This window comes from Nicotiana tabacum, chromosome 8 (assembly GCF_000715075.1).
Source record: "Nicotiana tabacum cultivar K326 chromosome 8, ASM71507v2, whole genome shotgun sequence".
Taxonomy (NCBI): Eukaryota; Viridiplantae; Streptophyta; class Magnoliopsida; order Solanales; family Solanaceae; genus Nicotiana; species Nicotiana tabacum.
The window spans coordinates 204376170-204447419 of NC_134087.1; the positions used below are offsets into that span (position 1 = coordinate 204376170).

General features: G+C 35.6%; 5 protein-coding genes and 5 non-coding genes across 14 annotated transcripts; 8 read left to right on the plus strand and 2 right to left on the minus strand.

Annotated features, from left to right (window-relative positions):
• The first annotated feature begins 4720 nt into the window (after positions 1-4720).
• LOC107794997 (uncharacterized) lies at positions 4721-9359 on the plus strand. 4 transcript variants are annotated; one of them, XM_016617557.2, is made up of 5 exons: positions 4721-4899; positions 5884-5919; positions 6009-7544; positions 7744-7888; positions 8355-9359. In XM_016617557.2, the coding sequence occupies exons 3-5, from the start codon at positions 6012-6014 to the stop codon at positions 8990-8992; spliced, it is 2316 nt and encodes a 771-aa protein (XP_016473043.1). In that variant the 5' UTR covers positions 4721-4899; positions 5884-5919; positions 6009-6011; the 3' UTR covers positions 8993-9359. The 4 variants fall into 4 exon arrangements, with proteins under 4 accessions (XP_016473043.1, XP_016473041.1, XP_075076172.1 ...); XM_016617555.2 differs by lacking the exon at positions 5884-5919 and having other exon boundaries at positions 4722-4899; XM_075220071.1 differs by lacking the exon at positions 4721-4899 and having other exon boundaries at positions 4911-5919.
• Positions 9360-11290: 1931 nt separating this feature from the next.
• On the plus strand, positions 11291-16784 carry LOC107794999 (protein CONTINUOUS VASCULAR RING 1-like). The gene is made up of 7 exons (NM_001325596.1): positions 11291-11622; positions 13990-14042; positions 14911-15020; positions 15306-15473; positions 15569-15666; positions 15873-15999; positions 16464-16784. The coding sequence occupies exons 1-7, from the start codon at positions 11467-11469 to the stop codon at positions 16544-16546; spliced, it is 795 nt and encodes a 264-aa protein (NP_001312525.1). The 5' UTR covers positions 11291-11466; the 3' UTR covers positions 16547-16784.
• Positions 16785-21866: 5082 nt separating this feature from the next.
• On the plus strand, positions 21867-21960 carry LOC142163681 (small nucleolar RNA snR60/Z15/Z230/Z193/J17). Its single transcript, XR_012694626.1, has one exon. It is a non-coding gene; the product is annotated as a small nucleolar RNA snR60/Z15/Z230/Z193/J17 (small nucleolar RNA).
• Positions 21961-22061: 101 nt separating this feature from the next.
• On the plus strand, positions 22062-22162 carry LOC142163683 (small nucleolar RNA Z43). Its single transcript, XR_012694628.1, has one exon. It is a non-coding gene; the product is annotated as a small nucleolar RNA Z43 (small nucleolar RNA).
• A 109-nt stretch (positions 22163-22271) lies between these two features.
• On the plus strand, positions 22272-22352 carry LOC142163694 (small nucleolar RNA U61). Its single transcript, XR_012694636.1, has one exon. It is a non-coding gene; the product is annotated as a small nucleolar RNA U61 (small nucleolar RNA).
• Positions 22353-22513: 161 nt separating this feature from the next.
• On the plus strand, positions 22514-22599 carry LOC142163702 (small nucleolar RNA snoR14). The gene has a single exon (XR_012694644.1). It is a non-coding gene; the product is annotated as a small nucleolar RNA snoR14 (small nucleolar RNA).
• A 60-nt stretch (positions 22600-22659) lies between these two features.
• Positions 22660-22752, plus strand: LOC142163689 (small nucleolar RNA Z101). The gene has a single exon (XR_012694634.1). It is a non-coding gene; the product is annotated as a small nucleolar RNA Z101 (small nucleolar RNA).
• Positions 22753-32354: 9602 nt separating this feature from the next.
• On the plus strand, positions 32355-32900 carry LOC142163509 (uncharacterized). Its single transcript, XM_075220802.1, has one exon. It carries the CDS (start codon positions 32355-32357, stop codon positions 32898-32900), a length of 546 nt encoding a protein of 181 aa, XP_075076903.1.
• A 1335-nt stretch (positions 32901-34235) lies between these two features.
• Positions 34236-38526, minus strand: LOC107795000 (chloroplast processing peptidase). Of its 2 annotated transcripts, none has more exons than XM_016617560.2 (5): positions 37894-38526; positions 36551-36688; positions 35012-35098; positions 34751-34818; positions 34236-34668 (listed from the first exon to the last, which is right to left on the minus strand). In XM_016617560.2, the coding sequence occupies exons 1-5, from the start codon at positions 38377-38379 to the stop codon at positions 34659-34661; spliced, it is 789 nt and encodes a 262-aa protein (XP_016473046.1). In that variant the 5' UTR covers positions 38380-38526; the 3' UTR covers positions 34236-34658. The 2 variants fall into 2 exon arrangements, with proteins under 2 accessions (XP_016473046.1, XP_016473045.1); XM_016617559.2 differs by having other exon boundaries at positions 34236-34653; positions 37894-38525.
• A 6578-nt stretch (positions 38527-45104) lies between these two features.
• On the minus strand, positions 45105-49436 carry LOC107795001 (proline-rich receptor-like protein kinase PERK15). Its single transcript, XM_075220072.1, has 8 exons — positions 48570-49436; positions 47350-47898; positions 47153-47239; positions 46993-47063; positions 46667-46743; positions 46381-46528; positions 46106-46267; positions 45105-45679 (listed from the first exon to the last, which is right to left on the minus strand). Exons 1-8 carry the CDS (start codon positions 49213-49215, stop codon positions 45350-45352), a joined length of 2070 nt encoding a protein of 689 aa, XP_075076173.1. The 5' UTR covers positions 49216-49436; the 3' UTR covers positions 45105-45349.
• Positions 49437-71250: the final 21814 nt, after the last annotated feature.

The window sequence follows — 71250 nt, forward strand, 5'->3', positions numbered from 1 at the left end:
AGATCCCGGAGCGGCAACTTTTGGACCGTAGCATTGGGTGGCTGCCTTCAATCCAGTTAGAGATCCCAAGGTAGTCCTGCAGGCGTCGTTAGGTCCAGCGTTCTCTTCTATCTTTATATGTATTCTATTCTCATTACTTCCGAGACAGATTGTACTTTTCTTTTCAGACATTTGTATGTAGTATTCGTACAAAGTCCGTGATATTGTGACACCGGATTCCGGGTAGAGACGTATGCTGGTATTGTCGTACTAATTTTGGCTAAATTATCAGATTAAGTCTTCTGCATGTATTTATTTATCGTTGATATTTCATTGTTAATCGCATGTTGATTTAAATTATTAAAAAGGCTAAATAAAAGAGTTAGGGATTCTATATTACGCGGCTTGCCTAGCTTTCACGAGTAGGCGCCAACACGACTCCCGGGGGTGGGAAATCCAGGTCGTGACACTGGGCAACAGGTCAATTACACTAAAAAATTCTCTTCTCTAAAAATTGCCCTACAAATGATGCTGACTTCTTTGCAAACCTTTTCAGCATCAAAATCAACTCTACTTTTGGGAAGTACCTAGGTTTTCCTATTTTGAACAAGAAGCCAAAGCCCCTAGACTATTAATTCATTATTGATAATATGTGTTCTAGGCTATCAAATTGGAAAACTAAATGCATGAACATCACAAGGAGACAACCCTCGCAACTTCAATACTCAACTCCATTCCAAACCATGTAATACAATACGCTTTTTTACCATCAAAAATCTTGAAACAAATTGATAAGATGCAAAAAAAATTTATTTGGGGATCTTCCGACACTGAAAATAAACTACATCTACTTAGTTGGAATGTGCTTCTAAAAGATAAAGAAGCTGGGGGGTTGGGCATAAGGTCTGCCAAATCAAAAAATTTGGCCCTTCTAACTGGTTTAACTTGGTGACTCTTATACTACCCGCATGTATCGTGGGTCAAGGTCCTTATTAATAACCATGCATTTAGGAAAACTAAAATCAATACGTCATTTATTTGGAATAGTTTTCTGAGAGGTTGGAATTACTACAATCTTGGAATTTTTTGGCTACCAAAAGCCAATTCTAATTTGGATATCTAGATGGATCCCAAATATTTCTTGCCTTAGAAATTGTATTGGAAGTCCCTTGACCAAAAATGATATCTCTCTCAAAATAGAAGATTGTTGTAAGAATAATAAATGGAACTTATCTAAAATATCCTTTAATCTGCCTAAAAATATTTTCGATAATTTGTGTACCATTCCACTACCCTTGAAAAATAGAACCAATGATATCCCTACTTGGTCTGGCAACAATAGTAGTCTCTTTAGCTTGAAGTCCTGTTATAAAATTATTGATGCCCCCCCCCCCCTCTTCGAATAAAAACTTCACTTGGATTTGGAATGCAAAATGCCCCAACAAAAATAAGTTTTTCTTATGGTAGTATTTTCATGAAAGGCTTCCTTGTAGATCTTATCTTCATCACATAAATATTAATATTGACGCAATATGCCCTGTGTGCAAAGCTTCTACAGAAACTATAACTCATATTTTCTTTATTGTTCTATTGCTAAATCTTTCTGGTCTAAGTTAGAAGTGCCCAATATAAACATTCCTTCCACTACTCACTGACTATGTTGGGTAAGAGATCTAAATTTACACACATCTAATTTTCATGTTAACTGGTCAGAGTTCTTCCCGTTTATACTATGGAGCCTATGGATTAACAGGAACAAGAAGAATCACAATAACATGGCTTTATCACTGGCTACAAAAAATATTCTTCATTATGCTTTGGAATATAAATTTCTATCTGACTCTGATAATAGTATCACCAAGAATTGTACTATTTATGTCAAATGGCATAAGAACCAAATGGTTGTTACAAATTAAATGTGGATGGTTCCTTCAAGGAGGAAAACCTTCAATCTGGTTTAGGTGGCCTCATCAGAAACACCAATGAAGACTGGATTGTGGGCTTTCCAAACTGCACATATGCGACATCTCCACTTCAGGCAGAATTTCTAGCACTGAAACAAGGCCTTCAAATTGCTTTGGAAATGCAACTACAACCACTAGAAATTGAAACAGACTCAACAGAGGTGATTAAATTAATAAAAGAAGGTAATGAAGTATTTAACAATCTTATTTATAACTGCAGGTTGTTAATATTACAACTAAAACACCTGGCGATTAGACACACCTTCCGTCAAGGAAATGCAGTCGCACACATATTAGCAAAGGAAGCTTCCCATCAATCCAAGTTGAACAAGATTACCCGCTTTGCAAGTCCTCCCATTTTTGTTAACTATGCATTGGAAAACGATAAACTTGGTGGTGTTCTTTTTGTTAAGCACTTATCTAATAGTGCATGTAATATGCTAGCAAGTCTAGGTAATCTGAATGCCTTAAGTAACGTCACTATGAATTGTAATATGGTGGAACTAGTTTAGTTAATTTAATGTTTCTATTTTCTCAACCAAAAAAAAAAAAGCAATGGTAATTCTTTTTTTTGGTCTAGAGCATTAATGTTTCAGCTCTAAGAGACTTATTTTTGTTTTCTTTCTTTTTCCAATGAAGTAATTAAATAATAAATGTATATTTCTTTTTTTTCAAAGTCAAATAAAGACTAATAACTTCCCTTATCTATCGGAGAAAATTCAGGTGACAATTTAGAGATAAAATATATTATATTCTCCTTATTAATTTTAAAATAAAATGAATAGCTGCCCTTCTTATACTAATGGAATTTTGTTGAATATCCATGTCTTGTCTTGACTTCACTAGCTTTTATAATCCAATAAAAGATTTATCACAATTTCAAGATGTGATACCAACTAGATGTTATAATATACACGGTTTGCAAATTTTTTTTTAATTTTATGTCTAATAGATACTCTTTAAATTATATTGAAAATGTTTAATAGGTACCGACTTTAATTAACCTGTCAAAATGAAAATTGAAACCAAAGTTGAGTAGCGGTATTTTCCCATAAGGAAAAAAGAAACGTGGGAAGTCATTATTATACTCCTGGTCTAAAATAAGTGACTTTTTGGTTTTTTTTCTTGTGATTCAAAATAAGTGATTTTTCCAGATTTCAAGAATGAATTAATTATTTTTTTCCTACATTGCCCTTGGAGTATGTGTTAGGAGTATTTATGTGAAGAGATATTAAATGTTAATATGATCAATTTCATTGTTAATTAATGTTAAAAGGTAAATTTCTTAGTATGTGTGAAAACAAGAAAAAAATCAATTATTTTGAGCTGAATGGAGTATAAAGTATAGCAATAATAAAAGGAAATTATTTTCGAAACAAAAAAAAAATCGTTGGTAATTGGAGTAAGATCTCGTTGTATAATTTAATGATACAGACAATCTGAAAGCTCCTCATTAAAAATTGTCCCCTGCAGAGAATATGTTCCAAAAACAACCAAACGGTTGGCTACATATATTTAATTAATTCGTAGACATTGTTTCTCCGTGTAGGTTATTCTTTCCGGTCCACAATAAGTGATTTTTTTGCTGTTTTTACGCAGATTAAGAAATTCACCTTTTAACATTAATTAATAATGAAATTGACCATATTAACTTTTACTATTTCTTCGCATAAACACTCCTAGCACATATTTCAACACTATTTACTTCAAGGGCAAAGTAGAAAAAAATAATTAATTAATTCTTGAAATCTGAAAAAATTACTTATTTTCGATCACAAAAAAAGGCTAAAGATCACTTATTATGGACCGAGGGAGTACTGTTGTACAGACTCAAGTTTGCTGCATGTCTCTTCCTAAGTTTGTAACAATAAAATTTTACTTGTATTTGGTGTGTATTATTTAAATCAAACCTTATTATGTAAAGTAAATAATAATAGGTTTGGTGTCATTCCATAGTGCAACAACAACAACAACAACGACCCAGTATAATCCCATAAGTGGGGTCTGGGGAGGGTAATATGTACGCAGACCTTACCTCTACCCTGAAGGGTAGAGAGGCTGTTTCCAGGAGACCCTCGGCTCAAAAAAGCAATAGGAGATGATATATTAGTACCATAAAAATACGTAATAAAAATAACAATAATATATTAGGAGATGATTAAATAATAACTATGGGCATGTTAGCTTTGTGAGATTACTTATATTGCCGGTCCAAAGTTCGAATAGAGAAGGAGGATTGTGGTAGGCTGACAATCAGCGTAAAGCCTATCGAATCATGATGAATAATAACAACTTAGCCGACACCATTTACGTAGGAGTGAGCCTTATTTATTGTTGTTATAATACTGAGTAAATATGTTTTGTATTTAAAGGATATTCCGATGTATAAAATATTCTGCATTTATGTAGGATTCGGGGAAGGGTTGCACCCCCAAATGTAAATAGTCTACTGTAATGCAACATTAATAGCTTCTTCCGCAGTTATTAATGTAGATAGCTTACCCTAATATAACATTAATATAAAAGATATAATATTATGTATTTATCGGGATATAAACGCCAAATATTAATAAGTTTTTCCATCTTGATCCGCCTTTCTCTAATCATAATTTCTAGTCTAATTTTTTCAATAACCCTTTTTATTTTGCCATATCCAATTAGTCTTAGGTACACTTCAGCTCACATGGGAGTAAGCATCATCCTCAACCACCACCCACAATTCACATTAAAATTTGCCATCTTTTATTGCTAATATTAATTAAGCAGAATAAAGTTGAATAAATAGAAAATTCCTTAAAGTCTAAGTTCTTGAAAATAAAGGGACATTCTCATATAGTAACTGTGATAGTGGGGTGGACTGAACCAAAAAAGTCAAGATTTACCTGCTATTATTTTGGTTATAGGATCTGGGGTCTGTTCACTCTTTTGCTAACACAAATGTAAAGGGCTAATCCAGGTGAGAATTAATAATAATATGTTTATTGGTGCTATTTTGTGTGTATATATATGTGTGTGTAAAGTCATCACTGTGATCTTTTTGGTTGTTCCAATATTTTCATTTGCACCTCTGTGTGATGTTCCGAGATTTTCATTTGCACCTGTGCGTGTGTGTTTGTGTGTGTGAATTCATCACTATAATCTTTTTGGTTGTTCCAAGATTTTGGTTTGCACCTCTATGTGTGTGTGTAAATTCATCACTTGGGATCTTTTTGTTTGTTCCAAGATATTCATTTGGGTGCATTTGATTACTTGAGTCGGGTTTATAGGAAACAGCCTCTATGTAGGGGTAAGGTCTGTGTACAGACTACCCTCTCCTCTCCTGACCCCGCTTGTGAGATTATACTGAATTTGTTGTTGTTGTTGTTGTGCATTTGATTACTGTTTGGTCCTTTTTCATTCATTTCTCCTTTTGGATAGAGGCTAAGGTAAAAACGGTCATTTTTTTATCATATGATCAGCTTATACATGAACTTATTGGGATAACAATGGAGTCTTTAAGCTGCTTTACAGTGTTCTTAATAACTTGTAATTTTGTCATTTGAGATGTAATTATTATTGTTGTTTAAGTCATGGTTCGAGCCATGGAAATAGCCTCTTGCAGAAATGCAGTTAAGGCTGCGTACAATAGACATTTGTGGTCCGGCCCTTCCTTGGACCCTGCACATAGCAGGAGCTTAGTGCACCTGGCCGCCCTTTTTTTATGATACATATTTTTTTTTTGTTATCACAGTTGTGGCCATCTCTTTCATTTGTCTCCTTTTCCTCTTATTTATCAGTTATTCTTTAAAGATTAGGAAGAATATAATGAGAATTATGAAATGAATATACTCATAATTCTAATTTGAATATTTCAGAGGAGATGAATGTATTCTATATTTGAGAAGTTTATATTTGTCTTTATAGATGGCAACTAATTCTTTATATTTGGTTCTGCTTTCAGTGACTCAAACCTTTGAAAATTTCTTCATTAGTTTATGTGAGTACATTTGGCAAATCTTATTATGTTGTTTTTTCAAGATTTTATGTCAGTTTCTGACTAATTCTACTTGAATTCTTATGTTATAGAATATGCCTCAAGATAATCTGAGATCAGTTATGTATAGATCATTTGTCACTTGTGATAATCCCAAAGGTGTTATTGAAGGTAAGACAATTAAAAAATCCAAAATTGACCCTCAAAATATGGAAAATCATAAAGTTGGAAAACAAAAGAATTCTAAGGATATTACAAAAGATTTGTTAAAAGGAGCACTTGATTTACAAGAGTCAATAGTTATGCTGGGGAAATTGCAAGAAGCTTCAGAATATATGACAAAGTTGAGGAAAATGAGGAATGGAATAGGTATTGGGAGGACGAAATCTGAACGTGTTGTAGATCACTGGTACGATAAGGTGGAGTTTGAGAAGCCAAGATTTTCTGTTGATTGTTCGCGAGATTGTTATGATGAGTTAAGGGAAGCGATAAGAGATGGTCTTGCTAGACAAAATTTGTTGCAGTCATGTTGTGGTTCAGAGAAGGCTCGTATCGATAGAAGAAAAGTAGAGTTATCTCCCGATTTCCCCTCTACTAGTTTCACTACCTCGAGTGAGTCATCGATAGAAAAACCTGGTGTTGTTGATGGGAAAAAAGTGGTTTTATCACCCGATTTCTCGTCCACTAGCTCAAGCCAATGTTCCATGGTTCAGTCCCATGAAATTTCCTCTTTTGAGTGTTCTCCACCAAAGATTCAAAAGGAGAAGCCGAAAGCGCCAAATTTGATAGCAAGACTAATGGGACTTGAAGATATTCCTACAACACAGAAACAATTAGAGAAGGATAAGGTTTTGAAGCAGAGAAGGCCTGTATTTGAAATAGATTTGCCAAAGGCAACGAAGCCGTCTGTCATCGGTCAGAGGACGGATCCAAAACAGAGAACATTGGACGGGATAATTGAAACAATGCAATTCAAAGGCCTTTTGAGAAGCAAGTGTATTGAGGGATCTAATAATGTGATCTCTCATCAAACTAGTGTTTCTCATTTCTTGAAGAGTTTCGCCGATGATGCTCCACCTATTGTGATCATGAAGCCGATGTACGCTCCAGAAATGCAGGCACAAAAGTTTCCTTCAGATACTAAAGAGACATTTGGAAAATGGAACTCAAAGGAAGAGAATTCAGCTGTGAATTTCACTATATACCGGAAATTGCAGGCACGAAAAGTTGAAACGTCTTCAGGTCAAAAGAGTAATGAAGTTGTCATTCAGGGAAAACTGCCTTCTACAAAGAGTAGAGATTCTTCTCCTGTAAAGACTAAGCAACCAAAGAAAGAAGCGATAGAAGAAAGGATTGGGAGAACTCAACAAGCTGTTGGCGCGAAGAAATCTGGAGAAATGAAAAATGCTGATCTCAATACCACTGCTAAATTTCAGGATCAAAGTAAGAGGACTACTGCTAAAGTGAGGAAACCTGAGCGAAAATCGAATGCACCAGAAAAACTTGTTGCACTGCCAAATAGCACTATCTCAAAGCGCGTCACAGCCATTGCATCTAATAACTCCAGAAATAGGAAGAAGAATGTCAAAACTGAAAAGTCTGTCAAGAGTTCCTCTGTTGTTCCTATGGTAAGTGCACCCTTATACCTTTTATCTTGAAGTCTTAACTAATTTTTTTCATAAATTTTATTACTCTCAACTGTTATTATTATTCGGATAAGATTATAGTCACAATTTTAGGGGCATTAACAAGTGGCTTACCTGTCGAACTTTATTTAGAGAGAGCTTCTTTTGTATTTGTCAAGACTAATGAAATATGTCGATGCAGGTTGAGATTATGGAACACAAGGATGGCAATATCCAGATTGTTCAGGCAGTTGATCGAGACAGTAATATAACCATAACCAAGATTACATCCTCAGAAGAGCTTCCCTGTGAGGAAGTGACTGAAATCTTTGAAAATGTTGTCATTGGTAAGGCGCTTGTTTCGTTATGCTTGGCTTGAGTGTTATGTAGTCAATATCAATCTTGCATTATCTGGTGCTTTAGGCAATCTTTCGCGAAATATTCATTGTGTACTATGAGAGCTTATTCAGTTAGCTTGCTGCTTAATGGACCAGGTTATGATACCTGCAAGTAGCAGCTGAAGTTCATCTAGCTTAAACTTATATGCTCTAAACACTTCAACATTTTGAAGACAGGCACATAAACTTCATTATTAGTATCATCTGTTCACTGTCTCTATATATGTCCATCTACCTCTTTCCTCATTCGATCTCTTCAGAGGACTGCGACAAAGAAATGATTATGTAAAAGGTTCTTGCATTTTTACAAGTTACGGAGAAATGTATCTTCTACTACTCTAGTTATTGATCCGAGTAGATTAATCTCTAGTCGTGGGACAATACTTACAACATACAATGATTTCTTCTATTGCAGATAATCTTAATACTGATGAAAGTTTCGCATCTGAGTCTACTGTGCCATTTATCCAGTGTGACCATGACATCCCCCTAATGGAGCACACTAGCTATCAAGTTCATCTACATTCAACTGAAAAGGAAGACCTTAAATCTAGAGCGACTACACGACACATACTGTTGAGCAACGAATCATTCCTCAGTCGAGCAGAGGAGCTTTTCGATACTGATGCATGGGAACCAACAGTATGGAAAACAATTAGTGTCGACAATGAAGTCGCAGAAAACACACTCTTATTGGATTGTGCCAATGAATTGTTAGAACATAAAAGGTCTCAGTGTACCCTGGTAGTATCCAAAAATCCAATTAAGACGTCGAAAATCTCCATCTCCTTTGACAAGTTGGTTAATGAAATCTGTGACAAGATTGAAGTCTTGAAAAGTTACACTAAGGTTGCTGGCAATAACCTTTCAATAGGTACTCTTTATGCTTTACATGAAAGAGATATATGGTGCAATGAAGTGGTTAGTACAACATGGGATCTTGGTTGGAGAAATGGATTTACTTTGGATGAGGTTGAACAAGTAGTGACTGACATTGAGAAACATCTTTTGAGTGGAATTATCGACGATGTACTTACTGAGTTCGTGCTATAGTGTTTGTACATATTCAGGTTGACATACACAACAACAACAATATACTCAGTGAAATCCCACAAGTGGTTCTGGGGAGGGTAGGGTGTATGTAGACCTTACCCCTACCTTGTGTGTGAGGTTGAGAGGTCGTTTCCGATAGACCCTCGACTCAAGAACAGCAGGTTGACATACATAATGTGTAAATAATAAATCTTATACTTACGGGGGTTGTAAAGGTATTAAAGAAGCTGGTTTTTTTTTTTGGAGTTGCAGAATAACACAAAGCTGAATAGCTCTAATAATTTGTTGTTGAATTTGATCGACAGAGTTGTACATTTATTGCTGAAAAGGGAATACAATGAAGTCTTTATACACATGATTTATTTGATTGCATTTACCAAACTTGATCAATCTTCTGTACTTTTCCGGGGAACAATAAACTGCATTTGCACAAATATCTCGTATCGCATATTTGGAATCAAGGTGGAGCTAGGATTTTTAATTTATGTGTTTCGGACAATAATCTTCTTACTAACTGGGCTCTAAATAGACTATTTATACATATTAAATGAATTTTTATAACACAAATACAAGGTTTGAGCCAAAGCTACTAGGTTCTGCCGAACTTGCAGCTATAAGGTTGGCTCCGCCCCTTGTTCGCAACCCACTCGCCCTACTAATTCTATTCTCCATTTTTAATATTTCAACTCGATATCTCAGGTTAAGGATGGAAGAAAAAGGGGACAACTATACATACAGAGAATATTGATTTGCTGCTGTAACGAGAGCCTTGGAGTAAGATAAAGTTGTCTTTATATGACCTATCGGTCAAATGTTCGAGCCGTGGAACCAGCCACTAATGCTTGTATTAGGTTAGCCTGTCTACATCACACCTCTGAGAGTACAGGCTTTCTCCGGACCCTGTATTAATGAGGGATGCTTTGTGCACCGGACTACCCTTTTGTTGTTAAAATTTACTATTTATCATGATACATTGAAAGATTATTTTTTCTGGTTTCATGAAATGTCAACAATTAAGGACTAAATTAGAGATTTTTGGAGTATGCACTATCAATATGGTCATTGTTTAATTTGGAGTTTGTTAGTCGCAAATTGATCGAGAATATATTATTGGGCAATAATCATAATCGGTTTTAAACATGTTCTATTGAAATGATTGCAAGTATCAATAATTTTTGAAGTTTATTTAAGGCACAATACATAAAGTAGGAGTTGCTTGATTACACAGAACTTAATTATTTCATGACTGATTAGTATAAATAAAAATATTATCATAATTCTTGTTTAAAGCTTAAACACACAACAATAACTACAGTCATGTTAACCTCTCAAATTTCAACCTCTCATATTTCCTTGATAAATAGTACTATATAACAACCATTTCATTTACAATAATGAAAAAAATGTAAGTATTGTCTTTGATCCTAACAAATATTTCTTTGGTGATTTTACTTAAATACACAAACCGTGTAATATTTTTTACTTATCGTAACATGTTACCTGTTGGGTTGTTGTTGTTGTTGTTGTAACATGTTACCTGCCTAATTTTCAGGTTATTAATCTTACTATTATATATAGGAGTTAACTTTAGAGTTTAAATAATTCTTTTTAAAAAAAAATCGGAGTTGGCGTATAAATATATGATACATACCAACAAAGGTTGTGGTAGATAGGGCGAAGCCACCTTTATATTGTGTATATAAGTAAAAAAATTAATTTTAAATGTATAAAACATATATTGAACACTCTTTGTCGAATTTTTTATTTAGTTATTTTAAGTCTGAACATCCTTGAAAAAATATCTGGTTTCGCCGCTGGTGGTAGAATAGTAGGTACTCATTCATCCTTCACTAGAGGTCTCGGATTCGAGTCCTAGGTATGAAATTGTCTTTGTTAAGGAGCGCTTTACCCCTCAATGTGGGACTTCTCGGTGCAAATTCGTATTTAGTCAGGCCCAATATTGGTACTGGACATCGAATGGGTAAAAAGGAAAAAAACAATCAATTTTGTCTTGAACTTCTAAAATGACAAATAATTTGAGACAATTATTTTTTGTAACCATGACTATTAATATGATACGGAAGGAGTATTTTTTAGGCTATAACTTTTTATATTGTCAACATGGAAATTAAATTCACGAAAACTTTTAAAACATGATCTGAGTTGACAAAATATGATTGGAGACAGCTCATCAACATGACAAAATCCAACCTAGCCCAGCCCAAACCAAACGCAATACCTCATCAACATTGAATAGTCCATTAAATTATGGAGTCTAGAGCTAACTTTAATAAGAGTAAGACAACATTTTTTTTCTTAAATTCCTCTTCTGTCCCACTGCCCAAACATTTCCTCTATCACCAAGCAATATAAATATTTTTTTAAAAAAAATAGATTAAATAGAACTGTTACACTTACAAAATCTGTACACTATTATTTCATAGCAAAAAGAAAAGAAATTTTATTATAAGTAAATGGGAGATGAGAAATTGGGGATAAAAATGGCAAATTCTAGCAGAGATCGTGAACTTCTTATTCCGGTGGCTCACTCCGCCGCCGCTGTCGCCGTTGACGATGACTCCGCGAATAGGCCTTCCTCTTCCTCTTCTCACCATCACTCCGGCCGCGAGGTTAATTCCGCTATTTCTCAAACTATTCTTATTCAGATATTTTGTTTTTGATTGGGAATATCGCTAGGGTTTTAGTGTTTCGATTAGCTCTTAACTGGATTTGTATGTTGGATCAGGGTTTTGTTAAGTGTGGTAGTGATTTTTGGTGTTTTAATTGTGTAAATTAGGAGTTTAAAGTTGCGTTTAAGAATGGATTTTGTTGAAGTATTTATAGAAGGAAAGAATTGGATAACTTTTGTATGAGCATAATTTATTGTCATGCTGGCAGTTACTTATTAAGAGCTCAAAGTTAGGGAAAGAGGAATGCTTGAAGAAGGGGCTATTTTGTTACTTTTGCATTTTTTTTTTTCGCCCCAAGGGAAAACTTTTTTTGTATTTTTGTTTTTATATCAGTGGTGTTAGGACTAACTTGGTACTATTCCACCTGGTACCTACTAACTCCCACTAGCACATATACCAGGCAAGGGTGGATGTACCGTGTGAGTTATGGATTCTGCTGAACTAAGTAGCTTTGGCACTCAAACCCTATATATGTGTTACGAAACTTACTATATATGTACAAATAATCTGAACCCAAAATTCCAAATCCTAGATCTGCCTATGGTTATGAGGTAACTGTGCTGATGAAGGCTTAGGCAAATGGAAGAAATTATTCGAATTACATTACAAAAAATGGAAGAAAATATTTTCCCTTATGTTTGGAAATTGATCATAGAGATTGCGGGAAATATTGGTTGAAGTCTGGCTTGCTGTTAATTTTCAGTTTATTTATTTACTGTTTCCTGCCAAGTAAAATTTTATTTTGTGGTATGAAAGGAAAATATTTATGAAGTTCAGAAGAACTCAACATAATTAGTTAATGAGAAACTGTGTTAACGTTTGACCTTTTATGGTAGGAGAGGACTCGGGTGTCATACATATTAATTGAACTTCTTCTTGTCTGCTTTTACTCACTCTTTTATTACATTTAAATGATTTAAGTTGTGCTTTTTTCTCCTCTTAGTAAAAAATTGTTGAACAAACTAGATTAATATATCAAAGTAATACATTTGTAGCATATTAAATGATTAAATGACGCGCTCTCCATGTCCGCGTCCATATGCTGCTGTGCATTGATGTTTATGCATACGAAGCAGAAATGTCTTTAAAAGCTTTGCATATTTATCTCCTTAGGTGTTAGACATGTGCTCAGTCATATTTTATTCTTTCTATACTACCTATGTGTGTATACTTGATGGATGCGACTAGTTGTTATATAACATGTTTGTTGATTCTTGAGTGTATCTACATGTGATTTTAGGTTGGACTTAGGTTTTATGTAAAAATTATAATGTATTATTCGGATGTCCTACACTTCTTGAGAAATTCGATTTTCATGCGTTTGAGGTGTGATGGATGTGGCATTCCTATTTGTCATCATTGCATGGTATAACATCTATGGCATGCTACATTCCTTTATATCTGGTGATATTTATGCCAGTCTTTGTGCTAGATTGCATTTGAACGGGTGTTAGATCGATCAATTTAGGGTTAATCTGACATAACATTTGATGGGTAAAACAGTTGGTAGCTTCTAATAGTACCAGATGGTGGCAGGTGGAGCGTGGGAGTGATGCTTGGTGATCCTTATGAGCAATGAGGAACAAAAATGAAAATAGTGATTATACATTGGTGGAAGTAATTGGTATGGAGTAGAAATAGAGATAATTATAGCTGAAAATATACTGGTGCCCCTTCGGTTATCTAAACACAATATACTAGTGCCCTTAAAAGATATAACTTGTGTGCATAATGTTTTTCTTAACATGTTAAAATGACCAAAAGTCAAAAAGAATTCCATCAATTTTCCTGGAAAATGTATTATATCAAAATGATATAAGCCCCCTTTCTCAGAAGAGTTTATCACATGTACCGTACTTGATTAGTTGTTTAACTGATTACACACCTGCTGTTTTGCACATAAATGTAAGGTGAATCGTAGGGCCTTTGACTTCTGCATTACTGTTTTATGTGCTGTTGGGAGCAATCTTTTTGGTTACTGCTGGTCTCTTTTCCTTATATCTCTGTTTGACATTTACTTTTCTTATCTCTCTCTTCTTCTCGACTTCTTATCTAATTCCTTCTCCTCTTCTCTTTGCCTCTGGTACATGCACTTGCATCACAAAGCTAAATCTGATGACTGCGCCAAAGTCTGTTCTTGTAGCTTATACATTAGTTTGCTTGCTATTCATTTCTTGAGCTTAATTTTATAGTGCCTGGACTGATCACTGGGAATATTACCATGTTGTTCCTTCTATTTCCATATTTTAAGCATGAATTCTCTTTTATTCATCTGACAAATGTTGTATATATTTTTTGCAACTGCAGACTTTCTCTAAAGTTGTTAGGAGCTGGGCTTCTAAGAAATTCATGACTGGATGGTAAAAATGGTTCTCTTCAATCTTCCCTCTGATCTAGATATAGGCTGTATCTGTTTACCTGGTTCCTTGCTGTTGGAAAATAAAGTTTAGGAAGAAGCAGCAAAGTGTCACAAGAATGATTTACAAGAACTAGTTGAGCAAAGATCAAGGTCTACAGAAGAACTGATCCAGGATTCTACTTCCTATCTTCTAGCTTCTGTTATAAGAGTTTAGGGGTTTGTACTTTTCAAGGTCCTTGATGAGTACACTACCCACTTTCTAGCTTCTGTTACGACTGATTTGAATAGATGGGCTTTCTGCTAACAGAACTAAGACAATCAATCTTGGAACATTAAAAAGCATCAGAGTTGTTGTGACTTGTATCAGCTATTAAAATGAATTCATTACTAGAATTTTGTTTTACTTGTGTCGGTATCACCCTCCTTTGTTGGTAAATATGATGATGGGAAAGACTTAGTAAAATTACTTTACGTGTCGTATCTATCACAATAAAAAGGAGCATTCTTCTTTCTTGGATTTGATATGAGTTGAGCTAAATGAAAGGAATGAGGATTCGTATTGCCGACCCCAACTTATCTGGGCTGAGGCATAGTTGTTGTTTTATTCTTCTTTCTTGGATTATGCTGTACATATGAGCTTTTACTAATAAGAATCCATGGGATGGAAGCTATTGAAATAAACTTGATTAGGAAGGAACTAAACCACAATCCACTCTGCTTGTAAGTGTCATGGGAAAAGAGTAACATGATATGCTTATAAGTTATAAATATTCGTTTTTGTCTTCACTGTCACCTGTGATTAAGTAGACGCTCTAACTCTGCTTTACTCCTTACTTTTCAAGTTGTTACTTATATACATCCTTTTGCAGTGTTATCCTATTTCCTATAGCAGTCACTTTCTACATAACATGGTGGTTTATTCATTTTGTGGATGGCTTTTTCTCTCCAATCTATGCTCATCTTGGAATTGATATTTTTGGTAAGCATTTGAACCTTCCAACTTACTGTATTTCTATGTTGTTAATGGCCCTGGCTCATTCCATGGTGTCTTAAGTAATGGCCTTTATCTTTCTTTGGACATAGAATGCATTGCTCTTCTAAAGAAGAAATTGTTCTATAGAGGAATTAGCAAATAGTCTTATGGTACCGTATGTAAATGTCAGCCATGTTAGGTTAAGTATCGGTTCTTGTGATATGTTAGCTGCTCATAGTTGTGATACTCTTCTTTGGAGATGACCTCCTTTTCAATGGCTGTTCTGATCAGGTCTTGGATTTATGACTTCAATCACTTTTATTTTTTTGGTCGGGGTGTTCATGTCATCATGGTTGGGGGCATCTGTTTTGAATCTTGGGGAGTGGTTCATCAAAAGAATGCCATTTGTTCGGCATATCTATAATGCTTCAAAGCAAATTAGTTCTGCCATATCCCCAGGTATGCTTTATGGATTTTCAGTTTCATACTGTTTTCACGAAACAACTTTCAGTTGGAGAGTGACGATAGATGCATAACCTCCTGTATCACTGCAGATCAGAATACACAAGCTTTCAAGGAGGTTGCCATAATAAGGCATCCACGCATCGGCGAATATGCCTTTGGGTTCATTACTTCGTCTGTTGTCCTGCAGGTACGCCAATGATTACCTGCTTTTCTTTTGTTTCTCAATAATAAGAATTAATTTGTATCTTTTGTTTACACCATTCACAAGTTTCCAATTACCTGGTAGGCATGGATAGCAGTAGAATCATAATGGAAAGATTATGTACATTCTCAATCTCATCAATTTTACTTGAAATTCACTTGTGTGATACTCTGTCTTACCATCCAATCCAGAACTATTCAGGAGACGAAGAGCTATGTTGTGTGTATGTTCCTACAAATCATCTTTACATAGGTGATATATTCCTGGTCAATGCAAAGGATGTTATTAGACCAAACTTGTCAGTCCGTGAAGGCATAGGTAAGAGATCTTTTCATTGTCAAATTCTCTGGAAAATATACTCCTTTTGTCCCACTTTATGTGACACGGTGGAGTACTATTTGGAGGGTCAAAGACATTTTTTTTTACCTTATTTTTTTCATATGCCTTATAAATACTTTGAATTGTTAACTATTGGGACTTCCAGTACTTTTTATATAGTTTCTAAATATCTGTATTATATTTCAAAGAACTTGAAGATTTGATGACTAGAATTCACACAGAAAATTAATCATTTGACCCTCGTACTCTGTCTGGTGTCACATAAAGTGGGATGTAGCGAGTAGTTATATATGATGCTTTGTTTGTTACTCCTGAGCTTTTTTGCAAGTATCATGTGTGTTCTTAATAGAGGATTCTCATCTGGCAATGAGCACAATTTTCTGATCAAGTTACATGCTTATGCTTGATGCACTTTCCAACATGCTCCTTTCTCTTCTTTGCAGAGATTGTTGTATCTGGTGGCATGTCAATGCCTCAGATACTGTCAACCCTCGAACCAGGAATTATTCAAGTTGACAGAAGGTGATCTTACCGAAACCGAGGATAAAGATGACAGTCATCTGAGAAGTGCTCAGTCATCAATTTTTTCCCCTTCTTCAAAAAGAAAGGTTTTTTTTTCTTTTTCTTATTGACTTGATATTTGAGGTGTTAGATTCAGGTCACTTACGTGACAACTGCTGCAGTGTACAATGTAGGGAATTAGCAATGGTTTGAAAATGTAGCTGGTTGATAATTCTAAGTTAATAGGTTTCTCGCCTTTTGCTTAACTCCTAACTTTGAGGTTATGTTGAATGTGCTGTGCTATAATACTCAAATTTACAACAGTACCCGCTGTTTCCGACTTAGTAAGCTGCTGCATATGAAAAGGGAGAATTGTGCTATAAGGGAGATCCAGTTGTAAGAGTGAAGAGAGAGTGTTTTGTTGGCGAGAGGGGTACTACAGTCAGACATCTCTATAATAGCATCCCCATATAACAATCATTCACTATAAAAGCCAAGTTTTGTTCGGAATCGATTATTAAGTTATATTATAATATATATCTTCTATAACAGCACTTTACAATAGCAGCCGAAAAATATCGGAACAAACGAGGCTCTTATAGAGAGGTTTGACGGTAAGAAACGTGAGATGCAACAAAAAAGATCTTTTGTTTTTGAAATGTTCGTGTTGGAATATATTGCTGCTATCTACTTATACCAAGAAAAACATCGATGTCAAGAGTTGGCTTGAGCTAAAAGAACGAATGAGGAACAAATTTGTTTCAAATGAAAATGAAAATTCCAATGGCGTGGTTGGGGACCTTGGGGTTAACCAATTTGGTACCGAAAAGATTGCTTGAACGCAGATAAAATTCATAAGAAGATAATTTGAAAGAATAAGAGGACCATATCAAATGGATACAACGAACCCATAGCCAAAACTTCTCCTTCTTCCTCCTTACAAAGTAATTTGTGAGGAAAACGCAAAAAAAAAAAAAAATGAGAACCAATATGGAAAATTTGAAAAAGAATGAGAACACGTTAAAAAAATATAAACAAAAAGAAAAAACAAATTTTGGCTTGAGAACTACTTGTTGAACCAAAACTGATGTAAGGATACATTAATGGCGGTAGAGATGAAGAACTTATTGTCTCATCATATGCTTCTCACGGGTGAGAATTTTAAGAATTCTTTTTACTTTTAAACACAGACAAATCATGACAATCTGTTAGGTTTTCATGAACAATTGGTACACCAATGTCATGATACAATTTGTACTAAAATTAAATATGATGATTCGTCAGGATTTGCGATAAGGCAAGTTTTGCCCATTATTCGAAAGAGCACTTTAAATTTTTTCGTCCATCAGAACTTGGGATGGTCCTTTTGAATTTATGAACAATTTGTACTTAAAGTTATGACAATCTGACAAGATGAGTTCGGAATCTAAATGTGGCTCTTTTGGACTCAAATCACTTTTTTAAGTATAAAAAAAAATTATATTTCTATGTAAAATGCAGTTATGAACCGCGTTTTACATAAACAGACGGACTGTTATATAAAATGCGGTCCATTACCGCGTTTTATGTACATAAATAACAAAACCCTTCCCTTTCCCCCACGTTTCTGCCCAGATCCCCATCCCCTAACCCTTTGTTTTTTTAAAAAACAACGGTCCTCCCCTCCAGTAGCGTCCAAAAAAAGCTCGTGTGGATCATGTCCGTCCCGTAAAAAGTATATATTGTTAGTCTCACATCCTAGTAAGCCTTCTACTGTTGCGGGTTGCTCGTTTCGGAGTCAAATTTTAAAATCTTCAACTTTCCGAAAAATATAATTCGAGGTATACCGATTTATTTTATGTCCAAACTCGTATAAATAATGCATATTAGTTGTTTTGAATGTGTTGTATGTTATTTTATGTGTTTTTTTGCGATTAAATTGATATATTATTTTTATGCGGACTAAGATATTAATGTCGTAAAAATTATGAAATCGTTATTATTTGTTAATAAAAATTTTAATAAATTACTATTACTGTTTTATATGTATTTTTGTGATTATACTGTATTTGTTGTGTTTTATCTGGTTTAAATTATTTATTTGCTTAAAAACTAGTAATATAGTGTCTTTTAGGGTAGTAAAATGTAATGCCTTTTAGCGTAGTAAAATGTAGTGCCTTTTAGCGTAGTATAATGTAGTACCTTTTAGCGTAGTAAAATATAGTGCATTTTAGCGTAGTTTCCCTGCAGTTTAAGTATCTCTTATACTCAAAAATACGTTAAAATAACTGATAGATCAAACACAAACTACCCAATTATAGTCAACATATATTTGGTGCTGCTGGACTGCAAATATCGAGTCTGGAACCCATATATGAATCTTTAATAATTAAATATTGTATAATTATAAATATTAATTATTTAATTTACAAACAAACATATAAATTATAAAACTAACATGTAAAATAATAAAACTAACACATAGAATAAATTGGTGCTACTAGACTCCAAGTATCGAGCCTGGAACCCATATGTGAATATTTAATTATAAAAAATAATTATTTAATTTACAAACTAACATATAAAATTATAATAAAACTAACACATGGAAGAATTTAGGATATCTTGGTGCTACTGGGCCGCAAATATCGAGCCTGGAACCCATATATGGATCTTTATTTATAAAAATTAATTATTTAATTTACAAACTAACATATAAAATTATAATAAAACTAACACATTGTAACGACCCGGTCGTTTGTTCTGAGAGTTATAGCCCCATTTCCCCCATTTATGCTTATTTATGTGTTGTTCAGCTGTGTTGAGTTGTATCGAGTTAGTAGGTTTGGGTTCAGAGTAGGTTTGGAGTGAACTGAATACTTAGTCTTTTAGTTAGAAAGCTAAGTTAGAAAAGTCATTGGAAGTTGACTTATGAGTAAACGAATTCGGATTTGGATGTTTATGATTTGATTAGCTTCGTTGGATGATTTTAGACTTAGGAGTGTGTCCGAAATATAATTTGGAGGTCCGTGGTAGAATTAAGCTTGAATTGGCGAAAGTTGGAAGTTTAAAAGTTCTTAAGCTTGAATTTGAGATTGATTTGGTGTTTTGGTGTTGTTTTAGGTGTTCTGGAGGTTCGACTAAGTTCGAGTAGTGATATATGACTTGTTGAAATTATTGGTTGAGGTCCTGAGGGTCTCAGGTGAGATTCAGATAGGTTTGAGTTGTGTTGTGCTCGTTTTTCTTATGTTTCGATACCGTTTCTTCGAGCATAAATGATATCATATTGAACAAACGAGCTCCAATGTCTTTTTGATTGAAGCATTAGATATGTGTCGTAATAATAGACCCGTAGCAAAAGAATCGTCGAATTTGGAATTAGTTTGCCAGATTTTTCAGTTTAATTACAAATTTGTCACTGATAATGTATTTAAAAATCTGCATTATTTGCAAATATTGAAACCAACATATCTCATTCATTATAAGGTCAAATTGAGTGATTAAAAATCCTAACTTGACTAGAATTTCAAAGGAATCCATTGGAGGTATAAAAACGAGTTTTGAGATCATTTGGCACAAGAAACGAGGCAAAATAACTGCCAGAAAAAATATATAAAGCAAGAGTTTGTTCATTCTGTCATATTTTGAGTTGGGGAGCTCGGATTTGGGCGATTTTCACCATAGGGATTGACGTAAGTGTTCTATACTCGGTTTTGGTTATATTTCATGAATCCATCTTCGTTTTTGGGATTTGATTGATGAGTTCAAAGTAAAATTGAAGGAGTTAGGACTTGAGTTTTGGAGAGTTTTAGGTAGGGATTTGAGGAACAAAACAGAGTCCGATTTTGATAAATTTTATATGGTTAGATTCGGGAGAGGACGAGGGTTTTGATTCTGCCATTTTTGACCGATTCCGAGACGTGGGCCCGATTTTGACCGATTTCGGATTTTTGACATATTTTGTAGTTTTTATTGTGGAATTCGATTCTTTAGCACATGTTGATGGTATTAATCTGATTATGGTTAGATTCAGAACTTTTGGAGACCGGGTTCAGAGACGAGGGCATCCCAGAGTAGGATTTTATGCTATTGAGGTAAGTAACAGTTTTAACTCTGGCTTTGAGGGTATAAACCCGGAGATTTGATATAATAATTTTTTCTATTATATCCCCTATTATATTGAGGATTATATTTTTTTTATTTTTTATTTTTATATTCATGCTTGTCATAACTTTGTGTTGTATACACAGTTGATCTGCAGAAACTAGTTTATTACCATTCTTGTTTTTCTCTTGTTATTTCACTATGATTTCTAACCATGAAAGTTGCTGACCTATGTTAGAAGTAGATCTCCTTATCACTCCTGAATTCATGAGTTCTTTAATTTGAATTTTAAAGTCTTCTAAATCTTGATTTGTAGCTTCTATTGAAGCTGTTTTAATTATATATTCTGGATTAATTATATCTAATTTATACATAACTTTATTGTTTTCCCAATGATTTAAAGGTTTTTCTCTTATTATTTCTATTTCATCTAATATTTTTATTATATTATCTAGATCCTTTTCATTTTTTATTATTCCTATTTTTTTTAATTCCTGTTTTAAAATTATATAATTCTGTTTCGATATCTATTAAAGTATAGTCTTTTTCTAATATATCCTTGTCTTCATTTTCTTCTAGTATTAAGTTTCTTCCTTTCCTATTCTTCTTATTACCCTTCCTGAGCCGAGGATCTATTGGAAACAGCCTCTCTACCTGTTAGGTAGGGGTAAGGTCTGCGTACAGACTACCCTCCCCAGACCCCACCTGGTAAAAAAATACTGGGTTTGTTTTTGTTATATATATATATATTTTATATAAATTTTATATATTTTTGCGACTATTGAATATAAATAATTTCGACAGTGAGCTAAAAGTGATTTTTGACCAAGCAAATTGCCGTTAGCCCACACAACAGGCCCATCAGTATTGCGGCCCAATCCAGCAAAACCTCTCTCCAAAACCTAAGCCTAAAACCCTAGCCCCCTTCATTCTTCTCTATATAAAGCAACTTCCTTCCCAAAGTCTAATCATTCTCTCTTCTGCTCTCTAGGGTTTTACTGTTTCAGCTCGTCCATTGGTAAGCTCTGCCCCTTCACTTTTTTGCTTTCAGCTCAAACATAGTTCTCAAAAATCCATTTATTTTCTAGCTGTGATTTTTTTAAAAATTTATTTGTGTTAATTATCATTTTGGCCAATGATTAAAATTCTTTTATAGACAAGCATATGTCTGAATTTATCATGTTGTTAACCTAATCTTCTCTATGAGGCCAATAAATATTTTATTTCTATTTATTTTTCTCGTTAATCCTTTTATTATATTACTGGGTCATATGATGATTAGAAGCATAGTTCAAATGAAATCTTTTATGATTTTAAAACTTCTTTTTAGTCTTTCGCTCCTATCTGATGACTCTTTCTTCACTTAGATTAAATAAAATGTAAAATATTTAAAATGCTAATTTTTTGCTTTTAGGTAAATTATTTTGGTTAAATTTTTTACATTAAAATGGTTAATTGGACAGTGACGACTCATATCAATTGGTCTCGTTCGTCGTAATGGTATTTAAAAACTACCTTGACGACCATTCTGATATATCACCACCCATAAACTGAGTCCTCCAATTTAAAATTCTTATATTTAATTCACTTATTTTTATTATATGGTTAGTTAAATTTGTAATTTTATATTTCATTTATTCAAAAAAAAATTATTTTTGGCCATTGTGGTGCTATGATGAAAATTTCATTTGTGTCGGAGACTTTTGGTCTGTGATGGTTTACACTACCCTCTAAGAAGTTCTGAGCACTTTTAATCATTTTTTTACTATGTTAATATTTATGACTATTAAATTTCAGTACTTTTGAATTAGTGCTAAATATTTATTAAACGTAGTTTTTAATTACTTTTACAATTTTAGCGATACTGAATTTTAATGGTTATTTGATAATTGTAATTTATTGAGGAGGAAAGAAGTGATGATAGAATTCATGTCTGTCAATCCACTGAATACATTATCATGATGTAAAGAGTGAATCCCGACAGGTTCTGATCTTTAATTAAACTCCTTTTAACTGTCTTTTTTGTTTATTATTTTTTTATAATTAAAAAAATTTAAGGGGCAAATGATGAATCTTATTATATCGTAATTGGGTAATTTGCGTCTGAATTTTTATTGATGCTATAACCTTGGAGAACTGATGCCCTTAAAAAATTTGTGTCTTTTTTACCGTTAACTGTTAGTAATACTTATTAAAATTAAAATTTGACTTTAGAATATATTTTAGTTGAGGATCCTAAAATGTTAGCAGCAATCTCGATCTTGAAAAGAGAAATTTAATCAGTTTTGAGGTCATCTCCCATCCTTCCCATTTTTTAATAATAGGGGCAATATTTGCCATAATAGAGCTCTAATCCTCCCTCATTTTTTGTCTCCAAAAACGGGTTTGAATAGTGTTCATATTTATCCAGTTACTGTTCATTTCTCTTGTTACTATTTATACATATTTTATTATTATTCCATTATTATTTCTTTTAATTTATCTCTTTATATATACATAATTATATTTATGTAATATCCTTATAATATTAGTTTTACATTTTAACTTTAGTGTATAATTTTGATAAATTAATTTTCGTGTATTTATTATTTTTATGTAAAATTGTAAGTTAATGTTATACTAACTATATGTATTATATTGGTCAACATGATAATTGAGAATGAGCGTAATGCATTAATACATCATTTATGGTAGAATACTAGAGGTTAAAGTTGAATATTTATGTAATATTTTGAATGAATTGCTTATAAATTATATTATTTTAATTTATGAAATTGTTTTAATGAAAATTAGAAATTAATTAAAATAAAAGATAGAATTTGTTTAATGAAAATTAAAAAATAAAATTTAAATGAAAGATAGTAATCATAATAATATAATATAAAAGAGAGAAAAATGTAAAAAAAATATTTTCTTTTGGGGAAAAAAAATTGAGGAATGGTTGGAGTAAGTTGTTCCCAAAATTTGAAATTTTTTATTTTGGGGACCAAAAAATGGGGTAGGTTGGATATAAGGGCATTTCCAACCTTTGCTAGGTAGGTTCTCATTGGGAGTAAAGTTACTCCAACCATTACTCCATTGTTTACTCCAAAAAAGAATATTCCATTTTATATTCTTCTCTCTCTTTAATATTATATTATTATCTTTCATTTAAATTTTATTTTCTTATTTCTATTAAAGAAATTCTATCTTTTTTTTATTAATTTGTAATTTCTATTAAAACAATTCCATAAAATTTTAAATAATGTAATTTGTAAGCAATTATCCATTTAAAAAATGGATAACTTTTAATTTAATGTATTTTCAATTTTAATGTATTTCTAATTTTAATGTATTTTTAATTTTAATGTATTTTAATTTAATATATTTCCAATTTTACATAAAAAAAAATAGATGCACGATTATTAATTTTTCAAAATTATACGTCAAAGTTAAAATGAAAAATTAATTAGGTAAATATATTATATAAACATAATTTATGTATATATAAAAATATAAATTATATGAGTAAATAATAATAATATTTTAATGGGGAATAGTAAATGGGAAGAAAAATCTTATCCTTGAAATTTCCCCATTTTTGTCCCCAAAATAGTAAAGGTTGTGTACATTTTATCCCTCTCCAAACTTTACAATGGTAAGGGTTAGAATCATTAGTACGTAAAAATGCTACGTTTAGCTTCAAAATATTGTGATTATTGATGCTCGATTTCTCATTTAAGTTGTGAAATTGTGTTATTTAAATCTATTTTACATTTTTTGTGAAAGGAAAATTGATGAATGCCATATCGTAAACTTGATGCCTGATGGCACTATTTTCTAAGATATACCCTATCAATTACTCTATCGTTTCTTTGAAGTGATCAAGCGCGAAATGGATTTTTTATATTTTTATGATAGTCTAGATTGACGTATGAAATTGAAGAAATGTAATAGAATTTTGTTGCAATTTGAGATTCAACTAAAAGTAGAAAACACAATTGATCTTCCACAGTTAAACCTTTACCAGCCATCAATGGAACCAATCAATAACCAAGAGGAAGTCTCTCCAAAACCTCCATGGAGATTTTCAGTCATTATCAACCTTCAAGGTAAAAAAATATTGCACCAAATATTAAAAAGAAAACTGAATGAGATCTGGAAATCGTCGGAACCCTTTCCTCTAATTGACCTCAGTGAGGACTAATGACTAATGCTCACTAAAGAAGAAAGCATGACTAATGCTCTACACAACGGTCCTGGTTTATCTTTGGGCACTTCTTATCAGTACAACGATAGGAACCCAACTTTGTCCCTTCAAAAGCAAATCAAACTCTCACTGCTATTTGGATACGTTTACCACAGCTCCCCACAGAGTTCTATGATGAGAAGATACTATAAAGAGTGGGAAACACAATTGGTCGATTGCTAAAAGTGGACGTCTGCACTTCAGCAGCTTTACGTAGGCGTTATGCAAGGATCTGTGTCGAACTTCCTTTACACAAACAAGCTAAATCCAGTGTATGGATTGGGTCCCATAAACAAGAAATTCTTTATGAGTGTGAAAGACTCTTATGCAAAAACTGTGGTTACCTTGGCCATTCGACTAGTGAATGCAAAATAAGGTAGAAACAAGCAGAACCTTCAATAGTAACGAGAAGAGCAAGGAAAAGGGGGAAATAGTGCCATGCAAGAACAACAATCAACAGCCAAGGAAGAGTGGAAGACAATTAGCTCAATAAGGGGAAAAAAAGACAGGGGACGATCAAAATCAAGGATCCTCCAGCAAGAACAAGTATCAATGTAACCATTTTTTATGCTACTACAGGTAAGTTCTTATCCACCCAAACTCTCAATTACAAAGTTCGTCAAAATATGAATCAATCAGGGGAAAATCTAACTGGAATAAATCTGCCTAACAAAATTGATAATGAACCCATTAGACAAAACCCTACCCTTGTCAAAAACCAATTTTCCTCCTTAATGGAACAAGACATGGTTTTGGATGAAACCAAACACCAGATTTACACTAATCAAGATACTAATGATCCTATATCCACTTATCTATCGACTGGGGAAAAAAGCACTAGCCACGAGCCTAACAGTAGGCCCTACACCCCCAACATTCTATCGAAACTAAGTAACCCCTCCCCCCCAAATAACATCCCTACTACTGAAAAACCCCCTAAAACATTACATAATTATCCATTGCATGTTTCTAATAAACAACACACCTGTCACACTACGACAACCCCTCTCTCTAAATGGCCAATACCATAAAACACGTAGATCAAAACCTAGCTGCTACCCTCCAACACACACCTAATACGCTATCCCTTACAAATAGCATGCAAAAGGATTTTTCAATCATTGAAACTGATACTGTAAATTACCAAGGCAACAACAAGATCCCAACTCCTTCTATAAGTCTCACACCATCATCAGAAAATGCCAAGACTACCACCTTCCAACAGGCGAAGATTCAGGATTCTTCAAATCATACGCCTGAACCACTCACTCTCAATGGCAAACCAACAACCCACAAACAAACATCCCCCCCCCACAATCTTCATTCAACCCCCAATGCCGAAGAACCACCAACCACTTTCCTGGTGGAACTGGGCCTAATGGGACATGACATCTCCTTCAACATCATGTTGAATGGGAGAGAGACAGTGATCGTGATCCACAACTCTCACTATCTCGCGCAACTGATCTCAGAAGGGATACGGTTGTCAATGAACAACTATATAAATCATCTTTGGCTGAACAATGTTCTCCATCCAATTGCACCAAACCTACCACTAACTGCATCTCAGACTTTGATGGGGGAATGGAATCAACCCCCCACACTTTGTTCCAATCCAAAACCCTCTACCACTAGACCTGCCCTTCTTCACCCCAGAAATTTCTACCAACATCAATCCCATCTTCACACCATGGGATGCCCATGCAGCCCAGAACCTAGCTCCAAATGCACAACATGTTCATCCAAACACTCAGCAACCTCCAGTACACCACCATGCACCAAACAACATACCTCCCCAAGAGGAACTAATGGAAGAAGCAGCGGAGGATATCAACTTAATCCCAGAACTGATAATGGAAAGTTCAAACCTAGACGATAGGAACCCAACTTTGTCCCTTCAAAAGCAAATCAAACTCTCACTGCTATTTGGATACGTTTACCACAGCTCCCCACAGAGTTCTATGATGAGAAGATACTATAAAAAGTGGGAAACACAATTGGTCGATTGCTAAAAGTGGACGTCTGCACTTCAGCAGCTTTACGTAGGCGTTATGCAAGGATCTGTGTCGAACTTCCTTTACACAAACAAGCTAAATCCAGTGTATGGATTGGGTCCCATAAACAAGAAATTCTTTATGAGTGTGAAAGACTCTTATGCAAAAACTGTGGTTACCTTGGCCATTCGACTAGTGAATGCAAAATAAGGTAGAAACAAGCAGAACCTTCAATAGTAACGAGAAGAGCAAAGAAAAGGGGAAAATAGTGCCATGCAAGAACAACAATCAACTTCCAAGGAAGAGTGGAAGACAATTAGCTTCAATAAGGGGAAAAAAAGACAAGGGACGATCAAAATCAAGGATCCTCCAGCAAGAACAAGTATCAATGTAAACATTTTTTATGCACTACAGGTAAGTTCTTATCCACCCAAACTCTCAATTACAAAGTTCGTCAAAATATGAATCAATCAGGGGAAAATCTAACTGGAATAAATCTGCCTAACAAAATTGATAATGAACCCATTAGACAAAACCCTACCCTTGTCAAAAACCAATTTTCCTCCTTAATGGAACAAGACATGGTTTTGGATAAAACCAAACACCAGATTTACACTAATCAAGATACTAATGATCCTATATCCACATGGGGAAAAAAGCACTAGCCACGAGCCTAACAGTAGGCCCTACACCCCCAACATTCTATCGAAACTAAGTAACCCCTCCCCTCCAAATAACATCCCTACTACTGAAAATCCCCTAAAACATTACATAATTATCCATTGCATGCTTCTAATAAAACAACACACCTGTCACACTACGACAACCCCTCTCTAAATGGCCAATACCATAAAACACGTAGATCAAAACCTAGCTGCTACCCGCCAACACACACCCAATACGCTATCCCTTACAAATAGCATGCAAAAGGATTTTTCAATCATTGAAACTGATACTGTAAATTACCAAGGCAACAACAAGATCCCAACTCCTTCTATAAGTCTCACACCATCATCAGAAAATGCCAAGACTACCACCTTCCAACAGGCGAAGATTCAGGATTCTTCAAATCATACGCCTGAACCACTCACTCTCAATGGCAAACCAACAACCCACAAACAAACACCCCCCCCCCCCACAATCTTCATTCAACCCCCAATGCCGAAGAACCACCAACCACTTTCCTGGTGGAACTGGGCCTAATGGGACATGCCATCTCCTTCAACATCATGTTGAATGGGAGAGAGACAGTGATCGTGATCCACAACTCTCACTATCTTGCGCAACTGATCTCGGAAGGGATACGGTTGTCAATGAACAACTATATAAATCATCTTTGGCTGAACAATGTTCTCCATCCAATTGCACCAAACCTACCACTAACTGCATCTCAGACTTTGATGGGGGAATGGAATCAACCCCCCACACTTTGTTCCAATCCAAAACCCTCTACCACTAGACCTGCCCTTCTTCACCCCAGAAATTTCTACCAACATCAATCCCATCTTCACACCATGGGATGCCCATGCAGCCCAGAACCTAGCTCCAAATGCACAACATGTTCATCCAAACACTCAGCAACCTCCAGTACACCCCCATGCACCAAACAACATACCTCCCCAAGAGGAACTAATGGAAGAAGCAGCGGAGGATATCAACTTAATCCCAGAACTGACAATGGAAAGTTCAAACCTAGACGAGATAAAAGTATTCATCTTCATGGAAAGGCAAGAACAGAGGCAGATTCTCAAGTGTCTGGTGGCACTCTACAAGTGCACCATGGATATTAGGCCCTCAGCAGACCCAATTGTGGGACATCATGCAATGATACTAGTTCCATTTTAGAGGAGGAACCCAATACATGCACCAAGGGTGCAAGAGAATAGGGACCTACACAAGTGGAATCTAAACATGAATAGGGTCATTTCTTTCATAATCTGGAACGCAAGAGGGGGTAATAGAGATAACTTCAGGATGCACTTCAGGGAGATGATCGACACTCACCACCCTTGCATGGTTACACTCTTGGAAACAAGAATGGATAACCACATGCCTCTTCTCAACCCTTTTGGATTCACTGACATGATTGAAATCCCGGCTAATGGTCAATTCGGTGGCATGGTCATCCTTTGGAATCATACCTCGTGAGTGTTCATAGCTTTGTGCGTAGGAATCAAGAGATCAGTGTTGTCATTGAGGTAATTCCCACCCACAAGTCTTGGCTTTTTACTTCTATCTATGCTAGTAATAAGGTTCACCTTAGAAATGAAATGTGGAGTAATCTTATCAACTTGCAAAATAAATTTTTTTCAGGCCCTTGGCTTGTTGGAGGAGATTTTAATAATGTCCTAAACTCTAGTGAAAAAGTTGGAGGAAACAATATGAATAGAAATCGTACTAGGCACCTTTGGGATTGCATCAACAAATGTGGCCTAATTGACCTTGGGTTTAAGGGTAGTAAATACACTTGGAGTAATCATAGGAGGAAAAATAAGGGGCTAATAATGGAAAGACTTGACAAAGTCTTTGCAAATAGCGATTGAATAAATTATTTTCCAGAAGCAACCGTCACACACTTGCCCAAAACTCATTCTAATCATAACCCATTACTGCTTCAATTAGTCCCCAAAAAATCAAATATCCCTAATAAGCCTTTTAGATTGGAAACTTTTTGGTGCCGCCATCCAGCCTTAACAATCTAGTTAAAGAAAATTGGATTAACTCAAATTACCAGGATTCTTCTAGCACCTTCATTAACAGTGTTAAAGAATGGAAAAATAACATTTTTGGTGATATTTTTAAAAAGAAAAAAAAGAATTCTTGCTAGGATAAAAGGTATTCAAGATTCAAGTTACCCCTATAGTACCTTTCTCCAAGAATTGGAACGATCCCTCCAATTAGAATATAGTAACTTCCTAAAAATTGAAGATGATTATTGGAAACTGAGAGCTAGAATATCGTGGATTCAAGAGGGAGATGCTAATACAAAATTCTTCCACATTATGGCCACTAATAACAGAAGAACCAATAGAATCTCTTTCTTCAAAGACGACCAAGGTAACTGGATCAATGACCCTTTAGAAATTCTAAAACACACCTAAAATTTCTTCCTTAACAATTTCACAACTTCCCATGAATATTCAGACTGGCTAAGTATCTGCCGAGATCCAACAAACTTCCAAACAACTGACCTAAGAAGTTTGGATAATCCTCTTCTCACCTCTGAGGTTACAAGAGCTATCTTTTCTTTTAAACCTTATACGGCACCAAGTTCGGACGATATTCACCCTTTTTTCTACCAGAAATATTGGAACATAGTGGGGCCTTCTGTCATCAATATCTGCACGCAAATCTTCAAAAATAACTCCATCCCAAAAGATTTGAATAAAACCTATATCTGCCTAATCCCAAAAATCATTAATGCAAACAACCTAAAAAACTTTAGACCTATAGGTCTTTGTAACACTATTTACAAGATTATTACAAAAAATATTGCCAATAGAATAAAACCTTTTCTAAATGAATTAATCTCCCCATATCAGGCTAGCTTCATCAAGGGGAGGAGAAATAACGACAATGCTATCATATTGCAAGAGATCATTAACCAATTAAAGAAAATAAAAGGGAAAAAAGCCAATATGATCCTGAAATTGGATTTAGAAAAAGCTTTTGATCGCCTAGAATGGTCCTTTATCCATCGAACCCTTAAGTACTTCAAGTTTCCAAAATCAATCTCAAAATTAATTATGTCTGCACTAGCAATATAGCAATCTTAGTCAATGGTTCTGTCACGAAGTTTTTCAGTCCAAGTAGAGGAATTAGACAAGGGTGCCCCCATCCCCTTATATTTCATACTTTGCATGGAAATGTTTTCAAGACTTATATCTCACCGGTAGATATCTGTCAATGAGACCCAATTCACCTAAGCCCGGGAGACCCTGACATTTCCCACTTATTTTTGCTGATGACCTCACCCTGATGGCTAGAGTTGATGAGAAATCTTGCAACTCTATAAAAAAGAGCCTTGATCTTTTTTGCAACCTCTCCGGGCAGAAAATAAATCATCAAAAATCTAAATTAATCCTATCCAAAAACTATCCTCCTACTTTAGCAAAAAGAGTTGTCAATATCTTCAACATCAAAATAAGCAGCTATTTTGGGAAATACCTAGGATACCCTATTCTCCACAATCAACCATCCAACAAAGACTACCAATTCATTATTGAAAACATGCATAAAAACTATCTTCTTGGAAAGCTAAATTCCTCAATATTGCTGGGAGGACAACTCTGGCAATCTCCACTTTAAACTCTATCCCTAGTCATGTAATGCACTACACGTACCTCCCAGTAAAAACTCTTAAGGAAATAGACCGAATCCAACGCAACTTCATTTGGGGAACCACCAATGAATCAAGAAAAATGCACTACATTAACTAGTCCAATGTTACAACTAAAAAAGATCAAGGAGGCCTCGGACTGCAATCAGCTAAAAATAAGAATTTACTCTCCTCAAGTAACCTTGCATGGAGAGTCATGACTAATGCCTCAGCTCTCTGGTCCAAAATCCTCATCAAAAAATATGCCAGTAACAAACCCCTTATTAATACTTCTTTCATTTGGAAAAGTATCACTAGAGGTTGGTCCATTTGTTCCAAAGGTATCACTTGGCAACCTAGCAAAAGTTCGGGCCTCAGTGTTTGGCACTCCAAATGGATACCAGACCACCAGCCATTTCGTTTGACTATCCAAGGTCCCCTCAAAAAACAAGAAGAAACCATGAAGATTAAAGACATCATTTCTGACAACCATTGGGACCTTAATAAAATATCCTTCAAAATTCGAAAGGATATAACTACTAGTATCAACCAAATTCCAATGCCTCTGAAATCTGGCTGCTGTGATACTCCGATATGGAACCTTAATTCTAATGGCTGCTACACCAGTAAATCATGCTCTAAATTACTCCAAATAAGCACTAACCATCAATATGACTTCAAGTGGATCTGGAAACTACATTGCCCTAATAAAATAAAATAAAATCTCTGGCAATGTCTCCATAATAGAATTCCATGTCGTCAATATCTTTATCACATTGGTATTAATATAGATAAACAATGCCCCATGTGCCATAATGAAGATGAATCCATCACACACATCTTCACAAATTGTTCCATTGTTAAAACCCTATGGGAGGATCTAGGTATCAGGAACCCCACTCCCCCAAACAATTAGCACTGTCTAAGACATCTAAAAGATAGCAATACTAGCTTCCAATCTCCCTATATCAACTGGCATCAACTCTTTCCTTTTATCATATGGGGAATATGGATTAACCGGAATAATAACAACTGCAACAACACTACTAACACTCCCAACCTCCAAAGACTAATAAATCAATCCATAGAGTTCCATTTCATGAACTCAAGAATGGTCACCACACATCTTAAGAACAAAATCAATATTAAATGGCACCCTCCCCAAACAGGCTGGACTAAGCTTAATATCGACGGGGCATTTGATAAAAAAATGAGTGGCATAAGTGGTATTTTCCGGGACTCCTCAGGAAAATGGATAATAGGATTTCAGAAATCTTGTTATAGTCTTTTTCCCCTTCACACTGAATTGCAGGCACTATATGACGGACTACAAGTGGCGCACAGGTTCAAACTATTTCCATTGAAAGTGGAAACTGACTCAACCGATGTTATCAATGCAATCAACAATGGTCATAGCACACTAGCCAATCTAATATACTCTTGCAAGTTGTTAAGACGCCAGGAGAAGCACCTACTACTACGGCATAACTTTAGAGAAGGAAATGCAATCGCAGATGCATTAACTAAGGAAGCAAAAAACAAAGAAAAAGATTATAAGCCAGAAGAACTAAAACTATATGTTGTACCGCCGTTTTGTGTACAACAAATGCTGGCCATGGACATGAGCGGGACTAGTAAATGCTCAAAGGAATTATCTATTTCTGCTTGTAATATGCTAAAAGCAATGGGCAACCAAAACATCCCTAGTAACTCTATTTTGCATATAGGTCTATCCCAAAATAATGAAAATGCTTGAGGTCAATGCATAAGAATATAGTATTAACTATTATATATATATATATATATATATATATATATATATATATAATCCTATTACTACTCAAAAAAAAAACTAAAGTTAGATTTTGAAAATCAGAATATTTAGTAAGGGAAGGCAATTAGTGAGGCTTAGAAGTGGCTAGCCGAGGAAAAAAGCGTATTTACCTCCACAAGATGAATATATATTAAATTTTTACTGCATAATTTCAGTATGATAAATGATAGCACAAAGCATGGAAACTTGAATGGACAAACATTGACCTAAACTAAGCAATAAGTCTAATAAAAAACTACTCCCTCCTGTCCATTTTTATTGATTTTTGATTTTTTTTTTGTGGTCCACTATTTAATTATTTTGAAATATCAAGATGGAATTTACTCTTTTTTTTCCCTCAAAGTTATCTTTGGAGTAAAAGTCTTGTAGAATGTGTTACAAATTAAAGAGATAGTAATGGTTAATAAGGTAAATTTCATTGTTAACTAAAGTTAAAAGATGGATTGCTTAAGCAAATATGTTGCTCCTTTAGGTCCAATATGTAGTTGGATAACCAATGGGCAAGTTACACTCTGGCCGATTGGCCAAAAATAATTACAATTGCTAGCCAAATTTACAAAAAAATATGTCTAAATTATGTACATTATATGGATATTATACGTTAATATATACAAAAAATATATATTTTGATGGTTATTATTTTTAAAAGCGACTATACTATATAATTTTTTCCTTAATTTAATTATTTTATTGTGTACCTACTATCTCTCACTAGAATAGGTGTCAAGTGACTTCACCTCTTTTATTACAATTGACAAAGGATAGTTTCAGAAAGATTTTGGAATTGTCACATATGAAACCGAGCGGCCTTCACGGCGTCCGAGGTTCTCCAATATCAAAAAAGCTATGGTCCATGCACCTGAGCACGTCCCAGTCTCACACATAAGTCACCATGCAAAGAGATTCCATACAAAGAGCATGGTTTTTAAGAGAGACAAAAACAGAAGATCTCCCAGCAACTTCTAGTTTGTCAAATACTGTCAGATTTTTCTATTACAGCAACGCTATATAATAATCATTCACTATAAAAATCAAGTTTCTTTTGGAACCAATTTTCATGCTATGTTATAATATATGTTCCGCTATAACAACACTTCGTTATAACAACCAAAAAAATCTGGAACAAACGAAACTGTTATAGAGTGATTTGAGTGTACTTACCAAGAGAAATGTCATTATTAACTTTTTAAGTCAAGAAAAAGAAAAACGGGGGGGGGGGGGGAGGGGGGAAGAAAGGTGTCATGTCAAGGAACTCAATTAATGAGCCAATGCATTTCCATTGAGAATCATTGATGCCATTTAAGAAATGGAAGGAGAGATTATTAGAAAGGAGAACTGAGTCAAATGCCTGCTAATATACAATACATCCTACCTCAAACTAGACATGTTATCAGCTCTGCAGTAATTGCAGTGCCCTAAGTTGAATAAATAATTATTTTTACATTTTCATGTCAATTCCGAAAGCAGAAAGAGAGTAGAACAAAGAAAACCACCAAAAAGAAGAAAGGAGAAACTGTGGCCTAAGTTTTCAGGCTAGGTAACCTACTGTGGCGCTAAACTATTTTCCTGCTTGTCGACAGCACAACCTTGAGGAAGAACTGTCCCGCCAATTCTTGTTGGAGGCCAATACCGAAATATTGATCTGCCTATTATGTTCTTTGCAGGTAGCGGTCCCCTGTTTTAAATAAGACTGATACATAAGATGCACATGTTTAATGAATCTAAGCAGTTTACGCGATGGTCTTAGCTTTTTCAAAGAGCGGATAACTCACCACACATGCGAATCATAGCTGTTATTCCGATTATCACCCATCACAAAAACTGAATTCTCAGGTACACGCTGCAGTAGGACATGAACAGAAAACAGTAAGAACAGTAGGCATTCTTCTCACACTAAATGGAAATTAAACAACACACTTTGGCCACAACTTTGATGGTTTTAGGCTTTTAGTATTAGTCAAAACTTCCTAAGGAGGAGATTGGGAGGGAAGCTGATTGCTGAGTTAGGTGAATTGGTAAAAAATGGAACATACCACTGGTGTCATTTCGTATTTGGGTGCCTCGAGAAGAAAATCTTCACTTCTCACAACCCCATTTATGATCAGTTTTCCTTCATGAACCTGCACTACCAAGAATAACCAAATTATTTCCTTTTATATTGCTCAACTTGGACAGATATTCGGTAATAAACCCCTCCCCCACATTGCAACCAAGGAATAAAAAAAGAAGAAAAAAATAGCAACAAGAAACAAGTGTGCATGTGGCGGTGTTATCAAATGCGCTCTTAAAGCGGTCTTAAGCCTTGAAGTAAGGTGCAAAACATGTTGAGCGCATCAAGGCTTTAAGGGATACTTTTCCTAGCCAATGAGCGCACACTACATAATTGATATTTCACTTTATCATAATTTTTTTTTTCAATTTCTTGTCCATATATTTGTTATTCATGTTTATAATTGTCTTTGACCAAAACGGCAGCCCGGTGCACTAAGCTCCCACTATGCGTGGGTTCCGGGAAAGGGCCGGACCACAAGGGTCTATTATACACAGTCTTACCCTACATTTCTGCAAGATGCTGTTTCCACGACTCCAACCCGCGACCTCCTGGTCACATGACAATAACGTTACCAGTTATGTCAAGGCTCCCCTTTAGTCTTGGACTACACATACATATTAGTATTATTTTTCTCCTTTTGCGCTTTTTTCCATCAAATCCCACGCTTTATTTGCACTTAAAGCCCTAACCGACCTTAGAGCATTTTTGCACTTTTTGCCTTTGATAACACTATAGCAAACGAAAGAAAGAAGACAAAACTTCCCCTTAGACCTTCCTTTACTATAATAAACCTAGAGGAAACACAACTGATAAGTTCCTAACTAGTAAATAGATTTACTCTCTCAAATTGAATCTCTAATTTTGATTTGACACAAAGAAAGTGACAATGTGAATAATTAAATGGGAAAGTAGGTTTTAAATTTTGAGTTATCTTTTCGTTGTTTAAGAATGAAAAAAGAAAAGTTACAATGGAAAGTCTAAAAGTGGATTCTATACACCAAAAAAAAAAAAAAAAAAGAGGATTCTATATAGTTTCTTCTTTAAAGTACTCCTATTAAATAGACTTTTCCATTTCAGTGAAATGGACACTATCTTAGGTTGGGACAAAATAAGAGAGGTGGGCTTCGAATTTGTGATTAAAGTGGACGGGAGTAATGAGACACCAAAAAGAACCTCGTTGGGGGTCAAAGTGAATATCAATTTATACGCAAATTCACCAGGAATTCTCCTAAAAGAGCAAAGATCGGAGAAGAATTCTACTATTTGACAACCTAAACTTATACTAGTTCAAGTGGCACATACACCGTGTATTAGAGTTGCAGCCTTGTGGTTGCAATTCCAACTTGGACCACTTGGTAATGCCAATGCTTATATCTATATCCACGTAATGCTATTAGAAACTCAACGTCACAGAACTAGTGGTGGCTATGAAATGCCAAGTGATCAGTCATAACTAAGCAGTTCAAGTTCCCAACAATTAAAAAGTAGTAATGCTGCTTCTATTATCTAGTGAACTCACCTCGACAATATCACCTTCCTTGGCAACAATCCTCTTAATAAAGACATCGTCATCTGTGTATCCTACTTCCTGAAGGACTGGAGGACTTTTGAATATTACTATATCATTGGGACAAGGCTTTCTGAGATAGTAGCTGACCTGTAAATCACAAGACAACATAGTTAACAAACAAAAATGACTTTAAAATAATCGATCCGCCATATTCTAATAAATAATACACAGTGGCGGATGTAGAGTATATCTACTGGGTTCCCGGGAACCCAGTAATTTTTGCGTAGACTCTGTACTTTTATTAAAAAATCCATTAAATATTAATAAATATATAACTGTGAACCCAGTTATTATTGTATATTAATTTAATATTACAATAGGAACCCATAAACTTCAAATCCTGGATCCGCCTCTGATAATACATATGGAGCGGACATCATAGCACAAATAATTGTCTTCAGATGATTGCAACACAATGCGACTTACTTCAAATATTGACTATAGGAAGGAATTTAGATACAATTTGCAGGTAGCCATCTAAAACTATTCTGACACCTAGTAAAAGGTATTTTGATGCATTTAAAACTGAAATAATAGCAAACTAACCACTAATCACTACTACTATAAGTCTTACAATCCTAAAATCAAATTCAACTACAACACGTTTCAACATTTATACTTACTGATACTGACATTTTTATTTTTAATTCAACATTCAGACACTCAGGAGGGAGCAATAATAGAAGCATAAATTCCGCAACCATCCTATTCCCCACATTTCAATCTATCTCCAACATGAAACTTACCTAAAACAACTGAAAACAGTCACATCAGAAGGAAATATTCAGCAAAAATGTTACCAGCCCAAGGGTGTCACTTATTTGTTAGTAAAGTGTCTGCAAACCTTGGAAACCAGGTTCAAATGATTGCACAAGAAAATATTAGGTGATTTCTTTCCATCTGCCTAAACCTTGGCCGGCAGAGTTAACCAATACTTGAGTTGTTGGAGATAGCAGGTACCTAGTCGAATATTCGAGGTGAGCACAAGCCGCCCGAACACCATAGTTATCAAAAGAAAAACTGACCAACTTTATTAACACCCCTTATATATCAATTATACCTCAATCCCAAACAAGTCGGTATTAGCTTATATGATTCACCTATATCCATTTAGATGATTCAACCTAGCTTAACCATCCTCCTTTATCCGACTAAACTTTCAAAGTTCAACTTCTTCAACAACAAGAGGAATAAATTCACAAACATATACAACAACTAAGTTTCAGTATTAAACAAGTTGGGGTCGGCACGTTAACAAATATATAGTAGTAAAGAAAAAACAAGAAAATTACCTTTTCAGCTACAATTCTATCGCCAACATCAAACGTGGGATACATGGACAAAGAAGGTATAAACCGTGGCTCAGCCACAAAGGACCTAAATGCAAGTGATACAGCCACTGCTAAAAAGACAGTTTTTGCATCATCCGGACTAAAATTCAGCCATTCTGGCAAAACCCCATTTTGCTCATCATCTCCACCACCACCTCCGCCGCCGTCGCCACCACCGCCGCCGTCCAAAACTGCCTTTGAAGTCTCTTCATTTGAGTCTTTTTTGACCCCTTTACATATAAAGCTCTGATTTTTAGCTTTTTTACATCTAAATTGCTTGAAAGTTAGAATCTTGGGAGTTCTGATGAAAAAATTGAAATGGGTATCATTGAATTGGAAAGTTTTAGATAAAGGGTTGAATTTGGAAAGTGAGAAATTTGGGGTTTTTGAGGTAAAGTTAGGGTTTTGAAGAGAAGATAATGGAAGGAGAAGCTGAAGAGCTATCATTGAATTGAATGTAAATTTTTATCTGAAACAGTTTAGAGTTCCCTTTAGGTGTTGAAATTTGAATTGGCAGCTAATTACGTGTGTATTTCGGTTAGGGGGCAATGGTACATACTAATTTTTCAGTTATTCTATTATGTATCACCAAAATTAGGACTTAGCAAAACTTTTTAGATAATTTTATATTTTAAAAAGTGATAAATTAAAAAAATATGAAAGATGGCTAAAGTATAGATCCATTAATATTCTACAACAAAGTTTTGAAAACAAAAAAGGCAAAATACACCGACAGACCATTAAACTTGTCCTTTCTTTTCACTATGACATTTAATCTTGAGTCTGTTCCATTTAAACCTTATAACAAAGTTATTACTGTGTCATTTAGACGTAAAATTTAATAGGCAGCCAAACATAAAAGATACGTGTAATTCACACGCCAAGTAACGAATAAGACGAGGACACATGGATTTAATTTCAACAAAGTTAAAAAAATATTTAAAAATATAAAAGAAAAATAAGAACCTCACCCACCCCTTCCTCATCTTCCAAGACGACCCCTCTTTAATCTTATACAAATTCCCACCCCTACCATCCTATCACTTTTTAATCCCACCCTACCACTCTTTAATCTTCTACAAGTTCCCCGCCGGCGACAGATCCCTGTTACTCCGATTCATTTCTTCCATCGGCGACCGGTCCCCTGTTCACCCCATGCTTCTTACAACTCTCTTTCTTCCGTCGTCTTCTCGGCGGCTCCCTCCAATATTTCACCCTCTACAAAAATAGAGGGGTTGAAGGCAATATCGAAAAATTAGTGGAGAAATGATATGAAGAGGAGTTGTGATAGTATCCCATTGAGAAGATGAATAAGAGAAATAGATTTTTTTTTTAGAAATAGTGTCTTTTGTTTCCACCTGTAGTTCGGGCCCACATCAATGGTAACATGTTAGTATTTTTGTATTTAAATGACACAGTAAAGACCTTGTTAAGGTGTAAGTGAAATAGACTAATTAAGATAAAGTATTAAAGTGAAAAGAGATGACAAGTTTAATGGTCTGCCGATGTATTCTACCTAAAAAAAGCTAAGCAAATACAAAGAAATATAGATTACACGAGTGGCAAGATATTAACCAAGTTAGGGGACACAAGAATAAAGTCTATAGGAGATTAAATATTTAAAAAGATAAATCTAAATCAAACGAAAGAAAGAAAAAGTATTACATTATAGTTTGCTACTCATAATCACTACAATACCTTGTGTATTGCTAGTGAATATGCGGGAAATAATTTAGTTTCAATAGGAGTAGCATAATAGGTTTGGGAATTAGAGTTTTGAATTTACTTACTTGTTGGCTTGTAACAGTTTTCATAATTCTAAGACCCAAGAAAAATTTAATGCTTTATTATTTTTAAACTTGATATATAAATATATATTTAACATGTAAATTAATCTGGTACAGTTCGGTATTTTTTCGGTTTATTTTCATAAAATACAAAACATATCCTAATTATCGGTACGGTTATAGATTCACATAAAAACATACGATTTTATTAAAAGAAACCTAAAAATCAATTTGGTACGCTACAGTTCGATAAGTTTAGTCGATTTTTAAATATCCATTGACGCCCCTAATTTCAGTTATATTTTTTTTTATATTTATTTTTTCCTTTTCAAGAAAAGAGACATTTCTAGTTTGCCTAGTTTAATTGATCGCAAATTTTTTTACAATAAAATTGTGTAGGCGACCTACACAATTGTGTAGATGAATTTCTCTCATAGTTAGAAATAGAAAGAGTAAATATAATTTTCAATACTTTAGGGGCAACTATGAAGTACTAACCATTCTAATTAGAAACTTGAAATCTGAGAAAGGGTATGATTTATGAATTAGTTGAAAAGAATGAGTTGTGATTTGTTTTTTGTGTGTGTTAATTGGTGTTAGGAGGGGAGTCTTGGTGTAATTAGTAAAACTGCTGTCAATTGCCATGTGATCAGGAAGTCACGGGTTCAAGCCGTGGAAATAATCTCTTGCAGGGTAAGGCTGCGTACAATAGACCCTTGTGTCCAGCCCTTTTCCGGACCCTGCACATAGCAAAAGATTAGTACATCGGACAACCCTTTTGTTAATTGGTGATTAAAATCAATAGATCCTTTATCCGTCATTCATCGAAGAGAATATGACTTACATAAAAATGAACCAAATGGGATCTGATATTGGTTTAAACAAATTACGATTGAGGGGAGTTGTGTTAAAGAACTCCTAGCCTTCAACTATTTTGGAGAGAGGTTCAATTAAAAATTGTCAGAATTTTAAGATTATGGGTACTCACTTTCTTTAACATAAAGTTGCTACCAACCGCATATATAAGTGTACAACCGTATATCAATTTTCTTATATTTTTTTATATAACAATACAGAGTTTATGCGGAAGTCAATGGGTGCAAAAGCACCTAAAATTAGTACATAGATGTGCCACTGGGTGGAATGGATATAAGTCTTCTATCTTAATCAGAATTTCATTATTTAGTTTTTATAGCAATATACATATATTATACAATAATTATACATATATAATACATAAATTATGCATATATTATTGTCCACCGACTATTTTTAATTTAAGTGGTTGGGTGAGGGACTATTTGGGTTAATTCTTCAAAAATAATTATTGCCAGGTAGAAAATGGTTAACTTTAACGGACCTATGAAGATGAACCAACATCTTCAGCTTGCTCCTTTCTACTGATTTTCATGGGCCATAGCATGGTCCATTTTACCAGAAGCCTTAATTAAGAGGTAGAAATAGCTTTTACTAGCCACTTTTTTGGCCATGTCTTTAAAAAATAGCTTCTGTTATGAAGTTTTAAATTTCCCTAGTGAAACTTCAAGACATTATAGTAGAATTTGCTTGTTAAATTTGAAACTCCGGGACATTGATTATTTTTCAATTACAAAACCTGAAAAGTGACTATTTCTTAAAGTTTTTCCCCAATTAGAGATATAACAACATGAGTCTTGCTCATAAGGACAGGCCATGTTGTTCATATTCGGCCCAAAAGGTTGCCAGAAACAGGTTAGAGGGCAAAAAACCGGCCGAATCGAAAACTTTGGTTTATATGGTTTCGGGTTTTTCGGCTTATTCAGGCGGTTTTGTTGGTTTATGTTTTCTATAGTTTCGGTGTTCGGTTTGCAACTTCGATTTTTGGTTAAACCGAAAAATCGAAATTTTCTAATATAGGTCCTAGCCTCTGGATTCCTCTTAAGTTGTCTAGCCCAACTTATTCACATATTTAAATTATAAATTTGAAGCTCAAACCCAAATAAAGTCTCACATTCTAATAATTAGCCCTTTTATTTTGCCAATACATCTTTCATCTTTGTTTGCTTGCGCGTCGCCGATGTTGTTGTGGAATAATGAGTAATGACATTCATCTTTATTTGCTAGCGTCTCTTTTATTTTTTACAAGAAAAATTTATTGCATTGTTGAAATAGAAGAAAACAGTAATCCTACTATATAATTTATTTTGCATAATATTTGTTTATGTTTCATCGGAAGTGTGAGATCTAAAGTAGAAAACTCTTTATATAATAGATACTAATGCTCCTCTAATTTGAACTTGCTTGTATTATGCTTTTAGATGATTGTCTACATCTTTACGAGATAGTTATATTGTAATCTTTGTCAAGTAAATTTGTTCATATTTTTGAATTTTAGTTACACTAAAATATGAAATTAGTCATATTTTTCAGTAGAAAAGTCCAATTTGAAAGCTCAATACGATAAGACCAAACCGGCTGAATCCAACCGAAATCGACCGTACCAAATTAGCAAAAACCAAAGAAATCGCACTAATTTTGGTTCGGTAATTGGTGTACCAAATAAAAACCCGAAAATCGAACAAACCAAACTAAACTTCATGAAAACCGAATAGAACGGACCGGCGCCCACCCCTAGGCAAAATGTTGTTTTGTTACTAAAGTAGAGTCTAAAAAGGGGATCTTTACACAATGGCCGGCCGGAAATATTATTTACTTTTTCTAATCAGTATACATAGATTATACACTAATTATATACATGTTATACATAAATTATACATGTATTATATATCCTCTGGTTATCTTTAGTTTAAATGGTTGAGTTGATTGTTATTTAATTTAATTCTTCTCGAAAAAAATGGTTGTTTTTTGTATCAATCAATAGATTAAGGGGTCGTTTGGTAGGATGCGTTAGATGAAATAATGCATGCATTAGCTTTGTGTATTAATAATACATTGTTTGGTATACATTTTGAACATATGCATTAGTTATACATCCTATTTGGTATTACCCTATGCATAACTAATGCATAGAAAACAATGGTATTAGCAATGCAATGAGTTTTAGTGCAATCATTAGCTTAGTTAAAGACAAAATTGTCCTTCAACATTTATGCTTGATTAAAATATGCTAGTTATTATATTGATGGAAGTTTAAAATAATTCAAATAGTGAGAAATAAAATTATAGCCCTAGTAAATAAATAAATACTTAGCATATTTCCTTTTTTATAAATAAATATTTAGTTCTATTTTACAATATAGGTAGACAAATTAAATAATTTTTTTTAAACTTTTTCATATAAAAATATTTCTCAACATATGTTTCATTTAGAAAATTAAAGTGATGGACTGGTTTTGGGGGCATTTTTGTAAACAAACAATTCTTTTAGAAATTGCACAATGTTTTAATACATCAAACCAAACAATGGATAAGAAATATGTTAGCATAACTAATACCAGTATAATTAATGCAAGCATAACTAATACCAACATTACTAATACACCATATTCAACATTATTCTTATGCACCCTACCAAACGACCCCTAAGTCTCTCAGTATGCGTGCAAAACAACATCTTCGGGGTGATGAGGTGGACAAATTCCTTACTCCAGCTTCAAAGGAGCATTTTTGCATGAATAGATACTTAGTCGGAGATTAGAGCATAAGAACTTTGTAATGTCAGAGAAAATTCACAATAAATTTATTTTATACAGTTTAACACATCTAATAAATTTGAGTGAAAGAAATAAACCTGATTTCTGGGACAATCTTGAAACCCTTTACCTTAAAGCTACATGTTGTAGGCGGATCTATGCTATACTTTGAGGACGTCATCGGCACCCATAAAATTCGTAAAAATTTCATGTATACATGTGTATGTCTTTAAAAAAATAGTACTAATAAATTAGTACCGGATACCTTATATACAAAGCAGATTTTGCTTGAATCTATCCAAAAGTAAATCACCGACCTTTAAATTTTGAATCCGCCTCCGAATTTACCCATAACCCCCACACAAATGATTAACCAACCAACAAACAAGAACTCTACAACCAACTAATAAGATTTTTTAAAAATAAAAAAAAAAAAAAAAACAGTAGATACTAACGGTTGGCAGAAAAAACCATGTGATGAGAAGTAGTAAAGTCAATAAATATGGCAAAATTGTAGCAAATTGGTACTGCCATATTCTTGTGACTTGTCCCCATGATTTCTTGCATGTGCAAAAAGGTTGTCTTGACCATAAATTTAATAGATAGCCCTTTTAACTTTTGCTTTCTTTTGTATTACATGTGACCATCTAATTCCGACAAGGACCACCTTCCTAATTGCATTAAACAATAGGACTATATAGGAGTGGTTGTTTATGCACCAAAAGACAGAAACCAACAATGTTTAAACTATTGGTCAAGCTTTCTTCTTATGTATCCAAATAATTAGATTTATCATTAACTTGTCCAAATCGCATTTATATGCCCGTTACGAAATTAAATACATGGACAACAACAACCTTAGTATAATCTTGTGTATGCAAACCTCATCCCTGCCTTGTGAAGATAGAGAAGCCGTTTCTAGAAAATAAAATTGAATAGATTAGGAAAACAAAGAAGCGTATATGTGAAAGGAACTCCAAAATTGATTAAAGTTCGGCGTTAAACACATAAGGTATATCTAACCTCAAAGAAGTTGGTGAAAATCATAGAATATCAGGGTTCAAATCTAACGGAGATGAAAAATGCTAAGTGATTATTTCATTTGTCTAATTTTTGGTGGACAGAGATACCCGATACATGTGCTAGTTGGAGATAAGAACCTAATAGCTCCCATTTAGCCATAAATTTTGGCTTTATTTTTTCAATTTTTTTTTTGAAAACATTGTTTGTATATGAAATATGATCATGTTTTGGCGAAAAAAACTTCACAAATTTTCAAGTTCCCAAATACTGGTTTAGGGAAAAAATGGGTTAAAATGTTTCTTCCACTCATAAAATTTCAATTTTTCTTCAAATAAAATGCATATCCAAACACAATTTCAACTTTCAAAAATTATTTTTCAACACAACTTCAAACACTCTTTTTTCAAGTTTCAATCAAATCTATATCCAAACCCAGCTAAAATGGTGCTCCACACTTGGTGCAAGTACATCTTGTAAAATTCAGCAGATAGAGATGTCTATTGTCTCCAACATGACATGGTCAAATTTGCACAAAGAAAAAAAGTCAGCAGTTTGGTTTGACAGCTTAGATTCAAGGGAAGAGAAAATTCAAAGTTGAATAAACTACTTAAAATACTACATGCAACTTGCTTAGTTTTGTCATTTACACATCAGCTGATTCAAATCCAATTGTCAAATGCACATTTTAAGCAAAACACAACCAGCATCAAGGAATAAGTCTGAATGGATATGAACAAAATAATCAATGCTATCATTGAAGCATTGAATAAAAGAATTGGCAGTATAATTCATCCCTCTGTTGTAAAAGGCATTATAAATACAAAATGGAGAACTTTCCTCATATAAAAAGAAAAAAAGAAGAAAAAAAAACTGTATATTGACCAAGTAAATCACCCCTTTTATGCAATTGCTGAAGCATTCACATGTTAAAAATAGAGTTAGGTTGAAAGATTATACAGAAATGGAGTTGTTGCACTAAGACCTTTCACTGAATCCTTTGCTTCCACTGAATCCTTTGCTGTCTTTCTTCAACTTATCCATTTCCATTTCCCTTGTCCGTTGGCCTTCGCTACTTGATCCAGACGGGTACAGCCCATATTCACTTGTCGGATTACTGTACTGGCCACTGCTTTCATATTCTTGGCTCGTCGCTAGTGCCATCTTCCTGAATTTCTTCATGTCTTCATTGTATTGGAGTGCATCATAATCTGAACTTGTATATGAACTGTATACTGTGCTGTGTCCAGGTTTAATCCCTTCATTAAGGTCCGATAACGAGACAGCTCCTTCCAAAGCTCTGAGAACCTGCTCAAGTTTTCAGTAAAAACTTAAGATTGCAGATAGTAAATCTAAAGTTTGCAATCTACATCTTGACTAGAGCATAAACTCCTAGTGATTTTTAGTTTTAATCAGTAGAAAATAGCAAAGGCAACTCCATACTCAAGACTCAAACCCGAGACGTCTGGTTAAGGATGGAGTACTTACCACTCTACCCAAAAATTGGTAGTAGTAGAGTGCATTTGGAACTTCTAAACATCACTTTCAATATTCTCACTTGTACAAGGTTGAAGCTCATCATAACTCCAACTTCCTAAATGATTACTATGTTTTACTTTTAATGCCTGTTCACTAAAAGAGGGTCACCCGGTGCACGGAGCATCCCGGAGAAGGGCCACATTCCAAAGGGATGTGATGCATTCGAATAATTTTTAATGCAAAATGGAATTTCACCTGAGTCATTCGTGGTCGACGTTTTGCTGAATGACGCACACAAGCAGCAGCGCAAGCAACCATGCGAGCCATCTCATTATGGTTATAATCATTTTCTAGCCGAGGATCAACGAGGGCATCAAACTTTTCATCCTCTAAAGCTCGTGTGAGCAATGGCCGTGCCTGAAACATACAGAAGGTAATTTCTTTGTGAGCAGAACAGCAGAATTACTCAAACTGAAGAGCTAGTGGAAGGAAATCAAAGACGGCCAACATGTCCGCATAAATATACTCACCCAGTCCACCAAACTATCTTCTGTGAATGACGGATTGGAGTCAACAGGCCGACGTCCAGTTATCAACTCTAGAAGCATCACACCAAAGGAGAATACATCTGACCTATCCGTAAGCTTTCCAGACGACGCATATTCTGGAGCCAAATATCTAGCGTCGGCAATAATGAAGAAAAACAATCAGGTCTACTGATGATCAAATGGTAAAAAAGCAGCACGCTTAGCAATACATATACAAGATAGGAAATCGGGAACCGAACTAATACACACAAAAGAATCCAATTCTTACCCAAAAGTTCCCATCACTCTGGTGGAGACATGAGTGTTAACATCAGAAGTAAGCTTAGCAAGTCCAAAATCAGCAACCTGAGAAAGCGGAAAAGTTTCTTTGACCACATGGAAACACAAAGAGGATACAGGATTTACTAGATAGTACAACTGAATTTAGCTTCTGATGGCATCCATAATGTATAATTTGCAGAAAAAAACAACCTCTGAGTGAAAGCGATTGGAGAACATTAGTGATTCAATAATCAAATAAACAAAATTTAACATGCTCTTCAATTGTACATTTTTTTTAATAAAGCTTCAATTGTACATGCAAAGGACTGTTACCTTAGCCTCAAAATTGAAGTCGATAAGTATATTAGCTGCCTTGATATCACGGTGAATGATTTTAGGTTGGCCTGTGAAGGGAGAAAATGATTCATTTCACATTAAGAACTTGTGACAAAAAGTCCAAAAAAGATATCAACACGATTGAACCATGACATACAGTCTTCATGCAGATATGCCAGTCCTTTAGCAGACCCTAGAGCAATCTTCAGTCGGGTAGGCCAATCCAATGGAGGCCTTCCCTTTCCTAAAAATATTCCAAGTATAAGAATTTGGATTAGTAGACAGATCAAGCATGTTCAGGGTTGATTTACCAGTGAACTTTTTACTACAATGAAAGCAGTAAAATAGACTTACCATGTAAATGAAATTCCATAGTGTTGTTCGGAACAAACTCATAAACGAGCATTCTCTGAGCCCCAGTAATGCAGTATCCAACAAGAGAAACGAGATGTTTGTGATGTACTCTGCTAATAATCTCAACTTCCGCCTGAAATTCACGTTCACCTTGTCCACTTCCAGCCTTAAGCTGTTTAACTGCAACCTCTTTCCCATTAGGAAGGACCCCTTTGTGCACATAACCAAAACCACCTTGTCCAAGAAGGTTAGCATCTGAGAAGCCATCAGTTGCCCGAACCAATTCCTCGTATGTGAATGTGCTCTGAGAGAAACCTAAGGCCATGCCAGGAGAAGGTGGTAGAAGCGCAACTTCAGACCCAGAATAATTGGAGGAAGTCCCAGTGCTGTTCATGTAAGGTTGAGGTGAAGGTGCACGTACTGGAGCGTGTGAAGGTCGTAATGCCCCTGGTGGTGGAGGAGATGGTTTTGGGGGCATTGTAACAAAATGATCCGCTGGTGGTGGAGCATTTTGCTGCCAATGTTGCATATGCCCACCATGCGGTTCAGCTGACAAACAACATCAACATTAGAACTCAAAAGTTAATATATCGGAGTATATTTTCTAGAACGTATTTCACTTACCAACCAAAAAGACTAGCATGAAAAATATTTTCCAAAACAATTTCTGTCATTACCAAACATACCCTATATATAGCTAAATCTATTCTGTTATCCAGACACTTAAAGCTTGAATCTTCATGCATTTTCAACAGCAACCAAAACAATAAGGTACTCAATAGTCCAGGCGCTAGAACATTATACATACAATAATAGGCCTCAGTCCCAAACAAAGTTAGAGGGTCCGCGATATGAACTCTCACTTCTTTTCTTGAAGCTCAATTCATATCATCATCATACCAAAATAAAATCTGTACTATGAGCATTCATCCTAAATTGGCAAATTTTATGTTGGCAGCCAGACTACTGCAACCCTCCTTTATCTGGACTTAGAACCGGCAATGTGAGCAAGCCCACACGAGCTGGGTTAACATTATAAATACGTATACGTATATCCAGGCGCACATGTTCAAAACTCGGTGGATGATGGGCTTATCCCTCTACCGTTTCTCCAGTTAAATACAACCCACACATCACAAGTTGCTCTTGAACAAATATATTTGTTGATGAATCAAAAATGTGTAGCAGTTAATTAATATCAAATTCAGAAAAGATCTCACCTTTGACTCCTTGTGGTGGTGGAGGTGGAACATAGTAATTATCCTCATTTCTTCTTCTCTTCTTCTTGCAGAATATGAACAACAAACTCAACACTGCTAAAATTACAACACCTCCAATAGCAATTCCCACAACTGTCCCCGTCGATATTCCATTTGACCCTCCATCTGACGGCGGCGGTGACAACGCCGGAGTTGATGGACTTCCTCCCCTAGATGGCACCGGAGTCCTCCCTGAAGGTACTGGCGGTGAATTCCCTCTAGCCGGAGGTGAGGGTGATGAACCAGAAGGCGGAGAAGGAGTGGTGGACGGAGGCGAAGGAGGAGACCCAGATGGAGGAGTTGACGGATTTGTTGGCGGAGCAGGGGTGGTTGGTGGTGGCGGAGAGGCTGAGGCAGCCGGCGGAGTTGCTGCTGGTGGGGTCGGAGTGGATGGAGGCGGAGTTGTAGCCGGTGGTGGAGCTGTTGCTGGTGGCGTTGGTGTGGCCGGAGGTGGAGCTTGTGCAGGAGTCGCCGGCGGTGGAGCTGTTGCTGGTGGTGTAGGGGAGGACGGAGGGGGAGCCTGTGCTGGAGTCGCCGGTGGCGGAGAAGTAGAATTACTAGGCGGTGAAGTGGGAGCAGGGGCCGTTACCGGCGTCGGAGAAGACATTTTCCGGCGACCCTTTTAAGTATACACTGTGTGTGTGCGTGAAAAAGAAGACTAAAACCCAAAAATTAATGCAAACAATACAAAAGAATTGGTGGAAACTTTAATAGGAAAAATTTGTATAAGCTTTTGATTCTCTCACTAGAATTTTACTCCTTTTAGGAGAGAAAGTGAGAGAGAGAAAGAAGAAAACGAAAACAGAAACTGTAGTATAGTAGTCGTTAGGAATAAAAGAGGGAAGAATAAGCATGTCCAAAGTAGATATTTATTTATTTTATATAAAAAAATATATTTTTATTCCTTAATAGCTCTACCTTTTGGATTTGTTTTTCCTTATATCTTGATATGTAACGTGATTTTATTTTTACAAATTAAGTTAAGTATTTGTTAGATAACTATAACTAAAATTTATTGATATGCATTAATTGGAAATCTCATAAAAATAGTACTTAATATTCTATTACATATTATTATTAACAAATTGCTTTATTTGAGTCGAATGTCTACCGGAAATATCCTCTCAACCGACATAAGCTAGGGGTAAGTTTACATAAGGCATTTAGACATAAGAACTATAAAATTTCAAAAAAAATTTAAGTGAAAATAATATTTGAAAATTAGAGTTGTGTTTGACATGAATATAATTTTGGACTATTTTTAAGTTTTGTTAGTGATCTGAGTGAAAATTTTGAAAAATAACTTTTTGGAGTTTTTAAAATTTTCAAAAAAAATCAAAATTCATCTTCAAGTGAAAATTAAAAATTTTATGGTCAAACACTGATTTCGAAAAAAAGTAAAAAAAATTTGAAAAAGAAGTAAAAAAAATTCTTATGTCCAAACAGGCTCATAATATCCTTCCCATGCCCATTTGTGTAATTCCACTGAGTTTATTGTTATGGTTGTTGATATTAATATTAACGAATAATATATATATAAAAATATGCTATCATTATATGTAACTTAAATTTATTTCTTTTTTCAGCCATATGAGTTGGATAAAGTGGTTTTAAATCGAATGAAAAGGATTTTATTAAGTTGATTGTTATGGTAAAAGAAAATTCTAAAATATTCATACGGTCCAAGTGCAATTGCAGTTAAACTATAATTGAGGCGCATTTGATGGCTTGACATATTGCTTTTCTAGTCTTCAAAGTTATAGAAATTTAGCTACGTGTTGTTATGCTATGTGGTAAATATTTATTCATACCGTGTGTTTACACCAAACTATATTAATTTACTATGATTAATTAATTTAATTAAATAAGAATGCATATAATTTACCATAGTTAAATGATTGAAGTCCATATGCAAGACACATGTCATGTATCTATTGATTTGATGTAAACACCCGATGCAGATAAGTTTTTTCCTATATTATATTCTCCTTTCTAATGTGTTTTGCCCGATCACATGGTCGCCGGCCAACAGAGTAAAATAATTGGCTAAGTCCTAATTACACCGCGTAAAAACCTTGTATTTACTAATTGTTGAGTGCGCGAATAAACTCTCATATTGATAACTGAAAAGATTTGGAGTATATATACAAGGTATCTCAATCTATTCATAGTATGAGACCTTTTAAGAAATTTGTGCGGGCATAGTTCAAAGCGGACAATATCATACTATGATAAGAGTATTTTTGAGTTAGTTGAGCCCAACAATTAGTATTAAAGACCGAGTTCGGCAGGACTAGTATGGCGATGATAGAGTGAAAGTGTGGGGCTTGATTTGCATACTCATACGATCTTGGAGACGTGCACACATGAAAAAGCTAGTTGCGGGCTTCAGTTATCATAAATATTTTGACAATATAGGTGGCACATAATGAATCTCAAATATTGACTTGTGGATCGTGGTAATGGGTCACGTGGAGCTAAAAAAATTGAAGGTTCATATATAGGAATTTTTACCCCCTATAGCAAAGGTTAACGCCTTATTTATTTTAAATAAATACCATTTAAAAAAATTATATTCTATAGATACTTTTTAATGTTTATAGCAAAATATCTAATTTTGGTTACCTCCTACCCCTAAGCCACTAAATACGCTATTCAGTTACACTATTTTCTTTATGTCTCTACTTTGATACATGTCATTCTCTTCTCTCATTCCCTGAAAACACGATGCTCAAGACTTTGAGTGCTTCCAAGCAATAGCGTTGCTGATCAGGCGACATAACCACTATTTTCGGAAGCGAATCGTCGGAGAAATCAAAAGGCTTAGTGGCCGACGGCGATAGGAGTTTACCGGCAGTATCCATCGCCGATCTCCGGCTTCAACTCTTAATGAAAAGTCCGCTACCTTTGGCTCCATATTCGCCTTTATTTTATTTTTTTTGCTTTGTCTTCTTCTATTTGGGAATTTAGAGTTCTTTTCGACAGAATCAAACCAACTTCATCAATCCAGAGCAATTCCACGTGACATCCACGACACAACTTTATCTTTCGCGATGAAAAAGAAGATTTCTGTTAGTATATTTCAATGTAATTTCAACGTATTACGTTGTATTTTTATGTATTTCATTGTATTCATTGTCTTTTTTTCCATTGTAATTCAATGTATCTCGCTGTATTCCATCTATTACATTGTATTCTCTATCTTTTTTCCATTGTATTTCAATGTATCCCGTTGTGTATTTCATTATATTCAGTGTCTCGCTATATGTCATGAATGTATTCATATGTTTTTTTTAATTAATATAATTTATGTATTCAGATGTATTATATAATTTCTCTGAAGATTGCTATGTTATTAGTGTATTTTTAGGTTCAGATTCTTTTTTATAACTTGAAATACAAATTTTGTGTGTTATGATTGAGTTTATTGAGTTATATTAGGAGTCTATTATGTCAATTGATTCATTTTTTGTTTAAAAACAGTGTAATCCCCTATTTCATGTCGTGAATACAGTCGAATACAATAATTTGTCCAGCTGTAATCCCTGTAATCCCATATTTCACGCCATGAATACAGTCGAATACACTCGAATACAACAACTGATTAGCTTGACTTCCCTGATTCACGCCTATTTTTGCTACTGTATTCATGAATACAATAACTTAAATACATCTAATAACAACCGAAAACGTATCTACAATCGGTAATATAGCAAATGGTATCTATAGATAACTAATTACCACTAAAAGATAGTGCTTTATGAAAATTTCTCTTATATATAAGATGCATGAATATCTTAACGATATAAGGCTTTTTGAGAAAAATCGTGTGAACTTAGCCCAAAGTAAACAATATATATCACATCATATTAAGAGTATTTGCAGGTTGGTTTAGCCAAATACTGTTAAACTAAAACATGCGTGACATATGACATATATTTGTAGACTAATTAGTATATATTTTCAATTTATGATTATCCATAACGCAGTAAATATACAGGCGGACTCATAATTCAAAATTTGTGACTTTTGAACTCTAAAAAACGGCTTCAAGTACTAATAATTAAAATTAAAATTTAAAATTATATTAATGAATTACATAATACATATGCAAAGTTTAGAACAAATTTACTGGTCCGGCTGAATACGGTGAATTGCTTTCAAGCTCCATTACTGAATAAATAAGTAGATATTATTTGATTCAAACTATGCTGTAACCTTGTAAGTATTTAGCATAGCACGAATCACCAAAGGATGTGGTGCAGTAGATGAGACTATTCTTCCATTAACCGGATGTCTTAAGTTCGAGCTTTGGGTATGGAAAAATCTTTGGTAGGGAGCGTTGACTCCCGAATAGGGCCCTACGCGGCACGAATCCGAATATAGTCGGACTCCAATACGGATACCGAACAACAGATGGGAAACCCAAAAAAAAAAAAAAAAATCATAGCACGATGGGATACGCGTGCCGTTGCTTCTTCGGTACTATAGTTCCAAATGGAATGTCTATATTGGTGTTCTACGCGTTAATTTTATTATTATTATTATTATGCAACTTAAAAAAAAGGAAAATCTAATTCTAGAAGTATTCATATTAAAATCATTGTTATTTTGGTTAAATATTATTACACTTCACATTCAACAGTGTTACCCGTTGTTTTCCTTAAGAACAATAGGATTTGAATAAATGCACAAATCCTTTTATTGGCTGGACTCCATTTTCATTGAATTATTTTCTTTCTTTTTTTAGAAATAGCAAACAAATAATTACAAACTTGTGAGAGCACTCTATGTTTAATGGATATTGCATTCTCTGTTTGCAAATTTCCTTTTATTATTGACATTATCATTTTTCACTTCTTTATATGCAAGATATTTATGTTTTATCCAGAAAGGAAAAAGACATTAAATCATGTTTGTTTTATTCTAAATTGACCGTCTTGGGTATTTTTGGTATCACATATCAATCAGAAGAATTTGTCACACACAAATTTAGTAAGAAAATTTTCACCTTGACTTAAATGATTGTTTAATTCCTTTTTACTTTTATCCGTAAAAATGACATCAGATAGTCAATCTAAAGGGGTGTTCTTTAGAAATTAGTCGGTGCATTCTAAATTTTAGTTTTTCAGTTTACGTTTTCGGAACAAAAATATCCTATATTATTTAAAATTTTAGAACAAAATAACTACTGATTAATCTCTAAATAATATACCTGAAAATGACTATGTGTGCACTTACCTCCTCTTATCTTATCGTGGAATGATTTTACCCATATAACGAAAGTAAATCATCATATATATTTGAAAGTTAATTTTACTAGTATATGATATTTATGTCAAGTCATATTAGTTAATCACTCCACTCATTATTTATACCAATTTGTCGGAGTAGGTAATAGTGATTACTTTATATCTGAATATTTAATTGATTATTTCGAAGATGATGAATATGATCATACCTGCTGGCTCTTAGCTGCTGCTCTCAAGTCTCATATTATGTGTGCCCTTAAATTTACTCTCAAAAGTTTAATTATATATAAAATTTAATTTACATATAACTCATTTTTAGTAATTGTTTTTATTGTTTTTTATCCATTTTTCGTGCCCATTTTAGTGCCCGACTTATTTACTAATTTATATTCACGCCAAAAATTTCGCTTGGCTAAAGCTAGCACGACTTTATTCCTAAATGGCTCAAAGTCAAATACATCTGATTACGGATAAGAATACTTATTACTCCTCACAAAAGCAAGTAATAAAATATTTATTGTTGTTATAATAATCAACAACAATCTTGGAGTAAGAATCTTGGAGTATAAATAGATTAGGGTAAAGTAAATGAGTGTGATATTAAGGTTTGGTTTTTACTTATATTTAAGTCAAGGATTAGGTAACGTACGCGGTACGTGTACAAGATTTTTTTTTTCCTTTTTCCTTCTTCGTTGTAACATAGTAGCATGTTTTGGTAATGAAGATTGACCTTCAATCTCAAGTAAAATAGAAAAAAACAGCTAGACAATGGAAATAGCACCAAACATCATAGTTGGAGCTAGGCGTTTTCATATAAAGAAAGAATAAAGCATAAAGAAGTAAAAATCCAAAAGCAAAAGAAAAAGGTAGTAAAATAAGAGACAACAACATCAAAGAACGTGGTGCAACGGATGAAACTGCTCTTTTTTTAACCAGAGAGGTTTCGGGTTCGAGCTCTGAATATAAAAAATTCTTTGGTAGGAAGTACTTATTCCTAAATGGGGCCCTACGCGGCACTAATCCGGATATAGTCTGGCTCCAATGAAGATACTGAACACCGGGTGAAAACCCAAAAAAAATAAAATAAGAGACAACTACCACCAAAGAATGTGGTGTATCGGGCCGGATGGAGTTGCTCTTTTCTTAGTCTGAGATCTCGGATTCGAGCTCTAGGTATGAAAAAATTCTTGTTAGGGAGCGCTTCCCCGAAATGGGGTCTTATGGGAACACGAATAATTCAAATATAATTGAGCTCCAATACGAGCATTGGACACCGAATGAAAAACCAAAAATAACATAAGAGACAACTCTAGTGATATCGACAAGAGTTTCAATTCTCACTGTTCTTTTTTCCCATTTCTCTTAAACCCAGCATTAAAAGGAAAACTTTATAGTAATAATTGTGTGAAAATACATTTCTGAATCAAGCTAATGAGAGGTTTCCAACTTTAACCAAATATTGTCCAATCACTTCTAAGAGTACCTTAGAAATATTGTTATAATTAGGTAATTTGCCTACGCTTTGCACGGTAACAAATAACTTCGTTAAACTTATAAATGATCATTAATTTCCTAATATTGATAATGCGGTTGAAATCAATAATGTTAATATTTGACTGGTAGTTTTGCAAAGTGCTTGATAATATAGTTTCCATTTCCATGATCTTAGTCAGAATTATTTTCTTAAAGTTTTTATTCTGAAAATGGTGGTCCAACAAAATAATTTCGATTTACAACATTTTTAAAAATACTTTTTCCAAACGCCGCCGGCGTGCCAATTTTGAAAATATCTCTTTCGCTCTCTATTTCTCCAACTTGCGACATAGGTGTTCATGATCATTACAACGTTGAGATTAAAAAATAGTTATTTTTAGATCTCTTTTGTTAAAAAAAAAATAGATTTCTTATGTGTAAAAAAAATGGTCATAAAACTAAAAACAAATTTGTAAAGACTCAAAATATCATTTGACCCTTGAGGTCAACAACTTAATATTGAATGCAACTTGTGAAAAATTACTCTGCAATTCCAAACAAATTGGAGTCGGCTAATATAAATCCTTTTTTTAAAATCTAGGCTAGAACAGAGACTACAATCAAATATAACCTTTTTATTTTTTCAATATATATATATATATATATATATATATATATATATATATATATATATATATATATATATATTTTAAATAAAAATAATGAATGTATAAGTTATGGATGATTTGTTTATACAATGCAGGCTATTAAGAGTATCAGTTGTATTTATATGTATAGTCATATTCGTAGTTAGTCAAAATTGAGTAGACTAATAAGGGTATTCTTGTAATTAGCTAATGATAGCTGTCATTATATTTTCCTTGCATATGTATATATAGGATATACGATGAAGAATGAAATTAGATTTCTTTTCCCAAAATATCTTTCTTCTAGAAGTCTCCATTGTTCTCTCTTCTTCTCTTGTTTGAGCACAAGTGCCACAACAATGGCAGCTTGAGATTACATTTGATCTCTCAATTCTAACATGGTATCAGAGCTCAGAGTCACATATAACTCAATTCTCGTTCAGGTTTATCATTTTCGTCTTCAATTTCTGCTCGATTAGCAGTCACAAGTCGAGGATCGTGAAACCCTAATTTTCACCCACATTTCACAGATTTGTGAATTATCCTATCCTATATCATGGCGGTAGATGGTGATACTTTGAATTCAACTGATTTACCTAACGTAAACAAGGATACGTTAAATTCAACCAATCCTCTGTACATGCATCCTTCAGAAAGTGCAGGGTCGACACTGGTGCCGGTAGTATTTGACGGAACTGGCTATAGATCTTGGAGAAGAGACGTCCCTATAAGGTTAGCTTCATCAATGGAAAGTGTAAGAAGCCAGATTCTGGCCATCCGATGTTTGAACAGTGGGAGAGATGCGACGATATGGTAACATCGTGGATTCTCAACTCACTCTCAAAGGATCTAGCGGATAGCTTGCAATACGTAGTCGATGCGAAGGAATTATGGCAGGAACTGGAGGATAGGTACGATCAGACGAATTGAGTACAATTGTACCGGATTTTAAATTCACTAAAGGGAAAAATGTGGCATTTGCTGCAAATGTGCATGGAGGAACAGAAGAGATGGTTTCAGGAAGACACAGTGAAATAGATGCTGGAAATCAAGGTGTGGGGATTCAAAACTTGACAAAGGAGCAGTACAATCAGCTACTGTATTTATTGGAAAACTTCCATGGAGGAAACACAATTGAAGTCTCAAACAACATTACTAGTGGAGCAACAAACTTTGTAGGTATATTGTCTTGCTCTACTCATAAGGAAATTATTGGTAATCTTTCATGCAAATGTTTCAAATCATCTGCTGAATATTGGATTCTGGATTCCGGAGCTACAAATCATATGTCTTATAACAAAGCCCTATTAACTAACATTAGAATCTTACCTTATCCTTTCTTAGTAACCTTACCAAATGGATACAAAGTTAGAGTGACAGAAATTGGTGATGCAATCCTTAGTCCCAAACTGACTTTACATAAAGTGTTGTTTGTTCTTAGCTTTAGGTTCAATTTGATCTCAGTTCATTGTCTAACATCATATCTTAAGTGAAGAGGCCTCTAGAGATTGGTAGAGCAAGGAATGGTCTGTACTTCCTCTGCTCAAGATGCCAGTTCCTTGGTTCTGCTACTGTCTCTACTCCTCTCATTTCAAATTCTTGTTCTGTTTCTACTAGCAATTCAAATAATGCACAATTACACACATCACTCACTGTAGATAATGACCATTCAGAAACATGTCCTGTTCAAGCATCATCTGTAAATGTTCCATCTTCAAGCAATAAGAAAGGCTCTTGTATATCTTCTTGTTCTACTGATGTGTGTGCATCCTTTCCCGATTCTTCATCTTATGAAAAATGTGTTGATTACTTGTGGCATAATAGATTAGGCCATGTACTTTTTGTAAAAATGAGGGGAATATCCTCCATACCTGTAAACTTTGCACCCAAACAACCATTCTTGTGTTCAATTTGCCCTATGGCCAGACAAACAAGATTGTCATTCCCTCAGAAAACTACTTCTTCCACAAATGTTTTTGACCTCTTACATATAGATCTCTGGGGGCCATACCACACAGTGTCCCATGATAATTACAAATACTTTCTTACAATAGTCGATGACTTCAGTAGATCCACATGGACATATCTCCTAAGTTGTAAAAGCATACTGTGATTCAGACTGGGTTGCATGCCCTGATTCTAGACGATCAGTGAGTGGATATCTTGTCTTACTGGGGGCTAGTCCCATTAAATGGAAGTCCAAGAAGCAGGAGACAGTATCCCTCTCCTCTGCAGAAGCAGAATACAGATCAATTAGGAAGGTGGTTGGAGAATTAGTCTGGCTCAAACAGTGCTAGAAGAATTGACAGTACCTTGCCTACATCCTATACCAGTCTTTTGTGATAGTGAGGCTGCAGTACACATGACAAGAAACCCAGTGTTTCATGAACCTACCAAGCATATAAAAGTAGATTGTCATTTTGTCTGCGACAAGTTGTATGATGGCATCATCACCTTGCATCACATTTCCATAGATATTCAGCTAGCAGACATTCTTACCAAGGCCTTGACAGGCATCAAGCATAGTTCTGTTCTCAGCAAGTTGGCAGTGAGTTCCTCACCTCCAACTTGAGAGGGGAAGAGGTATTAAGAGTATCGGTTGTATTTATATGTATTGTCATATTCATAGTTAGTAAAAATTGAGTAGATTAGTAAGGATATTCTTGTAATTAACTAATGGTAGTTGTCATTATATTTTCCTTGCATATGTATATATAGGATATACGATGAAGAATGAAATTAGATTTATTTTCCCAAAATATCTTTCTTCTAGAAGTCTCCACTATTCTCTCTTCTTCTCTCGTTTGAGCTCAACTGCCACAACAATGGTAGCTTGAGATTATATTTGATCTCTCAATTCTAACACAGGCACAAGAATTATTAGTAAGTCATAATATTTCCGATGGAACAAATAACAATTCTATTGACTTTTAAATGTACGTAGGTTATCATTAATGCATTCCAGAAAGCAAAATGCAAAGCATATATATGTCGTTGAACGAGAATTATTATTTCTTTATTTATTCAATGGCGCCAGACATTAGACTTATTCATACGCTATAATATTCCGAATTAACAATAAACAATTTTATTGACTTTTAATTTAAATATATGTGAATGATAGATTTTAAAAGGCAAATGCAAAGAACAGTCGTTGAATGAGAATTTGCATGATTGCCAACTAGTTGCCAGCGGTAACTTGGAAAGGCCTGCAATATATATATATATTCAAAAAAATATGATTTTTTTTAACGAATTTTATGTCGGTAATATGCGAATGTAAAAATTTCATTTTCTGCTGAAGGAAGCTTCTAAGTTGTTTCTTCCTAAGAATCAAGAAGATATATACCAAGATAATGACAAATTAAAATTAAACAGATAATAAATTTTGAAGTATTATTTCTGTTTCTATTATGGTCAGAACTTCACTACTCACTAGACAATCTTGACTCGGTATAGGTTTGATTTAGAGACAAAAATTAAAATTTGGTTGCACTTTATCTTTTTGCTGGCTGCAATGCATGTTTGTCAAGTTAGGCAGCTGAAACCATGTCTCATTCCTCGTTCCATCTTATTGCTACCCCACGTCTGTACACTAAACCTACTTTTTCTCTCTCTATATATATATTATAAAATAAAAGTAATGCAGTAAAATGTAAATAAGAAGAGATAGAGAGAATGGAGAAGTGTTTTCTTCTTTCACTTTGGTGTAATTTTTCATTGCAATTACATGGCCTTTTATAGGCATAAAAAGAAAAGATGATGGACATAAAATAGGAAATTTAATCTTTAAGTTATTCACAACATGGGCATCCAATGTAGCATCCAATGTAGTATCCAATGTACAAACTATTCATAACACTCCCCCTTGGATGTCCATGTAAGATAATGTGCCTCATTAAAAACTTACAAAAAAAATATTGGGATGTACATAGTTATTTATAATATGCATTGCTTGCTGCCTTATTAAAAACCTTACCAGGAAAACCCAGTGGGACAAAACCTTGGTTAAGGAAAAGAGTGCAGCGTGTAGTTACTCCCCCTGATGAAAAATCACTTAATGTCTCGAAGACGACACATTCTAATCTTATATATCAGCTTTTCAAATATTGAGGTTGGTAATACCTTAGTGAACAGATCAGCCAAATTATCACTTGAACGAACTTGTTGTACATCTATTTCACCATTCTTCTGAAGATCATGAGTGAAAAAGAATTTCGGTGAAATGTGTTTTGTTCTATCTCCTTTGATATATCCTCCTTTCAATTGAGCTATGCATGCAACATTGTCTTCATACAATATTGTTGAAATATTCTCTTTCGAAGAAAGACCACATGTTTGCTGAATGTGTTGAGTTATAGATCTTAACCAAACGCATTCTCGACTTGCTTCGTGAATGGCTATTATCTCCGTATGATTTGAAGAAGTAGCAACCATAGTTTGTTTTGTCGAACACCATGATATGGTTGTACCTCCACTTGTAAATAAATTGCCTGTCTGAGATCGACCTTTGTGTGGATCAGACAAATATCCTGCATCTGCATAACCAATCAATGATGGCTTGGATTCATTTGAATAAAATAAACTCATATCAATGGTCCCTTGAAGGTATCTGAATATATGTTTAATACTATTCTGGTGTCTTTGTGTTGGCGAAGTACTAAATCTTGCCAATAAGCTTACTGAGAAAGCTATATCTGGTCGGGAATTATTGGCAAGATACATTAATGCCCCAATTGCACTAAGATATGGTACTTCGGCACCAAGAAGCTCTTCATCATTTTCATGATGTCGGAATGGATCTTTATTTATATCAAATGATCTCACAACTGTCACACCTCTTTTTTGCGCGCCCGCCCCGAAGGATAAAAACGCGAAGGAGTTTTTCCAATTTAAGTGACAATATTCGAAATGAGATTATTTATTTAATTCAGAGTCGCCACTTGGGAAAGGTTTGGCTTTTGGTGTCCCAAGTCACCGATTTATCTTGAATCCCAAATCGAGGAAATTTTCGACTTTTCCAAATGAAGTCTGCGAACCAGAAATTCTAAGTAAGGAATTCTGTTGACCCGAGGGAAGGTGTTAGGCACCCTCGAATCCCATGGTTCTAGCACGGTCGCTTAAATTGTTATAATGACTAAATATCTGATTTAAATATATGTTATGACTTACGTGCTTCTGTTGAGTTTAAACCGCTTTTATTATTGTCATTTATTTTTATAGAATTGCAACGTCGTGAAAATGCATCTCAAACCACGTCACAGTCAATGCACCCGTAGTTGTTAACACATTTCGGCTCCGTTGAGATTGGGATTTGGGTCACATCAATGTTTTAAGAATGTAATTTAATTAAACCGCGCCTAAAGAGTCTAACGCGTTATTGTCTTTGGAGAAGGCGGGGAAATTCGCTAGACAGCCCATCCCAAATTCTAAATATTTATTATGATTAATTATTGAGGGCCCCGCAATGTGTATCTTTATTTGCACGAGGCTCATCTCATTATTTTTAAAAGGGATATCCTAAAGTGGCTACATTTCTATTATATTTGTCTCTAAAAAATAGAAAGGAAAAGGTACGTGCTAATTCAATTGGATGCTTTTTAGCCAAATCCGAATTTCCTGTTAATCATCTGGTTAGTTGTCTACAAGATGAAGAATGTCATACCTCGTGGAGTCTGCTTTTAATTTGGTAAAAATTTACATACAAGCTGATGAAACGCTACACTTACATCCAAACATTTTTTGAATTGAATTTAACTAAACTTATTTAAGCTAGATTAAAGGAATTGACTACTAGGCATTGTTACTAATGGGGATTCGAACGTGATCCTATATACAGCTTAACGGGATCCGATAAAAGAACTATAATAAAACAGAACAGCATTGTATAAAGTTGAAGTGTTCTATCCTATGCATATCATTATAGCTGAAAAGGAATTTGGTCAGTCACTATGTCAATTATCCGTGCATTCTGTGTACTGTACAATTACGTACCTTGTACCAATGAACAACTATAAACTAAAACACAAGAGACTAAAACTCAGTTAAGTATCAATTAACTATCCTTTCATACTATTGGATTACAAACCAAATCAATTATACGAGCCCATCAATATACCATGAGTATTACAACAAATACTTAAACTTCTTCAACATCTTTCATTTCATGCTTTCAAACTGTTTCAGTTACACCAATATGGGACTCGAAATGTGTACCTGGAATGTTGAAAATGCAGAGGAGAAGAAGAAAGAGATAAGGAAAATCAGCAGCAGCAGGGCACAAAGTAACAGCAACAGACAAAGTAACAGCAGCAAACAGAACAACACAGCAGAACAGGCTTGAGTGCAAGAATGCAACTATGGCCGATAGAAAAGGTAGCCAAATGACAGCAGCCCACAGTGGAATAGAATTAAAACTCCAGGCAGATCAGAACCAGCAATAAACCAATGAAAACACTCAACCAGTAGACTCAATTGGAACTTCAAAGAATCAGAATTGTTTGAACAAGTTGAAAAACAAATGAAACCTAGACAACAATAGGAAGAAACAGTTTCTGATTGTTGACTGTATGCTTTCTATCTCTTAACCTCTCTCTCTATCTGTGTTTTTCTAAAATCAGTTCTATCCTTTTTCAATCCTCTCTGTATGTATATCCAATCCCCCAATGTGTATGCCTTCCTTCCTTTATCTCTCTGTCTATCTATTCTCCTAAAATCCCTCAAAATCCAGTCTCATCCCCCTCTTTCTCCTAAATCAGTCTCTCTTTTTATAGCCTAACATCAGCTATTCATAGCCTGTTAAAACACATCAGAACCCCCTATCTTTCTTGCTGTTTTTCCACTCAAAATTTTAAAATATGAAACCCCTCCCATGAGATTCCTGATAGCCCTTTTAATTAGTTTATTAAACTAAAAGCAAACATGGGCAGCAAGAATATAATCTGACAGCATATGCTGTCAAACTATTTTAATCTTAACAAAGGCCTTTATGCACATGTTGTGCACAAGTGCACATGCCCCCAATTCAGACTGCAGTTACAGACCAAGACCCTTAAATTTCTGATTCAAGTACAATAACTATAAGTAGTTAAACTCAATTCCTAATTTGATTTAAGTAGGATTTCAACAGAAAAACCAATCAAATTATTATCATTCAAAGCTTTGAACTTATTGACGATGTGTATCGACTCGACTATACTAATTACAACATATACAATCGAAAGCCATGATCAGAACTCTAACAGTATCAACATACAATTCAAATTGTACTAACTAAGCAAAAGTTGTACTGGTGAATCAATTAATCAATCAATTTCAAAGTTCAACTGATTGCACAGCTCATACACATATACACATTATCAGTGAATAGAAGACAAACTCGATCAAACACATAGATGGACAACAACAGTTGATAAAATTTAAAAGACACAAATTAAACAAAACATTTGGCCATACGAACAGACCTTTAACAACACATGTACTGAATCGAGGAAAGAAAAACACACCTACCTTAAAGTCCTTGAAAAAATCAGAAAACCAGCTCGTGTTTGAAATGAACCTTCTTGGGGTTGAACGGACTTTAATCGAAGTGTTCCATTAGACCCTAATCACTTGGCTTAAACGGACACAAACCAGGCATGAGAACTTCTAGGGTTCCTAAGGGTAGATTTGGGTTTTGGGTTTCCTTGGTTAGATTCGGACCAAACCAAGCATGGTTTGGTCACACGGGAGGTCTGGGGACTGTCTGGTATGAATCTAGGGTAGATCGGTGTAAGTCGAGGTCCAACTCGAATCTTCAAATGAAGATTCGAGAAGGTGGGAGGGGATTCGAGCTAAGTGGTTGATGGATTCATGCTCAGGGTGTCAAGGTGGTCCTGGGGTGTTAAGGTGGGGGTCACCGGCGTTCATGCCGCCGGGGTTAATGGTGAGGGGAAAGGGGGCGGCTAGGGTTCAAAGGGGTTGGTCTGTGAAGGGGACGACCTAAGGCAGGGGGGGTTTGGTTTAGGCGCGGGGTGAAGGGGGAAGGGTTTATATACGGGGTAGATGGTTGGGTCTTGGCCGTTAGATCACTCGAGATCAACGGCCTGGATCTAAAGATTAATCCAAACGGTGCCATTTAGTTTAGTACTAGGGTCGGGTTGGTCCGGGTGGAATGGGTCGGTTTTGTTCGTGGGTATGGGGAATGCGATCTTGGTCGTTGATCATGCTGAGATCAACGGCCCAGATCAAGCATGACCCAAACGACGTCGTTTGAGATACTCCTGGGGCTGAACTGATCTGGACCGGATGATTTGGGTTTGGGCTCGTTGTTTTGCTTTGGGCCTGGACCAATCCGAAAAAATCCTTCTTCTTTTATTTTCCTAATTTTAAAAACACAAAACCTAATTAAATAAAATTAAACACCAATAATTAACACTTAATGTAATTATTACACACATATTAAAATATTTAAAGTAGGTAAAATCAACCAAGGCAACAATCAGGACAAAAATGCATATTTTATGATTTTTCATTTAATAACCGGATTACGGTTCAAACTGCACATGACACACACATTTTTTGTATTTTGTTTTAATAATAATAAATAAAAAAAATGGGCAAAAATCATAGATAATTAACAAAATGCCACGTAAAAATCCAAAAATTATACAGCAAGACCAATTGCTATTATTTTCGTTTCTTTTGGAGTGATTGTCGCGAAAACAAAAATCACGTGCTCACAGCTGCCCCTCTTTGTTCGGAAACACGAAGAGTTTTCGTGCAAATATAAAGTGAGCGGATATGAGCGACTTTTGCCTATTGGACTACTCCGTGTGAAGCATCTTTTTGAAAGATTTGACTGAATCTTTGCTTCGAAGATTTTCTACATATCCTGGGCTAAACAAGAATCAGGTCAATGTAGTTCGGGAATTTTTTGCAGCTGGGACTACCATGGGATTGCAATGCTTGCTGTTACTGTTGTTGCTGTTGTCACCGTTGCTTTACTGACCGCCTTATTACAACCAAAGAAAAATTGAAACTAAATACTTATATGCATGTCAACTGCTAGTTACAAGATTCCTATCTATGATTCTTTTGCGACTTGATCTTGGGTCTTAGCTGATTTTGCTTGGAGACTTCGATCCGAATCTTGATGCTTGCGAGTTGTATGTACTTGTTTAATCTCTGGGATACTGAGTGAGACGTGATTGGCAGAGTTCGGGACCTTGATCAAGTTTTGGAGCGATCCGCCTTCCATTTTCTCCGGTATCTCGGGACATCTTCTGTTTGTCTTTTTCTTCTTTGATTCTGAGTTGAGACTCATCTCGTGGGTTGTTTCGATCCGTGTGGCTCGAGGTCAGACCTGCGAGGAAAAACAAACGAACGAAATTTTCTGCCCCAGTTCTACTAGGAAAATTTCGTGAGTTAGTTGCCAGGAAGTTTATAGAGTTGGTGAAAGGATTCAAAAATTTCAGTTTCCAAAATGCCAACTTCGGGATCGGATCAACGATATGGCCACAAGGTATGAATGCTCAGTTTAGGGTTGGAGCCCTAAGGCTGGCGGAATGGAAATAGTTCAGTTCAGGGTTGAAGCCCTAATGCTGACTAGCTGGGGAGAAGCTCAGTTTAGAGTTGAAACTCTAATGCTGACCAACTGGGGAAAAGTTCAGTTTAGGGTTTAAAACCCTAATGCCGACTAAAGGAAAAGTTCAGTTTAGGGTTTAAAACCCTAATGCCGACTAAAGGAAAAGTTCAGTTTAGGGTTTAAAACCCTAATGCTGACTGAAGAAAAAGAGTTCAGTTTAGGGTTTAAAACCCTAATGCTGACTGAATAGAAAAAGTTCAGTTTAGGGTTTAAAACCCTAATGCTGACTAAAGGAAAAGTTCAGTTTACTGAAGGAAAAGAGTTCAGTTTAGGGTTTAAAACCCTAATGCTAACTGAATGAAAAAAGTTCAGTTTAGGGTTTAAAACCCTAATGCTGACTAAATGAGAAAAGTTCAGTTTAGGGTTTAAAACCCTAATGCTGACTAAAGGGAAAGGTTCAATTTAGGGTTTAAAACCCTAATGCTGACTAAAGGGAAAGTTCAGTTTAAGGTTTAAAACCCTAATGCTGACCAAATGGGAATAGTTCAGTTTAGGGTTGGAGCCCTAATTATGACGAGGTGGGGGGGAAAGTTCAACTTAGGGATTAGAGCCCTAAATTGGGAAGGCTGTCAGGTTATGCTGGACACTATTCGGGTTATGTCAGACAGATTAGTCGGGTTATGCTGGAAAGATTCGTCGGGTTATGCCGGAGGGTTCATCGGGTTATGCCGGAAGATTCATCGGATCATGCCGGAAAATTTATCGGAACATGCCGGGAAGATTTATCGGGTTATGCCAAAGATTCATCGGGTTATGCCGGAAGATTCATCGGGTTATGCCGGAAGATTTATCGGGTTATGCCAAAAGGATTCATCGGGTTATGCCGAAAGGTTCATCGGATCATACCGGAAAATTCATCGGAACATGCCGGGAAGATTATCGGGTTATGCCGGAAGATTCATCGGGTTATGCCGAAAGGTTCATTGGATCATGCCGGAAAATTCATCGGAACATGCCGGGGGGTTCATCGGGTTATGCCGGAAATATTCATCGGGTTATGCCGGAAGATTCATCAGGTTATGCCGGAAAGATTCGTCGGGTTATGCCGGAGGGTTCATCGGGTTATGTCGGAGGGTTCATCGGGTTATGCCGGAAGATTCATCGGGTTATGCCGGAAGATTCATCAGATCATGCCGGAAAAAGGTAAGAGTCTTCGAGTTATGTCGGGGAAATCATCGGGTTATGCCGGAGGTTCATCGGGTTATGCCGGAAAGGGAAAAGAGTCCTCGGATTATGCCAGGGACGTCATCGGGTTATGCCGGGGACGTCATCGGGTTATGCCGGGGATTTGGGTAGATAAAGCTCCTTGGGTTATGCCAGGGAGATCCGTGGTTTATACCGGGATAGTCGAGGAATGAGGTCCTATGCTACCATGATTTGTTTTTCTTTTGGGATGTTCATTTTTATTCCTCGTCTTCTTTCTTTTCTTTGGTTCACCTCCCTTTTTTTTATTTCCTTTTATTTATCAAAATGCACGAAAATATTATGGGAAACTTACCTTTGGTCGTTTTCCGCCGCAAGGTTGTTTCAATGCTTGCGCGTTTTATTTCTTTTGGGCTACACCTGCTTCTTGCACGGCTGCTTTGGGTCGCACCTGTCTCAATTTTCCTAAACAAAGAAAAATTGTCAGTTTGAAAACGGCGGTTGGTTTGGGGACGTTGACTGTTCCAATTGCTTTGTCTTGGCCTAATTCTTGTTGAGAAGTTCTGCCATTGATTGGATTCACATGCGAAACCCTTTGGACTACTCAGACTTGCATTTCCAGATTTTGTGATTATTTGCCTTGTAAGGCTTTGGTTTTTCCGTCCCGTTCTGCTTGGGGATTTTATTAGGGAGACTCTGTGGGGATTTGTACAAGGGAATCTCCGTGGGTATTTGTCTAATGCAAACTCTGTGAGGATTTTTTTTTATTAAAGCAGACTTGCTGGGGATGTGCTGGGGCAGACCTCTTTGGGGAATTGTACGAGGGGAGTTCTGTGGGGATTTGTAACAAAGGGATACCCTGTGGGGATTTGTCGGTTTTGTGTCAGGGATTTTGATCCTCAAACCTAAACCGTAGTGGCTAATCGCGTGGGACTTAACCTCTCCAACTTTATTTTGACTTCGTAGGCTCTTCTTTTCTTTCGAACGTCTTTACTTTGGAAGCAAATCAACTACCATGGCCAGTCGGGATGGGACTGACGCGCCACTGAGGCCGTACATTTTATTTGACTTTTGCCAAACGGGGCCCTGTAAAAAAAACCCGGTCCTGCCACCTTTCTTTGTAATTGTTACGGAATTAAGAGTTAGATCAAAAGGAACTCAAAGAAAACTATGTGAAGGAAAGCATATGAGTTTAAAGAGAAGCGTCCCTTTCGGGGAGAGAAGAAGGACTTATCTGGAGTGTATGCTGGCTTCAACTGACATGACATGCCTTTTGGACTGGATGCCCGACCTTCAAGAACTTGCATTTCCTCATGCCTCAAACAGATCTATGTTTTTCAAAACCCGGGAGCCTTGCTAGGACTTTCTGAGGTAGAATCATCTTTTTGGCCGACAACGCCCTTTGCGGGTTTTCGCTAGTCGACCTCTCTCATTTCTCTTCTTACTGTCGCCTGCTAGCACTCTTTGCGAGTTTTTACTAAACAAGCTCTCTCATTCTCGATTTCTCTTCTCGCGTCGCCTCACGGTGCCCAAAGGTTTTCACCGACAAGACTCTCTCATTTTATTCTCCTCATTTTGTTGTATCAGACCCAAATAATTCCAACTTTCCATTTTGAAACGCTTTGCTGATTGATCAGAAGGACTTGGACAAAAGCTTGGGGTGAAAAGAATGTGGATTGAATTACAACTTTGAAACCTTTTGGGCGGGATCATCGCCGAATCATTATAACTTCTGCCCCAGTTTTACTTTCGGGGGAATTCCTGGTTTTTTGTTTTGGTGTGACTGAACCCCAAGGAGAGGTTGCCTATGTATCCTTTTGGAATCAAGTCAAACGTAGTTCGGGCTGCATTTGTTGTTTTCTGATTTGCTTTGTTTTTCACTTTCCGTATATATATATTTTTTTTTATTTTTTTTTTCAATAATATTTTCAGGTTCCAAAGAGGGTAATCAAAGGAGAGTAACCGACTCAAATGGGTTTGCAAAAGGGTCGATCGTGTTTGGGTGGCGAGAATGAAAGTCTTCATCATCTCAAACTATGCAAAAATATCGCCAGAGCGATTTAGACGTATCACTGCACCTGCTTTCCAAGCAAGGCTGACGTCATTTCTTTCGACGTCGCCCAGATATAAATGCTCCTCTTGGCAATGTTTTTCAATAACGTATGGACCCTTCTTTGTTGGTACAATTTCTCGTGACAAACCGCAGTCATTAAGGTTAACATTCTGTATGGGTCTAAACCCATTTACTGCCCTCAAACTCTGCTTTAGTGACGGACATTTTCCAAACCATGAACCAATTTTCTTTAGTTGTTCCTACTTTTTCAAATTCTTTATATCTTAAATTTTGACTCATTATTTGAAGTCTGACGGAGTTCTCGTGATCCGGGCATGAAGTCCGCAAACATGTCATGTTATTTAAAGCTGCATTTATCAGAATTGAAGAGAACACAAAAAGGAAACATATAAGAAGAAAGTGAGTGATGAAACTGATTTCATTTCTTGGCATTTTGGGGAAGATAAAGAAAAAGGTTGACATTCAGGAAATTAAAAACATGAAACTTAAAGAAAAACATCTGAGTCACACCCTGGGGTAGCTCGTGATGCAGAGAAAGTGGCAAGACAGGTTTATTAGGACTTCCGTTTGATCAAGAATGGCGTAGCCTTCTAGTTTTGAAGCTTGGTGCTTGGTCACATGTACGATACTTCAGCGGTGCCAGTGCCCTCTCCCGGCTGGACCATGTGTATTTCGCATAACTTTTCCCTCGTTGCCTCACATATTTCCTCACTCTCCTCGAGCGGGAACACCTCATCACCTTCCTCTTTGTTGTATCTTGGCTTCTGTGGTATGCGTCCAACGAATACTGGCTCGTTCGGCCGAGGTGGTTTGATCGTCCCCCATACCATAGAGGCCTGCTTGGATACATCAATTATTCCTTTTTCTTGCTCCGGAGTTGCCCTGGGCTCCCTTTCTGTATTAGCAATAGCAATTATGGCTTTAAGCGCCGGATCAATCTCCTCGTCTTCACAAATCATCCCAATTATCGGCCCCGTTGTTGTGGGCGGGCAACAGATTATTGGTCACATTCGGGATATCCTCGTCTTTCAACACAATCTTCCCTTGGTCTAACAGATTCTCTACAGCTTGTTTCAATGTCCAGCAGTTGTTGGTGTCGTGCCCTTCTACCCCTGAATGGTACGCACATCTGACACCCCGTTGATATGATGGTGATCCCGGGTTCTGCCCGTTTGGTGGTATGGGTTGCAACAAATTCATCTGGACAAGCTTAGGGAATAGGGTGGAATATGGTTCACCGATTGGTGTATAGTTGGGTCTCCTGGGTGGTTCCCGATGACGGAAATTATTCTGAGGAAGTCGAGGATTGTAGTGGTTTTGGTGAGGAGGCTGATTCCTAGGATGTGGAGCTTGCCCCCGATTGGCTGGCTGTGACCGCTGGATGTAAGGCTGGGTGTTCATGACCATGTAAGGCTGAGGAGCGTATGTCACATTTGAGTGGGGGTAGTAGTGTTGCGAGGTTCTTTCCGAAAAACGGGGCCTGGGATTACGATATTCCCTTGCTTCTGAGGCTGCCATGGCTGTTTCTTCCTTTTTCTTCCCTCTTGCCATTCCTCCGGACCCGCTTTGGACGGCTTGGGAGGTCGCCCTTATGGCTGCTTGACTCAAAATCCTACCTGTTTTCAGACCATTCTCCACCATCTCTCCAATCTTAATTGCTTCTGCAAACGGCTTTCCCATGGCTGACATCATGTTTTGGAAATAGTCAGACTCTTGAGCCTGGAGAAAGGTAGTGACCATTTCCACTTCATCCATGGGAGGCTTCACCCTCGACGCCTGCTCGCGCCACTTAATAGCATACTCTCTGAAGCTTTCTGAAGGTTTCTTTTTCAAGTTCGACAGAGAATTTCGGTCTGGTGTGATGTCGATGTTATACTGGAATTGTCTCACAAAATCTCTAGCGAGATCATCCCAGACATGCCATCGGGACATGTCCTGGTCCATGTACCATTCTGAGGCTATTCCTACCAGACTTTCCCCGAAATATGCCATTAGCAATTCCTCTTTGCCTCCGGCTCCCCGCAGTTGGTTGCAATATTTTTTGAGATGAGCAATGGGATCGCCGTGCCCGTCGTACTTCTCAAACTTTGGAGTTTTGAAACCCACAGGGAGATGCACGTGAGGGAACATGCATAGATCAGCATAGGAGACGCTTTTCTGTCCGCTCAAACCTTGCATATTTTTCAAATTTTGCTCAAGGCTCCTCATTCTTTTGGCCATCTCATCTCGTTCAGCAATTTTGGGGGTTTGGTCCTGCTCCAGTGCAAACTCATATTGAGGTTGTTGAGGGGGAGTGTTGGTGGTGAATCGAGTTGGTTCCAATGAGAAAGAGGGAGCTGGAAAGGTGAATGAGGAAGAGTCGAAATTGGGCATGTGTGTAGTGGGCTGTGCCATGATTGGATAGGACGGTGCGGTGAAAATGCTTGTA

What these genes read in the sequence shown, in the direction of transcription:
- LOC107794997 (XM_016617557.2), top strand. Translation starts at nt 6,012, where the DNA reads ATGCCTCAAGATAATCTGAGATCAGTTATGTATAGATCATTTGTCACT. An exon ending in GTTCCTCTGTTGTTCCTATG is followed by an intron (nt 7,545 to 7,743) that starts GTAAGTGCACCC and finishes ATGTCGATGCAG; the next exon opens with GTTGAGATTATGGAACACAA. An exon ending in CTTTGAAAATGTTGTCATTG is followed by an intron (nt 7,889 to 8,354) that starts GTAAGGCGCTTG and finishes CTTCTATTGCAG; the next exon opens with ATAATCTTAATACTGATGAA.
- LOC107794999 (NM_001325596.1), top strand. Translation starts at nt 11,467, where the DNA reads ATGGGAGATGAGAAATTGGGGATAAAAATGGCAAATTCTAGCAGAGAT. An exon ending in TAGTTCTGCCATATCCCCAG is followed by an intron (nt 15,474 to 15,568) that starts GTATGCTTTATG and finishes GTATCACTGCAG; the next exon opens with ATCAGAATACACAAGCTTTC. An exon ending in GTCAGTCCGTGAAGGCATAG is followed by an intron (nt 16,000 to 16,463) that starts GTAAGAGATCTT and finishes TCTTCTTTGCAG; the next exon opens with AGATTGTTGTATCTGGTGGC.
- LOC142163509 (XM_075220802.1), top strand. Translation starts at nt 32,355, where the DNA reads ATGAGTGGCATAAGTGGTATTTTCCGGGACTCCTCAGGAAAATGGATA.
- LOC107795000 (XM_016617559.2), bottom strand. Translation starts at nt 38,379, where the DNA reads ATGATAGCTCTTCAGCTTCTCCTTCCATTATCTTCTCTTCAAAACCCT. An exon ending in AATACGAAATGACACCAGTG is followed by an intron (nt 34,819 to 35,011) that starts GTATGTTCCATT and finishes GTCCTACTGCAG; the next exon opens with CGTGTACCTGAGAATTCAGT. An exon ending in AGCTATGATTCGCATGTGTG is followed by an intron (nt 34,654 to 34,750) that starts GTGAGTTATCCG and finishes TATTTAAAACAG; the next exon opens with GGGACCGCTACCTGCAAAGA.
- LOC107795001 (XM_075220072.1), bottom strand. Translation starts at nt 49,215, where the DNA reads ATGTCTTCTCCGACGCCGGTAACGGCCCCTGCTCCCACTTCACCGCCT. An exon ending in AAGATAGTTTGGTGGACTGG is followed by an intron (nt 46,268 to 46,380) that starts GTGAGTATATTT and finishes TGTATGTTTCAG; the next exon opens with GCACGGCCATTGCTCACACG. An exon ending in GTCGACCACGAATGACTCAG is followed by an intron (nt 45,680 to 46,105) that starts GTGAAATTCCAT and finishes AAACTTGAGCAG; the next exon opens with GTTCTCAGAGCTTTGGAAGG.